The following is a 66,181-nucleotide window of genomic DNA, read 5'->3' as shown; positions in this document are numbered from 1 at the left end:
ATGACAAATCCAGTGTCAGTTTGGTGATATCTGACTGTAGGCAAAAATTAAATCAAGATTTTTATCCAAAATATGGAAAACCTTTTTCTGCATATGTTCGCAGCAGTGCAGGAATCTTATTCTAGAGGCATTTACACTTCCTAAAAATGATTGCAACTTAGTTTAACGTAGCGGTTCCCAACCCCTAGTGCGCAAGAGGTATAAAGGGGGTTCGCGAAAACAAAACTGCAATGGCGAAATTTCAAAATGCTTGATAGAAAGGAAATGTTAACTTCAAGTGGCTTTTTTGTGTGTTCATCATTGATTCGTTTGCATCTTGCACATTCGATTCTTTTTAGATGTTAGTATACTTGCTGACATATTTTGTGAATTTCAAGAATTTAGATTGTCATTACAGAGTTTGCACAGTGCCACAAAGGTTCAATTTTTGAATACAATGAAGTTAGATAAAACAAAAATAATTACGCAGTTTGTTTGCACTTTTAAAGTATTTAAGAAGTACAAGAAAATTCTTCAGCACTCAAAACGATTAAGGTGCGCAGTTTTTCTCTATTGAGCAACTAGACTCGTAGTCCTTTTCAAGGAGATATTAATTTACAGATCTATTTAATTTTTTTGGCAGAAAAAATAACATTTAGTTAATCTGAAACAGTTTTGTAAAAGGTATTTTTAAAGATTATTTTTTCATTGATTTCTGATTCAGTGTTAAAAATAAATGTTCTGTTGTGTCAGAAAAGGACATATTAAAAATATTATTACCCTTTTAGATAACATTTCTAAATGAAATGGATTTTCAGCTCATACAGAAATAAATACAGCCGCAATTTTAATGCTGAAACTGTCTGATATGTAAGAATGAAACTATGAGATATTTTAGCTGATTTTTTTTGCTTGTTATTTGTTGCTTATTGCACCGGGGGTTCGCCAACTTCTGTAAGAATTTGAAAGAGGTTCCGAAGGGAAAAAAGGCTGAGGAACCGCTGGTTTAACGAATAATTAATGGGTTCATTGTAATTAAATTAAACATTAATCCTTACAAAGTCATTATTCGTTGAAAGTTTGCTATTTTTGTATTTTAACATACAATATTGAATGCTATTCGCGGTTCTAGAGATTGGATATGTCATCTTGTGGTGATTTAAGAAATTAGTCAAACAGATAAAACGTTGCAATTTGGCACGGCGAGGGCAGATCTCTGATTGGACAAGTGTTAGTGGGTGGGCTTTGTTTTACCTCTTTCAGTAAACATTGGCCGCCTCTTTTAGTTTATTTGGATTGAGAATGTTTATCTTTCGAATCTATAGCGTTACTGTGCTTTTTGCTCACCGGAATTGTTGTCAATATAAATAATCTTAACATCAAACATAGAAAATTTTGATGCGTAAAAAAATTGTGAATTGATCTGATATGAAACTCAAGACTATTACCTAACTGTCAGTTGACCTGATGCAAAACTAATAATTTTGCTATAAAATTGATATTTTTTAATGACACAAAGCTGATACCAAAATGGCTTTTCGATTTTCCATCCCTGAAATTACTTAAAAGTGAAAAGCATAATATTTTTTTTTCATGGAGAAATTGCTTAGTGCTAATATTAAGAGTAGGCTACGAATCCATCGAAAAAAAATTATTTTTTTTAATTACAAATGTGACGACCAGCAACAGGGTCTGGGCCCAGCTGGGCTGATCCTAGTCAATTTATTATTCCCCAATGAAGATCAATGGCTCTCTTAAAGCTATCTACCCCCTTGCGCATTACAGCCTCTTCCAGTAAACAGCTTCACATGTCCACAACCCTACAAAAGAAGTAATTTTTTCTAATTTCGAGGTTTGTCTGAGATCTGAATAACTTAAAACAATGACCCCTGATACTACATTGCATGCAAAAATTTAACCCATTAACACCTTTCATTTTGATAAATATGAACTGAATCATGTTCCCTCAGACTCTTCTTTGCTCTAAGGCTATACCACGGCGTATCTAGAGGGGGGGGGGAGGGCAAGGGGAGGCAGCTGCCCCCCCCCCCAAATTTCTTTTTCAAAATAAAACCAAAAAAAACCCTTTAAATTGATGGTTTTTTCATTTTTAAATTTATCACCGAGTTTGAAAGTTTACGTACATCTTCTTTTGAAGCCCATTGAAAAGGGAAGTTATTGGTATTTACTTGGATATATACTGCTTTCATTTTAGCATTGCATTGCTTCCAAAATCTTGGAGGGAGAGGAGGGCGGGGGATTCAAAATCCTCTAATAACTCAAATGATTTGCCTGCCCAGGGGGGCCCCAAACTTAAATTTTTAGGAGGGCAGAAACTCTTCAATTTGTGGAATGGAAACTCCAAGTTTTGCAGAATGATGATATTTTTGCCAAATGGAACTCCCAATCGCCGCTGAAAGATGATAATTTTGTCGAACGGAACTCTAAGTTTTGCCGAATGATGATATTTTTTCCAAATCATCCGAAACACTTGCCAAATAAGGAAAATTTTGGGAGGTCACAATGACTTCTCATCGAGCTCCCCTGGGCCTGCCCCCCCCCCTTCTTTGTTGAGCTGGATATGCCCTTGTGCTATACATTTTAAAACTTAAGTTTGGCATCATAATCAGCCTAGTAGCCCTTCTTTGAACCCTTTCCAAATAAAAAATATCTTTCAGGGTGGCGACAGGAACTGTGAAAAAAAGTACCCTGACTTTTCCCTGATTAAGTTCACCAAATTTCCCTGATTTACGTTACCAATGAAAATGGTTTCCTTTCTTTGCTGTACTTGAAATCCATTGTATGTTTGTATAAGATGCAGCATTTTAAACGTTTTAAGTTGGGTAAAGTTGTTAAACAGAAGACATATTTTAAAAATATGCTACTTTTTTTAATAAAATAGTTAAAAAAAACATACCAAGTCAATTTTTTTGGGAAAAAAACCCCTACAAAACAGTATATTAAATTTTTCTACAATGGAAAGATTATAGAAAATTAAAAAAAAAAAATACTTTACTTCCAGAAACCACTTAGCATAAGAATTTTAAGAAACTATTAAAATTACTCTTAAAAACATATGTGTATTTATGACAGAACTAAAAAGTAATTGAAATTATTTTGAACTAAGTTTTCAAATAGTATAATAATTATTGCAAGAATAACAAGTAATAGTAAAAGAATAGAAGTAATGAAGTTATTCTTATATAACTAATTGACATATTTATGCAAAACAGATGAAACCATTTGACATCCATTCATAGGGAGCTTTTCTCTAATCAAGAACATAGGTTTTAATGAATAAATACAGCATTTTAACAATAAAAAAATAAAGATATTTATTTAAGTACACAAGTTAACTCTATTTCAAATGATTTTAGTAAGTAACGAAAAAAAAATCTTAGATTGCTTTTGTAACAACTTTGAAATGCAAGAAAAAAGAAAAAAAAGCAATTAGTTAATTTCAAAATATATAAAAGAAGAATACAACTTGGTAATAAAATTAAAGAATCACTTAAGTCTGAAGAAAAGAAAACCTTTATAATCTGCGGTGACAACATATAGTAAAAAACAAAGTTTTTTTTATTGAATGTTCGATTTTAGCAACTAAGTTAAAAACGCAAAGAAGTAATAACTTTTAAGCTTTTATAGTATTGATTCAAAAACCAAAGCTTTCTTCTTGAAATTGTGATTACAGTACGCTAATTACTTCGAGACAATGGAATAAAGGCAAAGGAGCTAAGGCATTAATGAAGGCTTCCTCTTTGCCTGTATGGTTGTTTATTTTACGTCGCATTGAAAGCGTAAAAGGAAATTTCAAGCTTAGTAAAATAAACAACCTAACCTACACAGAAGCAATCTTAGGAAGTTTATCCTGCGGTTAATAAGTAAGATTCAATACTTTGACGTTGAGGAAAAAAGATGCACAAATATGCGGCAGTGTATAATCGCACCTCATTAACTTTACTTTTTTTTTTGAACAGATAATTGGCGGAAAATGCGTGGGGAATTAGAGTACTTAATATTGTAAAGCAAAAAAAAAAAAAAATCTTCATAAAATCAATTTTTCCTGATTTTTTGTTTTTTTTTCAAAATTCCCTGATATTTCCCTGATTAATAAAGTTCCCTGACTTTTCCCTGATCTGTCGCCACCCTGTCTTTCCTGAGATAAGGAGACCAAAACTGAGCAACATACTCCAAATGAGGTCTTACCAAACTTCTACATAAAGGCAGACTAACATTCTTAGATTTGTTTCAATGAAACAAATATACTGCCATGAGAAAGAAGAGGGCAGTATCTACAGAAATGAATTTTTGCGATACTGTCAGCTCCGCTTAAGCAGATAACGGATAATCGAATACCCCTCAATTTTTATACGAATAAAATCTCCCGGAACTCAATCTTTCCCCGTAGACGCAATGTTAAAGATTAATTTAATAATTTCCCGGGTGAATTGAATAATATTGATCATCTTTCGTAAATATTTTTGCAGAGAGAAATTTTGAATAAATTAGAAATAAATTAAGTAAGAACAATTATTAGAAGCACAGTGGCAGCGCTTCGAGCTCCCGCGCTGCAGGCTCGGGTTCTATTCCCGGGTCCGCCATGGTCGATTCAGCCATTCATCCCTTCAGTGAGTCGATAAAATAAGTGCCAAGTGTGCTTGGGAACGAAACCCTGGGGGTTTCGCGTTCCACTGACCACCAAACCGGAACATCTGCCTAGCACCCCAGAGCCCTTATTCGAAAAGACTGAGATGGGTACAGTAGCCCATGGCCCCCATGGGCTGTCGTGCCATTGTTTTTTTTTTTTTAAGAACAATTATTGACGTTCAAACATAAAGTAATATCTTTCGCCGACAACGGGCGTAAAAAGTAACATTCCTATTCCCTCAAAACATTTCCACTATTCTATAAAATTTCTTTTGTCTTTGCCATTACAAAAAAAAAAAACAATAGATTGTGCAGTCGATAATTAAATTAAATAATACGAAACAAATATGCACATATTAGACGATAATAAATTGATAAATGTAAAAACACGGTAACCGAAGAGGGGAAAAAGAGAGTCAGAAAAGTGTTTACAAAAGACCTTGAGTAAGCAATCAACTTTTATGGCATTTTTGAAAAAATAATGTGCTGAAAAAAGGTGCAAAAACAAATATTTCATAACTCAACTTGTAAGTTTCTTTTTATAATTTTCATACGTAATTGTACACTAGTTATTAAACTATATTGTCGTTATTTAACTTATTTCAAAACCTTTTTACCAATAACATTAGTTATCTTTACTAATAATAAAGCTGAAAGTCTGTCTGGATCTCTCTCTGTCTGGATGTCCGGATCTCTATCTGTCTGGATCTCTATCTATCTGGATCTCTGTGGCGCGCATAGTGCCTAGACCGTTCGGCCGATTTTCATGAAATTTGGCACAAAATTAGTTTGTAGTATGGAAGTGCGAACCTCAAAGCAATTTTTCGAAAAAGCGATTTTGTTCTTTTTCTATTCCAATTTTAAGAACATTTTACCGAGCAAATTATCAAAAAATGGACGAGTAAATTACGAAATTATCACAACGTGGAACCGTAACATGGGGCGACCAAATGAACACAACAAATTGGCGAAAAATTCACCATCCATTATTTGTAAATATACAGGCGAACCAAATGACCTTTTAATTTTTTACTACGGGCAAAGCGGTGCGGGTACCACTAGTTTCCTTTATATAGCTATTGATTTATTATTATAACGTTTTAAGACAAATTTTGTCAATTTTGAAAGGTAAGGAACATTTCCCCGCTTAATCAAATAATATTCTCCGAACTGATGATACTTGATTAAACGGGGCCAACAGTATTTCAAGAAATGTGTTTTGGATTCCATATTGACAAAAGGGAAATGCCTGAATTTGACTTTTTATTTTTGTGGTTGGTTTTCAGTGGAAACCAAATAAACAATCTAGTATGATACAGCTAACACATATTTTTTTTTTCAATAGTTTAAACTATAGTTTATCAACAAATGAGACATGTTTCCTTCACATTGAAACCTTTGCCCTCAAAATCTACAATTTATTTTAACATTAATATATTAATACAGCAAAAATGTTAACTAATTCACAAGCAAGTTGCAATAAGTTGACTTTGGATGTCCCCCACGTGACACATGCAAATAAATTTTAAATTACAAAACTCTATAATAAAAATAGTATAGTGTCAGGAGTATCTTCGTACCATAAGTAAAGATGAAAAAATTTGCATGCCCCTATTTAATTAAAATATTAAGGAATATGACAAAATGTTAATGAAATTTAAGCGTCTTTTTGTCCTGCACATGATGGTGGAATGACCCTAAAGTACAATAGATGATAAAAATGCAAAAAATGAAAAATTTGCAGGTACTGCTCTTTACCTGCCCATGGCAGTATGCATGATTACAAGTCAATACTCTTAAAAATGAATAATTTATTGTCTTGTTATGGAATACATTACAAATGAGGAAACCAAAATGAGTTTGACATACAAATAAATATCAAAAAATGACAAAAGAATCAACAACAAGCATGTAAAATGATATAAATGTAGATTCACACATTTTATGCATTTTGGATAATGCTGAAAAGTTTAGTGACTCCTGTAAATTTCTGTCGACCATGAAAGTTTGTATGAATTTTGTCAAACTTACATCAATAATTTATGTAATTATTAACAACAAACAGAAGAGCAGATAGAGAAAACTTCGATTGTTTACATTCCAGGGTTTAAGCTGCGCTCAAAAGTTCTTTAGCATAAAAGCTAAAATTGAGGGGGAAATGTTAGCAAAATGCTAAAATGTTACACATTCTCATATATTTATATATGCCTCAGTGTGTTTCATCTCCAGTTGAAAATAAAATTCATATTTCATCTGTGACATCGTTGAAGAAATAAGTACAACAGCTATTTTTTTTAAACATAAAATAAAAAAAGAAAACACGATTGATGTTTAGAACGTTGCAGTCTCCTCCTCCTAATAAAGCAGTTTTTGGGGGGACATAATGCTAGATAAGACTAATAGTTATTGAACTAAATTGTAGTTTAAACATCTTAGCTAAGATTTAAACTAGTATGTTGTGGCCATCACGAAACTTTCTTCTATATTTTTCCTTTTTCTGATCCCTCCCCATGCTTGACGAGGAAGCAATATTCCCAACAAAAACAAAATTACACATGCAAAAACTTGACGACTATCCCAATGTCTGAATTATTGTAAAAACAAAACAAAGAGCGAAAATTGAAAGTTACTTTAAAAGCTTAACTTGAATTAATTACAAATATTTTATTTATTAACAAACATAAGATGGCAACAGTTAAAAATTTTAAATCATTGAGATAATATTTCCTATCATTTCCATACAATTAAAATCACGAGAAATACGCAGACGACAATCTAATACGATTTATCTTTCTTATTGTTGCATTAATAAAAATATTTTTATTCGCAAAAAAAAAAAAAAAATCAACACCTCTTGGAGCGATCGGCGTCAAAATCGAACCAAAGCCTGTTTACATATGGATTCACATATATTCCAAATTTCAACCAGAACGTAGCATTACTTCTTGAGATAGGGTACTCAAAATGGAAAAAAAGAACGGGTGATTGCGCTACCCCCTTTTTAGCTGTTGACACAAAAATAAAATCAGTTCTTATACCCACTAAGGGTTACTTGCCGATAAATTTTTCTTTCATTCTGTTCATTATTTCTTGAGATACAGCAGTCACAATTGACGACAAAAAACGTTCTATAGCTCAACCCCCGTTTGAGTTATTGACACCAAAATTGAATCAGCACCTGTTCCTGTTAATACCAACATATGGACGAAATTTTGTTTGATTCCGCCAGTTACTTCCTGAGGAATAGCAAGCACGCGTAACTCGAAAAACGTCCCATTGCTCCACCCCCCTTGGAGGAATTCGCGCCAAAAACTAATGGGCACAAGTTCACATAGGGGCACATATGTGTACTAAATTTCGTTCGATTTCATGCGGTAGTTTTTGTTGTAGAGCGGCCACAAAAAACTGGTCACACACAGACGTGACACACATACATACACACATACATACACACACACATACATACACACACACACACACACACACACACAGACAGACAGACATTTTCCAAAAATGGTCGAAATGGACTCAGCACACCTCAAAACGTTCGAATCCGTCAAAATTCGAAATTCGAAAATTTGCACGAATCCAATACTTTCTTCTATATATTAGATATAGAAGAAAGTAAAAAGATTAAGTTGATTATCGCCATACATGCTTCCTTTCTAGGATCACAGATTTCTTCTTTTTTTTTAAATTAATTTATTTTTTATTTGAGCAAAAAAGCAAAAATGCATTGCTTTATTTTCGCAATTCAGATAGTGTTTTCGCATTATGCGAAAAATGCGACCGTAGCGGAAACCCTGTTACATTCAGTGATCTCTCGCTTATACGCGACCTCTGTTATACGCGTTTTTCAATTATGCGCGTTTTTCTTACGGGCCCGGCCAGCGATATAGGGAAACAATGTTAACTCTTGTTCATTTATACGCGAAACCTAAAATGCGACTTTCACTTATGCGTGATAAAATTTTTTCAAGTTTTAGTCAAATTGCATATTTGCGCTTTGCTTATCAGAAGATTTGTACCCTTCTTGTTCTGTTTCTTGGAATGTATCGCACGCCTTTATTCCATTGTTCGAATTCTTCCAAACACGCGTTCTGTTTTGCACAAGTGAGCAATTGGGGGTGAAATTAGTCTCATGATTGGCATCGAGAAGAGAGAACGGGTTACATACGAAAAGGTTGTCGTCATTAAAAGTCGTGGTCAAGGGGTTAAGCATTGACGTTGCCTTTCGAGGATATTTTGCATCGTAGACTATAGCTCTGATCACGAGACATTTTTTAGGTTTTGGGGAATTTGCTTACTTGCTGTATAGTGTATAAAAAATAACTGAAAGTACAACTTCCTTTTTTTAAAAATTACAATGCATAAACCGAAATTATGTGCATATTTATTCATTAATATTAGTAGTGTACTATTAGTGTTACTATAACTGATGTAAACTTATTGCATTTAAGCTTATTTTTGAGTTTTTCGCTTATGCGCGAATTTCACTTGTGCGCGAAGATTTCGTTGTCCCCTTTGGTCGCGTATAAGTGAGAGGTCATTGTACCTTGTTTTATTGACTAAATACTCCTTCCTTTGGCTACATTTTGCCATTTTGGCTAAAATGCTCGACATAATTTGACATAAAATTTTGGCATAATAAACGTTTCTTGATTAAGCAAAATTTTCACACAAGGATGCCACAGCAGACTTTTTTAAAACATTCACTCTTGCTCTAGACCAAAGTTTTTTTGTTTGGCTTTAATTCAAGTTTAAAAAAAAAAAAAAAGTTTTTTTTTTTTTTTTCTTTTAATTTGGCACACATGATTGATTTTTGACGACCAGTTTGTTGCTTTTATCTTTCCTTTAATCTGTAAGAGCAGTCATATTCTATAATGGATAGATTTAGTGCCTCAAAATACTTCAAGTATTTTGAAATTTATCAAAGTAAGCATATAAAGTAGAACTGAACGGCATCCAACTTTGAGCAAGGGCGCCCATATGCAAAATTTTAGGGGGGGGGGGGGGAGCTCAGATATTTTCCTCATGGTTTAGCAGGATATTTTCCCCATGGAAACTGATTTCAGTACAGATTAGAGACATTAAAGTTTGACATTTTTAATAACCTATTCACTAATGGCTGGAAAAGAAATGTTTTTACATTTTTGCAAAGAAAAAAGTAAAGGAAATTCTATTTTCTAAGGGGGGGGGGACTTGAGCCTCCACTTGTCACCCCCCCCCATATAGGCGCCCTTGAGTTTGAGGGTGGAAAATGCATGAAAAGTTTCATGCCTTCAAATGTTCTTTTTTACTTTTTGGTATTTTTACCTGCTAAGTCAAAATATCTAATAAGCTATTCTCAATATAATTTACTAGAAAATTTGAGTGTAAATAATAATAAAATGATAAAATAACACTATAGTTGAGGCAAACATAACCTGGTAGCATTGTGGAAGCTATGTAGACCCTAATTGTAGCATTACAATACTGCCAGGTTAGGTTAGCCCCAACTTTGATTTAAAATTTTTTTTATGATTTATGACATATGATTTAAAAATATGTATATAAAAAATAAACATAGTATTTTTTAAAACTGATAGCAAAGGCAAAAACTAAATAAGAGTGATTGAAATTTAGGATATTAATATTCAAGATACTTTGAACAAGTTAACATATTTAGTAAAATTAATATATATTTTTTACAATATTACAGAACGTTAATAACATGTGCAATGCAAAATGCTAACTGGAATTAATAGATAAATAGTGACAGTCAGCCAATCAAAAATAATTTTTTCATTAGAAATGGAAATACAGGAAAAAAAAAGGAATCAAATTACAAATACACATACAATAGACAAAACATTTGCACTAAACTTCATTTGATTAGACACTTTGATTCAATGAATTTTAATAACAATTTTAATAGCATGTACATCTTTTATGCTCAATCTAAGTTTCATCATAAAAATTTGTACGTAATTATACAGTAAAATTTGATTGGAACTCTTTTGATTGTTAATTAAGTTCCGAGTCCAAAACAAAAATATATTCAACAGGTTTCTTTTCTCTTAAATTCGTGCATTTTGTCTTTTGACCAAAAACGATGGAAAGAATGGGTATGGCAAAGTGTAACTTAATTATTAAATTTAGAAAAAAATTTGTGAGTTATTTAAAGGTGCTCATAAGAAAAATTGATTTGAAAGAAGGGCAGGAAAAGTAAAAAAAGTTATATTAAAAGATTTGGAAGAAGTGGATTGAAAATTATTGGAAATTCAGATGCAGATGAAGAATTTTCGACTATCTTGTTTTCGTTGGCTTCAAGAATATGAAAATGCTCAAAAAAAAAAAAAAAAAAAAAAAAAAAAAAAAAAAAAAAGATGGAGAAAAGAATCTAAGCATTTAACAAGTAGTATGGAAAATTCAAGACTTCAGATAGAAAGTTATAATTTTATTATTCATTCACACTTTTCTCATTACTCAAATGATATAAGTTAACACTGCCTGATTAATTCCATAATAATAAATGTAAAAATAAAAGAAGATAGGGTTAAAATAACAAAATTACAGGTTAATAGAAACTAAACATGATTGGACAGATCAGTTCAAGCAAAAATAACTTACAGTTAAACTCTGCTTAGGTTAGATTCAATGACTGAAAATAAGGCGTCATACATTGGAGACACATTTTTCAATCTTCCCTCATCTTTTCTTTGACAAACTTTAACACACAAACTATACAAATCAAACACAAAGCTGAATATGCAATAATACTTTACATGTATGAAAGGCACTTTTGTTTCAATTCATGACATTTAATCCACAAATAACATTAACAAAGTCATTTTTAAAGACACACTTCTTTAATTAAGCAACAATAATTTTTCCCCTTTTTGAAACATTATAGAATTAACAAAACACTACATTTGAAGAAAACTATGCAAAAAGTTTTTGTTAACAATTTAGAATGAAAATGTCTGCAGCATATGCATAACAAAAGTTTTTGATTTACATACATACATACATACAGATGCATAAAAATATATGTATATATATATATATATTTCCTATACAACAACAATGTCCTAAAATATTTTGATCATAACTACTTGCACCTATTTAACAGATAAAAGAGAAAACTAAATTGCACAAAACATTCTGGTTATTTTCTGAATGTTTGTCTACAGCCAGGAGCACCCTGACAGGAAGTCACTGTGGCCACCCAAAAATGTGTTTATTCAGCAAATTTTGCCTGACAATTCGGAAAATTTGGAGACAAAATTGCACTTTTTAAATGCCCGAAAGTCCCTTTTCATTATATGTGCATATTCAGACTTTATCATTCGGCAAATTTCCCCCTCTCAAAAATTTAAGTTTGAAGCGACCCTGACTACAACATATAGCATTACAAAATTTCTTTTATAGTACTCAGACCCAGTCAAGCAAAAGCCCGAAAATTGCAATTTTATGTTTATTAGTGCATTGCATGTTGAATCCTATTCTGCATCGAGCCACCTGAACAGAATTCTAAAATAAAAAAAAAAACTTTGTAATTTTTACCAGTGTTAAAAGACCACGCGTCCCATTCTTTGCATGCGTGAGACAAATGTTTTCCCTCTCTCTTGTAAAGTAGTGAATTTGTGACTTACATTGTTCTGGCTCTGAGGTACAGACATTTCACTAAACTATTTGGTAGTCTTATTTGGGTAGTATTGTACTGAAATGAAGACATTGTTAAACAGCAAGGACAGTCAAATGATTTTTAACTTTCCAATTTTATTGCACTTACGATATTTTAGTGATTAAAAACTTATTTTTTAACAACAAAAGTTATAAACTATAGAACTGCTTCCATAATTTATTGATTTATACAACACCAAATAGCAACAGCTTTATACCCCCCCCCTTTTTTTTTCAAATTTACAAGGCAGGTGGGACTTAATTCTTCTAACTACAACCTATATAAAATATTTTTATCATAACTTTATTTTTTTTTAACCAAAAATGAGCCCTACAAACTATGTTATAAAACTAGACTAGCTACTCGATTTGTAAATAACAGCATTAAAGATTGTTCAGTGAACTTTCAGAATAGAATATTTTTGTTCTCGGTCAAATGATTCTTATCTTTGATGCAAAAAAAATTAAACCTGGTTATAAGCTGAATTTAAAATACTGACTAGGCTAAAAACTGCAATAATCTTTTTAAATATAAGTTTGATGCAAACGAGGAAAATCAATAATGACACACACACAAAAATTGAACATCAAGGTGGCAATATACATTGCACTTAAAATAATAAAAGCATGTGTGCTTTTTATAAACCTTTGGTAAAACACAATCATAAAAAAATAGTACAGTGCATCTGAAAAAGATTGCATCTTTTTTATTTTTCTTCAAGGTGCACAGGGTCTGAAGTCTGAAGTGTAAAAGATATGGATTGCCATTAGATAAATCAAGTCTTGATTGAAATACTTTCAAACTTCTCAAGATGATCAAACAAAGCATTTGTGCTGTGGAATATGCAACTATGTCTGTTATGACAAGACCCCATACAATTTCTCCTTAAGGTCCTTTGTCAAAGACAGAGTCTTTGTCAAAACATTACTTTGAAGTCTGATGAAGTTGTGTGATTAGATCACGCAAGTTTTTGTTTCATGTTGATTAAATTTAGGAGAGGAAATGGACTATTTACTACATATCTGCTTGTTACAAAGGAATTGATTCTTATTCGGATGTTAAAAAAAAAAATTAAAAAAAAAAAAGCCTCTTGATGTACAGTATGGGACTGCAATTTTGAAGACCCAAAACTTGGAACTTTTCTAATTCATTAAAAAAGAATTTGAAAAATATATATGCAATTAATTTTTCTTTTTAAATTTTAAATGCCTAAAATTGTCTACATTTTGGCTATTAGTTGTTGAAAACACAATACATTTACCATGTGCCAAATACAATACTTCTATTTATTTTCCCATTAGTATACAATATGAAGTATATTTGCAAAAAAAAAAAAAAAAAAAAAAAAGTTTTTTTTTAATAATATGATTTATTCAGCTTATCCGTTAGCATACCATATATTGGATAGCATTAAAAAAAGTAACATTTGCAGATCACACATCGCTGCCAATCAATACTTTTTTATTCCCTATCAAACCTAAGTATGTTTTCACTGCTATTGATAAAGCAAAGTGTGTGTGTGGGGGAGGGGGGGGGGGGCAAACGTGCCCAATATAGTAAAATACAATAACTTTTTTTTATTTTCTGAGCAAGGGTAGATCCAGCTTCTGGGTTCAAAGGGGGTCATAGGTGTCGTTTTGGGTTTATGCAGGAGGTCTGGGATAATTTTTTCAAAATATAAGTCCCCAAAACATAGTCTGGGGTAAGGGGGAGGGGTCAAGTAACCCTCTAGATTCATTCCTGTTTCTGAGTCCGGGTCTAAAATACGGATAGCTTGCTTTCCTGAGCATTCCAGTTTTGAGACACCATTGGGATTTTCACCTAAATTTTCTTTACTAATAATAAAACTCAAAGTTTGTCTGGATATCTGTCTGGATCTCTGTCGGAATGTCTCTCTGTGACGCGCATAGTGTTCAAACCGTTCGGCCGATTTTGACCAAATTTGGCACAGAATTAGTTTGTAGCATGGGGGTGTGCACCTTGAAGCGATTTTTTAAAAATCGAATTTGTTCTTTTTCTATTCCAATTTTATGAACATTTTACCATGCAAATTATCACAAAGTGGACGATTAAATTACCAAATTGTCATAACGTCAAACCATAACATGGCGTGCAAATGAACGTAGCAAATTGGTGAGAAATTAATCATCCATTATTTGTAAATATACAGGCAAACCAAATGACCTTTTAATTTTCTACTTCTGGCAAAGCCATGCAGGTACCGCTAGTGTTATATAAAAGATTTTAATTTTACACGAAATGGAGCAAGAATCTTTTTTAAAAAGGATATCTTTTTTTTTTTTTTTTGATTCACTGTACAATGAATATTCTTCATGTGTAATAAGAAATTCTTAGGAACAGGCCAAAGACAAAAGATGAGATCAATAAATTAGGATACATTTCAGGTACAATACATAAGATTCAACTTTAGCAGGACAAATTACCGCCATATGAATAGCATAACACAAAAGGTTTTATGTTGACAAAAACTATGCACCATGAGATATCTTAGTGTTATTTCTGGGATCAGATATCTTACTGTTGCTCTGAGGCGACGATGGGAGATCATATGACAGCCGATAAATTTAAAAATAAATTTAGAGACAGAAAATAAAAATTTTCTTTCATGCGTAGTAGCAAGTAATATTAAAAAAAAAAAAAAAAAAAAACTTCACATAATTTAACACTAGAATTACGGGGAACTTTTTATACATAGAAATACGGTGGGGGGTCATTTTGACCCCCGAGAAGAAATCTGCATAGATCCTTACATAATGTTAAATATGTGTAAAAATTAGTTTAAAATAAACATATTCATAATAAATGCAGTTAGTTTAAAGAATACAGAGATTTTCAGGGTATATAATGAAATATTTAAAAAAAAATTTCAAATGCTCTTTAAAAAACTAGAGATCCTATGTACGGAGAGATTGGACAACGGCGCACCGCTATGCGCCATGTTTAGTCCAAGTGTTGTCAGCTCAAAATGCTGCGCTGTGTGATTTTTTAGCTTTACGACGGAATATAGGACATTAAATCTTTTAAGTAGAGACTTATTTTTTTTCTCCTCATATTTTCATTTAACTAAGTGAGTTCAAAGTCTGGAAATCCGTCCCCAATCGTTTCGCATCGTCATAGCGCTTACAAAGAAAAAATTTTTTCTAAAAAAATTGTTCATAAAGATAGAAAACAAAGACATATTTGTGATCTGCACATTTCATTTCATTAATACCAAAACTAGCCTCTAATTTTTTCGATACAATGTACAGTGATATTTGGGGCAGAAGATGCATTACGGTCTACGGGCAGTGGGCATCTTTGGACATAAGATGGTCGCCGCTCTGAATTTGTTCAATCTCTCCGTATTTAGGATCTCTACAAAAAACTAACTAGTGCAGTTTCAGTCGCAGTTCAGAAGCTAGCGGGTAATGTTTTCTTTTCTGTACAAAAATATTATAAATGCTTCAAGTTCTTAAAATGATATGTTCTAAGAGACATTTTTGTGTTTCTGCCCTGTTTCAGCTTCAGTAAATGTTTTGCAGTTTTTTTTTTCTCAAAAGTGTCAAAATGATACCTTCCTGCACTTTTAGTTTGGTTTTAAAAGAATTACAATTTTCTTGAAAACTTTTTATTAGTACGCAGCACAATCATTTAGGAAAAGTCAAGGCAGGAGAAAGCATTTTATGAAAATACAGAGGAGTAGTAAGCAAAAAAAGGTTTGATTGGGGTCAAAATGACCCCTCCCGTAATTCTAGTGTTAAAACAAGTTCACAATGAATAGGATTTTTTTTAGCTTTGTAGTCATAGTTAAATTTTCTTACCTTCATAATAAAATCCTTTTATAAATTGCTGAAAATCAAATCTGCTATTACTGAATAAAATTATGATTAAGATGAAAATGAGCCCATTTAAGTAAGAACACTTTAACGGTGCATTTGCTAATTAATGATTCATTTCTTAATGATCTAATTTTCTTTTCTGCCAGGTATCCCAAATAGTTGAATCTGCTTAATATGATGGTTAATGTTATTGGCCGTTTATTGTTGTCAAATTCACCCAAGCCCGATTTTCTCCGTCATTTGTACATTGCTTTATGATCATTACATCATTATCAGGTTTTGAATCAAGGAATGTGTTTGAAGCTGCTTTGCCTACTTAAGACTTTACAAAAATATGTCTAGGAAACTAAAAAAGATTTGGAGGACTCATCAAAAGAAAAGGTGTTTTGAAACCAAATTACATAATTTTTGAATTATTTTTACAGTATCCTCCCCCCCCCCTCCAACGACATCACTATTTCTACTGAAAACCAAAATCATAAAGCATCAATTTACCATTGCATTTCAATCAGCAAACACTTATGAATGAATGAATGATTATTTCCAAAGGAATTTGAGAGAGTCACAAAACTTCAATCACATCAACAAATACATTTGTTACTTGACCTTATTTTTTCCTTTACATACTGTCCATGGCATTTCTCTAAACTGCAAGTAGTTAAAATAAATGGCAAATCCAATGAAATGAATGGCAGAATAAATGCAGTTTAAGAGTACATGGAGGTGGGGATAACGTGCCGGTTGCTGAATGGTGAACATTGAGAAGACCAGGACCAGGCAGCCAGAAAGAGAAAGGCAAAACTAAGGAGATAAGATCAGTAAGTTTTTTTTATCCATGTGAGAAAAAGCTACTAAAAAAGAACAGGTGCATAACTGCCTAGGAAGATTCATAAAAGCAACAAAATTTTCTTAATAAAGAGATTATTCAGTGTGATTAGAAATTTCAGAAAAATATCCCTACAGTGAAGCAATCACAATCGCAAAAAAAAAAGAACCTTTTCATACATAAGTATATGTTAGATCCTGTTTGAAACATATTGATTTCATTTCGACACTTTTTAAAATTTTTATCTCAAATGATTAAAACGAAATAATTAAAGTAAGCAATTAAAGTTAATACATGGATTAACATGTCTTATGATGCAGTACAAGACAGTGGATGATCTAAGATGGCGTTGTTTAAAAGTGCGACATCATAGATGATGTCCCATTCTAAAAATACCACATGAAAGATTAACAAGAAATCATGTGATGTCAGCTTAAACATACTCCCTGAAAGACTATGAGAAATCCCCACGACGTCATCCTAAAAATACCCCCCCCCCTGAAAGATTATGAGAAGTCACCTGATGACCGCACCCCTCTTTCAGGACCACACCCACTGTTGAGTTGTTTTCCTCCTTCTGCCCCCTCAAAGTGGCAGGTATACAACATGTATTTAAAACATTCCGGATTTTCCTCTGAATTTCCTAAATTTTTACCTGTTGCTAAGCATGTTTATTATCACTATAAGAGAAAACAAACTTTTGCCTAGTTTAAAGCATTTTTTTAAACCTGAAAGTTGTCCTTCTTTCAACTTTAAGAAAAGTAATAATAGTAATCTCAATTTCCGCATTTGGGTTCCTGGACAGGTTTATTTAAAAAATCCCTTTGAATATTTAAAAAATTCCACATGCATTCAACTTTTCTTTTTTGGTAAATTAATTCATATAAAGTCTCCCTAATTTAAAGTCTGAGTCTCCCTAATTTTCTGCTCTTAATGTTGGCTTCTATGCAAGTGACATCACGCAACATTTAAATATCCATTTCCACTTTCCACGAACTATTATTGAACAGATGCTAAATAAAGACAATCTGTAATATTACACCCATCTTTCTCTAAAATTAATTGGACCTAAGAAAAATAGTTTTGTCTGTGCCCCCCCCCCCCATAAGTCAAAAAACTCAGTTTATGATAAATTTATAGCCATTTAAAATTTTACTATTTTAAAGAGAAATTATTATAACACACCAGAAGTTATATACAAATATTGTTAATTATTCATTAAAATAACCTTCTAAATTTGTACTTAACACACTTTTTCTGGAATAATTATTAACTGAAAATAATGTGAAGAGGAAAATTTTCTGCTCCTCTGTAATGTGTGCAAGACTTTTAGATTTTGTGAAGGCGCATTTTAAAAGAAATTATAAAGGAACCATGTTTGGTTTTTCTTAGATTTTTGGTCAGTTCTCTTCGGGATTAACATTTGAAAGCTTTGATGATCACCTGATCAAATAATGAATGAATAAAAGGAGCTGTGATAAGCCAATGAAACATCGAACAATGAAATAAATTAGTTGATACGGTATGTAATCAACTAAAATTGGAACAATACTTTACGTACATTTTTTGCTACACTGGAAGAAAAAACAACAAAAATTGCAGACTTCATGTCTAGTTTTTAACTGTCGGGAAAATTCACAGATAACGTCACAACTCCTGTGAGGAGTTTTTTTTTTTTTTGAAATCTCTTAAAAATTGAAAAAAAAAAAAAAAAAAATAATCGTGTGAAGTAGGGACATTCTTTGCCCTCTTCAAGAACTTTAACTGTTCTCTGCCAAGTTGCATGTCAGAAAACTAGCAATTTGTTTTTAGTTTTTTCTTGAATGTCTCATCTTTCATTGGGGTGGCCATAAGTAGCCCAGTTCTCAATTCCAAGGCTCAAAACTGAAAAATGTGTGCTGAGTACATGCAGAATAGGTGCTTGTTAAGTCAGGGTCTGGGAGTCCTGTGGCCAGATGCTAATAGTATCACATCAAGGTACTGGAGATTTTCTTTCCCCATCAGTACTATGTACAAAATATGAGGATGGAGATAAGATGGTGCTACAATCAGGATTAGCTAAGTTTTGAACATTACAGTAAAATCCATGGTTTTTACCGTCCTGTCTAAAACCCTTGTGTCCAAAACTGTATTTTTAGAGAAATTGCATTTTAGAAGAAAAAAAATCAAAAACAATAAAATGTAGAAAGGTAATGTTCTATATTGAACATTTACTTAACGTGTACAAGTATATCTATGTATAACTTATTTATGTAGCTGATTTTAGTCTAGTTACATAGAAGTTGAATTCTTTATTAAAAATTTCGATTATGAGTATAAATATTTAAAAAAAAAAATAACAACTAAGTTTTCTTATATTTATGCATGTGTGCAAATGAAAGTGTTCAAAAATAGTGCTATAATAGACTTAAATGCAATAAATGACAATTTCTCAATTGAACAAAAAAGATAATTGAGACTTTTTTTACAACTTTGTGAAGATTTTCTTCTCTTGACTACAGCACCATTTCATGATCTAAAACTAGTCCAGCAATCTACATTAGGAAAATGCCGAAAATGTGTTTTTAAAAATCCGCAAGTTACTAGAGTGTTTGTTTATGGTAGTTACATGATGTATTATATTAACGAGCTGAACATCACATGACTTTTACTTTAATTTAATGTCATTTCCCCATTTAGGCAGTTTTAATGTGATTCAATAGTTTACTCTCTAAATGTCACCAACAGAGGCCAAATTGAAACCAGACTTTTAAGAAATATATAAATAAATTTTAAAAAAATCGCCAAATTTGTCCCAAGTTGGTGACCAAAAGACTGGCGATATATCGCCAAGTGTCCGACAAATTATAACACCACTTGAGTTTACATCGAAATTAACAATGATTTTCCCCCAAAAAGGGGCAAAAGACCTCTTTTGGAGCATCCGAATGCAACCAAAAGGGAAGGTGCACAATAAGACCCCACTAGGAATCGACATACCATTTCAACTTTCTAGGACATACCGTTCTTGAGTTATGCGACATACATACGCACATACATACGTACATACAGACGTCACAAGAAAACTCGTTGTAATTAACTCAGGGATCATCAAAATGGATATTTTGGGTGTCTGTACCTTCCCAGGCATATCCACGAGTGGTCGAGTCGAAAAAAAAAACTCAACATTCATTCGGGGTAAGCAAAATGGAAATTAAGGCCGATTTTTAAGTGATTTTTTTTTTTGCGAATACAATACTTCCTTTTTTGAAAAAGGAAGTAAAAATATGAATTTGAAAAAAAAATGTTCAAGTTTTAAAATATAAGTGCTTACATTTAACCATCAAATTATTTTTTAATTTATGATTTAAAAAAAAATCTTAAAACATTGTGTAAAACTTAGTTCTAGAAACCTTGAAACAAAATTCAGCTTTTTTTTGCACCTAAATATTACACATTTAATAGATTTCATTCCTTTGAGTTATCAATGGAACTGAAATTAATTTTCTTGGTAGTGTTGTGAGTTTTGTTTCACAGCACTACCAAATCTTACAAAACAAAATTTTTATGCAATAGAGTTGGCGATATTTTTAAGTAAAATATTTCTTCAAATGAAAATTTCAGAGAACACTAATACAAATAAATATTTATACATTTACGAATATTGCAGTAGATACAAGTTTATTAAATTAGATCCCTTTAGATTGTCTACTTTAGGACAGTTTAAGATGCTTTCAGCCGGTAAAAACCACCTGTCCTGTCTAAAACCCAACCCTGGCTACAATCCATCCGAGGAGGCTTGAGGCTCCAGGTTGATCAAACTGTCCGAACAGTCGTCCCTTTTTTATTTTTTTTTGCATTTTTATCATTTATTGTATTTTAGTTTTTTTGCACAAGCTTGTTTATTTGGTTTCCGCTGAAAATTAAGCACGAAAAAATGTCGATTTCCAAAAGATGACTTTGGAATCCGAAATGCCTTCTTTCAAATATCTCAAAAAAGTCATTTCTGGAGATACTGCTCTTTACCTTTCCATGGCAGTATCATTCAATACACAAGAAGAGGTGTTAAAAGTATTTGTGTGTGTGAGTGAGTATGACATCATAAGCTGTCCATTTTTTTTTAAATGAAATGTAATTAATCTAAAACATACTTACAAGGAGACTTGCAACTGAAGTCTGTTTACTTTTAAACGACAACAGCAACTCTTCATAAGCTCTGATAACTCCAATGAGAAACAAGGAACTTAGGGCAACGTACGGAATAATCAAACCATCCTTCGCCAGCAAAGGCACAAGGCTAGGAGGAAATATAGGATTTCTTTTAAATGGTTTTTAAACTTTAAAATTCAATTTTACAAGCATGTTTCTAACTACAAGTAACACAATTTATAAATGTTAAAAAGTAATACTTTATATTTATCTACTGAAGATTATACTAATGAAATGACCTTTAACATAATTAGAGGCATTGAGTCCTAAGTTTATATTACTTATGCCAGCTTTAAAATAAAAAGGCAGACCTTTTTTTGTGAAAAAAGGTGGTTTGAAACAAATTTACAATATTTTTGCTACAGTAAACAAAATATTTCAAGGAACAGCTCAACCCTACTCCCCCCCTACCAAATTTCAAAAATTAAACTCATCAACTTTAAAATACAAGATTTCTTTTATATCACAAATAAACAAAGATGTGATTTCTGATGGTCAAGGAAAAAAATTATGTTTCTATTTTTTTTTTTTTTTTTGGGTGGGGGGGGGGGGGGGTAATTTTAGATGGAATGACCCAAAAAGAGAAAATAAGCAACATGAAATTCTATTCAACATCGTTAGTATGATTATGCTTATTTTCAAATTATTCAAGTAGATTGTGTATAACATGAATTTAGAAATAATTAAAAAAAAAAAAAAAAAAACCATGTAAGTTGGACCTTTTAAAAATATAAAAAGGTAACACACTTGCTTTGAGAGCTCCTAAATATTAGTTTGAGCCAGAAACATAAACTGATTAAGGTTTGATATTTTTCATGCTAAAAATAAATTTCAAAATACTTGTGCACACACAATACTCATTAAATATAAATCTCGGAGATTTTAAGCATGTAATTTTAATCTTATTTTAATAGTTAAAAGTAAAATAAATAATTACAAAATATTTGTGAACAAGCAATATGAATTTCAATCAAGATTTTAAGCGTATTATTTGACTTTAATTTAATAATTTAAATTTACATAAAAATTATTAAAATTTCAACATATCATACATTAGCAATAGAAGTGACACAATCAAAACTAACCTAAAACAAACTACTTGATTTAAAGCCTAAATTTACAATCTTTTAAAACTAACACAAAGGTGGTTTACATAACTCATGCATGGTGTTGTGTAACTGATATCATCTAGTGACACATCCAGGCCCACCATTTAGAGAGGTTAAAAGGGAACCACGCCCCCCCCCCCCCCCCCCCCCGCTTCAACCTCATAAAACCTATCAAACTTATGCAACTCTGATTCCAAGCCCCTAGTTTCTGACTAGGCTGGCTGACTTTGCATCTCTTCAACCATGCCCCCCCCCCCCTCCAATGATTTTGAGAAAGTAATGGATTTACATATATACATATAAGTGGGCATGGTGCTTAATGTTCTTGATGTGGTTTGCATAGAGTTTATACTCACCGACCCTCCCCCTGAAAAGTTCAGAAATTGATAAGTATAAAACAAACTTTGCCAATTTATAGCACTTATATATTTTTAAATGTATTTGCAAATCAGTAGATTATGCTAGCTGCACACAAAAAAGGTATGAGAATACATAAAATTACTATTTTTAACACCAATGTAATAATAAAAATAATGGGACGAAAATATAGATAATTACTGAAATATAAACTGAAAAAAATATCTACCTAAAAGTTGAAATAATTGCAAACCAGGTACTGGCTAGAGGATGATCTTCAAGTAACAGCAAGATTGGCCTAAATTGTAAGGAAAAATGTTAAGCAGTGATTAAATACAAAGCATGAAAATGTACAAACATGCATTAAATTACAAAAATAAATTTAACAGCATACATTATGTATAATAGAAAATTCACAAGGAAGACTTGAAGGTAAAAGAAGTTTGGTCCTTTTACTTTCAATTACTATAACTTAAATGTCAAATGGCTACAGTACTTAATTTGGAAAATTGCAACAGTCATATTTATATTTTTTCTAATAAAATAACATACCCACCACACGTCATTTAATAAGTAAAACTTGACTAGGTAGAGTTAAGAATAAAATTTTATTACTTACAATTGATTTTGATGAAAATAAACCATTAAAGTTTGATTACCACATTTAAACAACAATAGCAAGCAAAGATGAAGTGCAATTAGATTTTTAAAACTATAAATGGAAACAATAATGTGCGCTCATGCATTTTAGTATTCATGGGGGGGGGGGGGGGGGGAGGAGGGAGAGAGAGAGAACATTTCAATCAGCAAGTATCAAAACAAAAGGACAAAGACAAATAACAGGATGTATATCGATCAAGCAGATAACTTTTTCCAGACTTTCTTTGTATTTTGTTAGAACAATAAATGCGTCCATTCAATCCCCTCTACAATGATGGATCTCATTTTGATATCAACAACAAATAGAAGAAAAATATTATTGAAACAGGAAAAAAACATAACAACTCTTAATGCATACCCTGCAATACGTCAATTACAAAAAAGATTATTTCTTCTTATTAACCCGTAACAGGGGAGGTGAAAAAGTAGGACTTAACAGGGGACGTGAGGTCTCAGAGACCGCTCTATTTTCAAATTTGTAAAAAATTGTGTAGTTATGACATATTCCTCTAATTTCCCACAGATGTTATTAGAACTTTTATTAGCAAGGGGAAAAAATATTTTTGAATTTTTAATCAAAATATACCTTTTCCGAGGAAGTTTTGCTAGAGTCTTAAGATTTTTCGAGAAAATCATATGCTGTGGTAAATAACTATCTACTTGTAATAAAAAGGAATCTATTATTTATTAATGATTTCATTTTAGTTCTTTAATATATACAGAACATTTTAGTACCAGAAAATTGGTTATGTCACGTTACAGGAAATTTTTGACAGTCCTTTAACTGTTAGTATTTCGCGTCGTATTTTGAGGAATAATTCAGCCGTCATCGTCCCTAGAACATCATTGCGTAACGTCTGTGAACATTTCAAACAAACTCTGAACCTCATCTAGAATATTTTGCATATCTTCCACATAACGCGGATAAGATTAAATGAACCTATATCCACGGTTTCTAACGTTAAGAGCCATGTCTACTACTACCGAAAATTGTAACACTGAAGGGCAGGTGCGGTCTCACAGAACACTTCTAAGAATGCAATGAAATTTAAACCAGATGCACTTGCCTAAAGATACTGATAAGCAAGGGGGGTGTTCAAGGTCACAAAACAAAAAGCTCTATTGGGAGAAAAACCATTCAATCGGACTGAAAATGAAATAGTGGTGATCGGATGGACTTTTGAGCGGTCTGTGAGACCGCAAATCCCCTGTTAAGGGTTAAAATGAGTTTACACTCAACTACTTTTTAAGGTAAAATACATTTTCTTTCATACACTCATGAGATAAAAAAATGTTGACTTTCTATAGTGGTGCATTTAGTGGTGTCCACCCCCTCTAAGAGCAAGTGTGTACCTCCTCCCCTAAATATTGCAAAGAACCCAACAAGAGCAAAAGCCCCCCAAATGAAAAAATATCCTACAAAACACCCCCTAAAAATTTCATTGCTGCAGTCTGCATCACAACCGTCCTCCCCTCTCCCAGGTGTATCACTAAACGTTTCAGAGAATGCTGTTCCAGAATTCAGAATAAGTTGAATAGAAAATTTTCAACAAAAAGTAAAATTGTAGTTATTAAAATATAGACTACTGGCGACTTTGTTGATAATTATATCATTCCCATAAATTGTTGACATGTATGTTTAGATTTAAAACATTACAATAGCAATGAAAATCAGTTTAAGTGAAATTTAAATACATAATTTTGTTAAAAACCACAAACATGTTTTGGACATGTAGTCAATGTCTGAGTTCATACTTCAATATCAATGTTAAAATATCAACATTTCAAGTAAACAAAGTATAAGCAAGAACAATGTATTCAGAACTTGAGATCAGGCAATAGCATTTTCACTTTGGATATAGTTATTATGACTGGGAGAAGGGTTTGTGAATGGGGTGGGAGGGGGGGGGGGGGTATAATTCTCTAGCCCAGCAATGCCAAACCTGCGGCACAAGGCTATGACACCATAAACACAAATACATGTTTTTTTTTTTTCACTTACATTTACTAAATGCAACATTAAAAAAAAAAAATCAATTTTCAAGTCAAAGAGACATCATTGACCGATTCAAAAGCAAGTGAGAGCAAAGGCCTCATTCTATTATAATATTATATCAAGGAGAGAAGGTCAGTACTTAATCCCCCCCCCCCCCCCCCCCCCGACACACCACGAACTTGTAGGAGAGACTGACTTTTTTGGGGGAAAGTACATGAGTGGGATGAATTTATAAAGAGAGAGCACAAACTGTATAGCAAAATGTTTTATGAAAAGTAAAAATTAAAATAAGTTTAGACTAGTATATATTTGGGGGGGGGGATTAGATGCCATTATTAACATTTTTAATTGCCGTACTACTTCTAGTTTTTCATGATAAAAAAATTAAAGCTTTTAATTAAACATTTGCTCTCTCTCTCTTTTTTTTTTGTTCACAATAAAGGATGTTTGTATCAGGAAATGAGATCGTAATATAAAACTGAAATATTTTTAAAATACTGTTTAGGGAACTTACATTTGATACACCTTGAGAACTAAATAGAAAAATATAGTTATGAAATGTAATTCAATAGTTTAAAATTAAAGAAAAGGTTCAAAGAACTTTTTTCAAAAGAAATAATAATAATAAAAAAAAAAGCCCACTGGATAATTGAATTTACTAATAAACTGCGATTTAACTGACACAGTAAGTGGAAAAGGTTTCATCCCTGCCCTAGCTTTTCCCATTAAATGAAATTAACTATTCTTGGTTTTTGTGCTTTCCATATGGGTTGCTCACCTTAAATAAAAATTTGGAAAACGCAAGAATATTTTGAAATAGTAAAACAAATTTTTGATTAAAAAAAAGTAACATTGGACGTAATTTCATGCATCCACATTTTCATAACAGATAAACTATTAATTGTTTTAAAAAAAATCATCACTTACAATGCTGGTAATAATATGCTTTTTTCATGCACTTGAAAAGAACACAAAAAGAAAGCTAAGGAACTATTCACCTAAAATGAGTTAAACAACAATAAAAAAAATGTAAACAAACATTGATGGAATTGAAAAAGACATAAAACTAAAACAATTTGAAAACACAATGACAAGAGCTAATAATATAGTTGCAGTTATTCTTATCCAATGCACAGGGGAAAGGAATATATTTTCAGTACAGTACTTACTAATGCAAGTCTGAATTTATGCATACTAGGATTCTTCAACAACAACAAACAGGATGGCAAAGTGGATAGCAAAGTACTTGCGGTACTGTAAGGAAACAAAATATATGCAATAAAGATTATTAATACGCAACAACACAACATAGTTGGAGAAAAAAAGAACCTATGCAAATAAAAGAATATCTCAAAAGGACAACAGTAAAACATTTTTTAAAAGACAAAATGAAGTTTACTTATTAAGAGTAAAAATGGCCATGTTTGCAATATGTTAGAACCGAAGGAGGTTTTTATGTTGCTTATGCATGCTTAAGCTATAAATCTACATTGCTTCTAAATGTCACGTCTGCCTTGGGATTGTCTACAAAATTTCATCACAGCTGGTGCAATATCTTAACCGGAAGTTTAAAAATACTCAATCAAAATACCCAAACATCGATTTAATAAATAAAATCAATAGTTTGATATTGTAAATTAAGATTCAACTAATGCAATTTTGAATTATTGATGGACAAGGTTAAAATCATAAAAAAATAATATAAATATATTTTTTTTAATTTCACTTTAAAATACTTTTCAAAAAGAAGTGCTTACTTTTTGATAAACAATCTAGGCAATTGTACTTCAAAAAAGTTAAATTTTAAGTGAAAAAAAAAGTGTCCAGTAGTTATCAGCGAGAAAGAAAACACACACACACAATTGAAGAATTCTTCACTATAGATAGACTATAGATCCGATTAAATTCTGACAGCTAATCCCTCCTTCGGGCTCATGAAGTTTCCTCGTAAGATTCAATGAATATTAAAGAAGTTTTTAAAAAATTACCTGAGAATAACAAGACTGGAAGTTGAAAACAAGGCTTTTAGCTTGATAAAAATAGATAGCACACACCAAATGTTGGCAACTTTATCCTGAAATCAAGAACATCAAGTTGTTAGAGAAAATAACTAGAAAAAATGCTACCAATATTCAGATCAATTTTCAAATCTAAACAGAGCAAATGCATTTTGCTGCAGCTTAAAACATTTTCTGTAAAATATTCTGCTAACTTTTACATTAAACAATAGAAAGTTCTAGAGAGAAAAAAAAAACATTAATTAAAATTAATGTAAATTTTTCAGTAGCTTTTACATGAATGGAAAAAGATTCATTTGATAAATTGTGAGCATGAAAAAATAAGCAATCAAATAAATGACTAATTAAATTCGCTGTTTTATAGTCAATGTTATTGATTCCTATAAACAACTTTAATATAATTAATAGTTACATTAAGTATCACTAATGCTAATAATAAGAAATGAAAAGTATTGAAACTTAAAAGCAAAAAAATCCATAATTTTATACTACAAGTAAAAGGTCAAAATATAATAAAAATTATTTAAATGTCTGTCACTCTTGAACAATATATTAGCTGTAAGAATACAAATACCTTGTTTAGTTTATTTTTATCAGAAAAAAAGGAGGGGGTGGGAGGGAGGGTTAAAAAGCAAATTTATGTTAAAATGTATTCAAAATAAATTACCTCATACAGCCCTCTAGAAAAAGGGAAAAGTCGTTGCAACACTACCAAAGCATCATCTACACTTTTCAAGAAGGGAATCCAACACAGCCCACTCACACCTAATACTGTTACAGCTAGCATAATAAATTTTATTGCTCTAGTAAAAGATAAGCAAAAAAGAAAGAAAAACAAACTTAAGATTTTCAGATTTCAGGTACACAATAAAATAATTCAGAAGCAGAAATATATGTAACAACTATGCAGGGTGTTCCCGTTTAACCTGCAAAGCCTCTATTTTCACAACCGTTAGTCCTAGATGTATACTTCAAACTGCAAAAATGTTCAAAATCAGATGCAGGGTTAAGATGTAGAAAGTTTGAAGCAAACATAAAAATGAGTCAAAAAATATATAATTTAACTTTTTACACAGGTTTTAGGTCCCCTTACTTATGTTTAAGGAAATAATCTCCACTGAAAAAATAATTCCAACACAAAAAGCATGACATTAGTACCACCAATATTCACCGAGGTATGAAAAGCAGTATTTTGAGACTTACACCACTTTACATTCACCGTCAATAACTCCTTTTGGGGGGAAATATAGAGGTTAACAAGGGTTTAAAACTATATTTGAGCACAGCATGTAATTTTTCAAATGGTTTGAGGTTTTGTAGTGTGTTTTTGCATATCATAGCATGACATTTGCATTTATTTTGGAGTAGCAATGACAAAAAATATTTTTTTTTGTTTTTTTACTTCGACAACCTGTCATCCCTCTGAAAGGGCGATAAGTTCCAATCTCATCTTGTGTATGGTCTCTTAAAACTTTGAACTCAAATATCTTCTTGAGTTTTGGTCGCACAAAGGTCAAGTTTTGGTGTTAGTAATAGTTTTCAACGGAAATAATTTCTCTAAACATAAGTTAGAGGATCTAGAGCCTGCATAAAAAGTTTAAATTTTGTATTTTTCGACTCTTTTTTTTTTTTTTTTTGCTTTAGTCTTTCGATACCTTAACTCTATGTCTGATTTTGAACATCTTTGCACTTGGAAGTATGCATCCAGGACTAATGTTTGCTAAAATTGAAGTCTTGCAGGTTAAACAGGAACCCCCTGTATACAATTAAACGACAAAATTAATTTACATTTTTGCACACTAATGCAGCGTGTTTTATTATTATTGTTATTATTTTAATCATTCATAAACTAACTTGCATTCACAAGGCCTGAATTATGGCTAGGTATTGGATGAATTGGGCCATACTCTAAAAGAAAGCAAAATAGCCTAAAATCATAACTTGCCACCTTTTCAAAATGGAATCAGTAAAACTTTTATGTGAGCACCACTACCTCATTGAAACACTTGTGGTTCAAAAAACATCAGCATATACTACTGAAACTAAACCATTTTTATTTGCCTTTAAGAGCTAACAGTACTGAATAAACTTCACAACTTAGTTAAAATTTAAAACTGTTTAAAAATCTGAAAACAAATTTATCATTCTAGATCTAATATTTACAGTACTATTAGTGATTTAAAGTCATGCATGCTAAGTGTCTTAAAGATAAACCAAAACTTAAAACTGCTTTTCCTACTTGCTCATTTTCTTTCTTTATTTTCTTTTCTTTTTTTGTGTGTGTTTGTGTGTGTTAACATGATATTTGAATCCCTAAGCATTTTTTTGTATGAAAGATATAGAACTTTTTCCATCCTAAAAAAATTACGAAAATGTGCATCGAAAAAGCATTTTATAAACTACAACTTTTTTTTTTTAAATATCTTTACAAACAAAATTAGTGAAGACTTTCTGAGTCTACCTAAATGAATAAAAAAATACTTTCTAGAAAATTAATAAGCAAACAAATTCAAATGTATACATTTTTTTCAATTAAAAAATTAATAGGCATTATTATTTTTTGAAATTCAACTAGTATATTCATTTATACAAATAGGCTCTAAGCCCAGCTAGGCTGGTCCTAGTCCATTTATTAGTCCCCAATGAAGATCAATGGCCCTCTTTGCAAGTATAAAATTGATACTATTTTAATTTTCAAAATTGTTATGAAGGCATATATAACTTTGAGAACATATGTAAAAAAAAGTAAATTACTGAGGTCTTACTAACAAATAAATATTTAATAACTAAGACAGATAAAATGAAAGGGACATGGGGTTGAATGCATCATAAGTAGTTTCAACAAATTAACTTTGAAAAATATTTCCTTACTAGAAAATCGCCCGTCAAAGTATGACGGGTAAAAATTGCTTCTACATTTGAATGAAGAAATTGTCTGTTTGGTGATATTTTGATAGTTGAAATTTTAACCCTAACTCCAGTGGATTAAACCTAAAATCCAGTAGATAGCATTCAATGTTGACCGTTTTCTCGCTTCTCCATTTCCCTGAAATGAGTCTTGCCACTAAAACAGTTCAGTTACCGGATTGAGTTCAGCCCTGTGACAATGAGCCTTTCCCTGCATGTCAAACATTACCAAAACATATTATCAAATGATCGTGCCGTGGCGTGAGTTTCATTGTTGATGACGTCAACATTACTCGATCATTCGCTATTATATATATGAGGATGTACCCTACAATAAATCTCATCATTTAAGTAAGTGGTGTCCAACCTACATATGTGGTTTGCAAAGCTGATCCATGTGACTTGTTGCTTTATCTGATGCTTCAAATCGAAGAATATATTCTGAAATATTCTAAAATAATGAACTACCTCCATTCAGTGTTACAAATAATGGTTGCAAATTCAAAGTTAAACAGTCAGAAATTAGTTTTTGAAAAACAGATGGAAACTTTATACCACTAAAGCAAGCATGGAGTATGGATAACAAGGATTCTTGGTTTGCAATTATTGTTCATCTCCCCACATTTTCCTATGATATCTAAAACTAGAAAATCGCCCATCATGGTATGGCGGGTGAAAATTGCTTCTACATTCAAACAAAGCAATTGTCTGTTTGGTGATATTTTGATGGTTGAAATTTTAACCTTAACTCCAGTGGAGCATTCCTAAACTCCAGTAGGTAACGTTCATTGTTGACCACTTTTTCGTTTCTTCATTCCCCTGAAATAACATAGTCTTACCAGTATAACAGTTAAGTTATGGGATACAGTTCAACCATGTCAAAATAAAGCATTCCCCTGCATGTCTAACACTAAGAAAAAAAATATTATCAAACAAACCATGCTATGGCGCGAGTTTCATTGTTGGTGATATCAGGAGCATTACTCGATCAGAGAACTGGTTTTTAGATATACTAGAAAATCGCCTGTCAAGGTATGACGGGTGAAAATTGCTTCTACATTTGAACAAGGCCATTGCCTGCTTGGTGATATTTTCATAGTTGAAATTGTAACCCTAACTCCAGTGGATGAACCCTAAAAACTTCAATTGACAGCGTTCATTGTTGACCACTTTTTCGTTTTTTCATTCCCCTGAAATGACAGTCTTACCAGTAAAACAGTTACGTGACTGGATCCAGTTCAGCCTTGTCACAATAAAAAGCTTTCCTTGCATGCTAAACATTACCAACACACATTATCAAATTATCATGCCATGGCGCGAGTTTCATTGTTGAAATCATTGAGAAGGAATTCTAATGGAGGGAGCCATAGCAAATGTCTCAGTGAAATAAGCTTGGGACTCAATGTTTCCCAGGTCAGGTGACTTGTTTGGCTGGGAAGTTGTCGCGTTTTGGCACGCAATCGCTCTTTTGGCATTAAATATTTTTCAGACGACGCGACGGCGCTTATTATGAAATCGGGGCTACAAATCAGAGCAACTCTGGCTCCAACTCCTTTCCGCATAATAAATAAATAAATAAATAAATAACGGATACAAATACAGGCTAACTCCCTCTCCCCACTTCTTTCCGAATTTTAAAATATAATGTAATTGCATTTTTCATGTATTTTGATGTTTATTCTTTGAAATGACGGGCATGTACAAATAGTTTAAAGTGTTCTGTTATTGACTGAAAATTTATGGATTCATATGTATTGTAATCAATGTTTTGAAATGGTTTCATATGCAGGCATACTAGTATTTAAATTGAAGCATAAAAATAGCAAATCTTTATTCTTGCGCATCTGCTGCTCACAGGAACTTGGCGAGAAGATACTCGCCAACAAAGCAAATGTACACAAAGTGCTTAAGTGCCGTTAAAATAGTTACTAGTTAAGTAAAAAGTGTTTTTATGGAACTAAAATGTTATTTGCACTCAAGATATACAATGTTTTATAACTTTTATAGGTAAAATAAGTACAAAAATTTAAAAATTATAGGCAACTGTGGAATATGTACTCGTTGAATGCATATAAATGTTATTTTTCTTTATTTAGAAGTAAAAAACATTTGTACATGCTAGGGAAAAGTTACTGGACCTCCTGGTGTGGCTTTTCCCTCACAGTTTACAATGCTAGAATACTGCACTATTACTATAAATCTAATTTTTCCCTTCTACAGTTAAAGGTTGTTTTCATGCATGGCTTCAGCTAATGAAAACTTCTTCAGCGGTTACGGTCAACTCAAAATTGCTCCCCAAGTCACATGGTACTGTTGCCGCATCAGGATAGTAGGGTTGCACTCTCTCCATCTATTCCTTCTCAATGGTTGAAATATGCAGGTTACTCAATCATCGGCTATTATGTATATTAGGATGAGGATATTCCTTTCCCCAACTGGTGTCCAGCATTTAAAACAAGAACTTTGAACAGCGGTTATTCATTTAATAATTGATTATTTTTCTTTCTTTCTTTCTTTTTTTGTAGTTTACTCTTAACATACTGCTTATTATTATTATCTCTGCAAGAATTTCTTGTTTCAGGACAAACAATACTCCCAAATAGGGATTGAGCAATTGAGATTGCTATGTTTTTCCTACCAGATTCTCTCTGGTAAGGCAGGGTTTTTTCTGATCTTTTAAAAAATATAAACTTTTTTATTTACCATTTCAAATTCTTTATATTATTTTCATGGAGAATATTTTACAGTAAAACTTGTGTGGAGTTTCATCTTTTTTTTTAGCTCAAATATTTATTTAAAAATGTATGTCCAGTATATTGGATGTATCATAACTTTTTTTTCACCTACAAACTTTCGTTTATAAAATACTCTTCGCCAAAGTACTTTGTCTTCCAATTAAAAAAGTTTTCGGTTAACTATTTCATAGTTCTGACTGAAAGGGTTGAATAATGTTTTAGTTTTATATGTGTTCTAGCCCACATCTTAGTATGAGGGGCTGCGCTTGAGTAAAAAAAGGTTGGGTACTAGAGACGTACCGAGTACTCGGTAACTACTCGGTACTCGGCCTACTCGGCCAATTTGCCGAGTACTCGGTACTCGGCCAAATTCTGATCAGATACTCGGCCAATACCGAGTAGTTGCAAAAAGTTGAATGATGTCCAAGACAGATACTAAAATTTATAAAAAAAAGAGCAAGCATTATATTCTGCAATCATTTACAATTAAAATTTATAAGTCAAATTTAAATTTTGAGATAAATGAAGTTTGTAATGCTTCAATGGAATAAATCTTTATTTTAATGTCCCCAAAGTTAATAAAACTTATTTATTAAAAATTATGCAAAAAAGGTAAGTATAGAAAATATGGAATTTTTATATTAAGAATGAATTTTTGCTACAAACAAAAATTAGTTATAAAAAATATAAAAATACCTTTGCTTAAAAAATAAAAGGAAATAAAACAACGTTAAAAGCACACTGCAGGAACACTGCAGACACGTATTTGGTGTTACAAGGAATTTCTTTTTCAATGCACAAAATTGGAGCTAGTGGATTTAAAGACAAAACTCAGATTTTTTTGTCGTATGTCTTTACATTCTTTAGCTCACATGTTATGCACTGAAAAAGATGTTCCTTGTAATGGGGGGTCAGAAACAGGTGTCTGCAGTGTTCCTGCATATTTGTTTTATCTGTTTTTAAAAATTATTTATGTTGACTAGAGCTGTAATTGATTGGTATACAGTGAAACCCCTCCTAACGGACATCCCTCTTATGCGGACAATTTTTAATTCCCCAGTTCCAATGCGAATAACATTATTAACCCCTCTCCTGCGGACACCTCTCTATTGCGGACAAAAAAAAATTGTCCTGTTAGTGTCTGCATTAGAGGGATTTCACTGTAATTTGTTTTAACTCCAACTTGATAAATCATACTTTTTATTTATTTTTAATTTTAAAAATATTTTTTTTTTTTGTAAAATTTTTGACACAAACAAAATTGTATATATATAATGCGTAATTAAATTTCAGCAGGAATTTAGTTTTAAAAACTATTATATGGACAAGGAGGTCTATACTACTATTCCAATAAGTTCAAAATTCATCACATGTGTGTCGGTGGTTCTTCTCAAAACATAATTGGTACTTGGTAACTCGGCCGAGTAGTGAAAAGCCGAGTACTCGGTAACTCGGTACTCGGCCGAGTAGTGAAAGGCCGAGTACTCGGTACTCGGCCAAAGTGCTACTCGGTACGTCTTTATTGGGTACCATTGATTTAAGTAAACATATTTACAGAAAAAAAAAGGAAAAAAAAAAAAACAATCAATCATTTCAAATCTTACCCTTTCTGATTTGGCAAATGCATACAGGAGCCTAAGAGGTAGCAAAAAAATGGAAGAGCATAATACAAGGTCATCTGTTTGTAATGTAGAGCCAAGGTGAAGAAGGCAGCTCCAAGTATGTCATAGCCCCGCATTAAGGAAACAACAGCAAACAAGGTAAGCCCAAGACTTACAGAATTATATATAAAGCACAGAATTAAGGAAAAATATTAGTACAATTGCAAATATAACTACACATACATGTTGTGCAAAAATACACATTGTATAAAATAAAAATTTTAGCACAAAAATGTACCTTTTTCTTCCCTTCTTAATTCACTGAAATTTTGAAAAAACGGAAAAGTAATTCATTTTATGTTGTGAAACTTGGTTTATTTATTCAAAATTAAACGAGCTGATGTGTGCATCACATGACTTCCTTTTACTCCAATTTAATGTCATTTCCCCATTATTCGCTATTTTAATGTGATTCAATATTTATTCTCTAAATATCACCAACAATGGCCAAATTGAAACCAAAAAAAAAAAAAAACTCCGCCAAATTTGTCGCCAAGTTGGCGACCAAAAGACTGGCGATATATCGCCAAGTGACCGCCAAATTATAACGCCACTTGAGTTTGCATCGAAATTAACAATGATTTCCCCCCAAAAAGGTGCAAAAGACCCCTTTAGAAACACCCGAATGCAACCAAAAGGGGAGGTGCACAACTAGACCCCACTACGAGTCTATGTACCAAATTTCAACTTTCTAGGACATACCATTTTTGAGTTATGCGAGATACATACGCACATACGCACATACATACAGACGTCACGAGAAAAGTCGTTGTAATTACCTCGGTGATGGTCAAAATGGATATTTCGCGTGTCTATACATTCTTAGGCACTTTTCCGCATGTGGTCGAATCGAAAAAAAAAACTCAACATTCATTTGGGGGTGAGCAAAATGGAAATTAAGGGCGATTTTTGAGTGAAAATTTTTTCGCGAATACAATACTTCCTTTTTTGTAAAAGGAAGTAAAAAGAAAGTAAGAAAACACATTCAACATTATGGAATCAGAACCTTACTGCACTTAAAAAACATAAATCACAATTATAATAAAATCAAGTTTTCCTCAAAAGAAAAGGATACTGAAAATGACCATGGTCAATGAGAATCAATCCTGGATATAGTAAACATAAGCTTGCAGCAATTGCCTGGAAAAAGAAAAGTAGTACAAGTTACGATTAAAGTCTCAACAAATTATTAATGTTGATTTTATTTTGGTATCTTGCTACAGTGAAATAGGAATGTTTGGTAAGATATATGTAGGCTTAGTCAGAAGGAAAACTTTGCATAGAGTTTGACATTTAAAATCCATGTACAGTAAAAGTTTGATTAACCAAAGTGGTCAGGACTGGATCCTTTTCAGTTAAATTTTGAACCTACATACATAGTTTGAAAAAAAATAAACGAACAAAACTTCTCAACTCCAGTGCTTTTGAATTTAATAGCATTTCAAAAGCTAGAAATTTACAATGTTAAAAAATATTACTGGTAGGTGTATGGGAGAAATAATAAAAACAAGAATGATAGAAATACACCAGGGATAGAAAACAAAAAAATCCATTTTTGTATCAATATAAATGCCAATATTGTATCAGAACGATCAATTTTGTATGGGTAAAAGTGCCAACTTTGTATCAAAATGTATCAAGAGAACTCATGGTTTCGTATGAAAATCTTTGATTTTATATAAAATTACAACAATTTGAAGAAAATACAATACATTTGTTGCAAAAAATACATAAATAACTTCAAAACCCCAATTTGACAGCAGTATTGACATCAAAAAAAAAGGTGCCAGAAACGAAGACTTTTCGTTAGTGTACAATGAATGAAATCATAATACAAGTTTAACTATCAACTTAAACTGCAAATGGCAACTTTTTAGCTATTTAATGCACTCGAAACTTTTAAATGGGAATGCGTAAAACATGAGCACTTCATTTTATTTAGAATTGGCTACATTTTGTCGATTAACCAGTGAAAAAATACATGACTTTCCAAGTGCAAGGACACCCTGTAAAAATACATTTAATCTAGAAGTATTTGATCATTTTTTCTTTATACTAATAATAAAGCTGGAAGTCTCTCTGTCTGGATCTCTGTGACACGCATAGCGCCTAGACCGTTCGGCCGATTTTCAGGAAATTTGGCACAACGTTAGTTTGTAGCATGGGGGTGTGCACCTTGAAGCGATTTTTCGAAAATTCGATTTTGTTCTTTTTCTATTCCAATTTTAAGAACATTTTCCCGAGCAAAATTATCATAAGATGTATGAGTAAATTATCAAATTATCACAACATGGAACCATAACATGGGCAAGCCAATAGGCGAAAAATTCACCATACATTATTTGTAAATATACAGGTTCACCAAAAGACCTTTTAATTTTCTACTATGAGCAAAGCCGTGTCGTTACCACTAGTTCAAAATAAACAAGCTGACACATTAGCAAAAAATTCAGCCTTGATTTAAAGTAAGTCTTCAAGGTTGAAAGAGCGCTTTTATGTTAAGGTCAACTAAAATTTTCTAAGTGGTCAATGGCTACTAGACGTAAAAAACTTAGTGGTCACCACTGCCACCAAGTTTTGAAGAACAAAAAGGGAGGGGGATGGGGGAGACAGTTTTTACTACTTTCATAAAAAAATAAATAAATAGAACCTTGCATATTCTAAAAGAGAATAACTTAATACTTATTAATTCGCAAAAACATGCTTTTTGGAAAATTTAAGTCAAAATAGGTTTTTTTAATTATTTCAAAATAAATAACGACTATACCAAACATTTAGGTCTAGATTTTAACTCGTAGCATAAAAATAACTAAAAAATTAAAAAAAAAAAAAAATTAAACCACAATTTAGTTGAAATACTATAGTTTTTAGCACATTAGCGTCTGAAGTAATAGACGAAATTTTAAATCTAAAGTTTTTCACTTCTAAAAAAATCTATTTAAAATAATCCCCTTCCCCATTTACAGCACTTTTCGTGTTATTTTCATTACTTTGCAGTTAAATAACAATTCAGTTTTGTTCTTATAAACTGAGGCACTTAAGCATCTTGTCTGATTCCATCTTGTGAATGACCAAGTTTATACAGGGTGTTTCAAAATGAATAGCAAGGTTTTAACATGTCATAATATTTATTACACCAAACTTACAGCCACAAATGATGTATCAAATGAAAGAGAAACTCAAACAGTTTTGTTTGTTGGCATCAGTGCGCATGCGCGTGGAATGTTTCTGCTGCAATCCGCTAAAAAGCGCTTGTAGCAAAGATGGCGACTAAAGAACAGAAAGCGTTTTATCTTTCAGCAAGATGGTGCGCCGCTTCACTGGCAGGGGCGTAGCTAAGGGGGGGGTTTTGGGGACAACCCCCCCCCCCCGAAAAGTTAGTCTCAAAAAAAAAGAGAAAAAGAAGAGAGAAGAGAAAGAAAAAAAAAGAAGAAAGGGAAAAAATTCCAAGCGATTATATATATATATATATATATATATATATATATATATATATATATATATATATATATATATATATATATTTATATATATATATATATTATATAATATATATATATATATATATATATATATATATAAAAGAAGTAACCCCCCCCGAAAGTCGGGTCTAGCTACGCCACTGCTCACTGGCATAATGAAGTACGCGATTGGCTTAACCTAACTGTACCCGACCGCTGGATTGTCCGTAAGGGGCCTAATGACAGGGCTTGTTTCCCATTTCCTCCACGGTCACCCGACCTAACGCCGTGTGATTTCTATCTTTGGGGGTTTATTAAGGACCGTGTGTATGTGCCTCCACTGCCAGCCGACCTTCCCAAATTAAGGAACAGGATTGAAACAGCTGTTGCAGCAATTATTAATGAGACACTCATCAAAGTTTGGGAAGAACTCGCATATGGTCTTAACGTGTGCCGAGTGACGAATGGTGCTCGCATTGAACACTTGTAGGCTATTACGTAAAACTGTTTGAGTTTCTCTTTCATTTGATATATCACTTGTGGCTGCAAGTTTGGTGGAATAAATATTATAACATGTTAAAACCTGCTATTCATTTTGAAACACCCTGTATTTTACATGTAGCTAAAGTGCTGAAATATCAAAGACGTTTTCTGTTTTGAAAAAACAATCCTCGCCAATCGATCCTATATTACATAATTTGTTTTATGATGTGAAATTTTGTACAGGGTCTATTTTTATGATATGGAATTTTGTGAAGGGGCCGCAAAGTGGACCCAATTTGAGTCTGGATTGACCCCTGTTTGTTATTATTATGACTTTTTAATAAACTGATGGTTGATGTAATCTTAATATTTTAAATTTCATTTTTCCATTTTGAATAAATATAAACATATATGTACAATGTTGCTACATTTTTCATGTGTCAATACGTTTCTCCTTTAGCATAGTACTTTAAGATAACCTTTTAATTTTCATAAAGTGTTAAAGTATTTCATTAAATGGCTACTAATAGTTTAAAAATAAATTTTAATTAAAAGTGCTTTCAAAATTAACTTTCTGTCCAAGGGCAACTAAACATTTAAAAAAAAATTTAATTTTTATATGTAGTTAAAATAATGTAACTTGATTAACTATATGAGAATTGGCTCTATGAAAATTGATGAAATTTCGGAACTATTTTGGGAAAATTAGGAAGATGGAGAAAAATGAATTTTTCTCAGAAAAAAACCGTTAACTATTTATTTTAATAGAAAAAAACAGTGATGAAGAAATTGATAGTAGTAAAAATAATCATCATGATCATTAATGAGCCCTCCCGATTAATCGGTTGATTATCAACAGCTGATTCATCAGTGATTGGCCAATTTGTTTATTGGTGCATCACTAATGCGAATAAAGATTCACTTCAGCTTGTCAAAGTTTTCGGCTCATCGAAGTTCGACTTATCAAAGTTTCACTGTAACTTTTTATAATAATAAAATAACGCAAAAAATAATAGATTTGAAGTGAAAAACAATGTTTAACAAGTACCTTGTCCCTCAATTTGTGAGGTCTTGCAACTGTTGTCCAGTATAAGATAACAGGAATATAAAATATTAAATCAGCAATTAAAACTGAAAAGTAGAAAGCAAAAAAATTAATTAAAATCACAAGTAATAAATTTTGGAAAAGTATTTGTAATGTAAAGATATTGAAAAATAGTTCAGTCATTTATTTCGAAGTCATATATATTGTTAATGCCACTACAGAACCTGAGACCTTTAAAACAGTTAAAATGAGATCAATTCACATCATCTAGACTGAATGTTTCTTCAACATTTTTTTGTTTAAGATGCAACACTAATTAAAAATAAAACATGTCATACACAGTGCGATTCTTTAATTGTATTTTACACTATTTATTCTTTGTAAAACAAGTAAAAAACAGTTCATCCTATTTAACTTTTTGCAGACACAAATGAAATATAATCCCTGCCAAACCACTCGACCGCACCATTTCTAATACAAAATATCGATTTGAAAAATATAACGGAAAGAATGGATATGACCCCCCCCCTCAAAGTAAGGGTATGTAGAGATTTTTCAAACACTCCCCTTCAGGATCCAGCCGATTGTTTTGGGAGGGGCCATCCGAAATTTTTGAATAAACTTTTCCGACCGAATTTAGCTCCATGCCACTCCTAGGCAAATTTGAAATCTGCCGTCCCTCCCCCCCCCCCCCTAAAAGAAGCAAAATATCTTTAACTTAAAAAAAATCTAAAAAAGTGTTCCCCAGATTCAAACTGTCAAATTTATGAAGAAATGATGGCGTTTCACATCCTGAGGCGCCCCGATGAAATCATCACAGTGTTCTCCCAAAAAAATTTTTTATTCTGCAAATACAATGATTGAAAAAACATTTGATTTCATAAGATGTGTGAAAGTAATCATTATTAAATTACAAGAAAAAATTGTCTCTGTGGAAAATGAAAGAGTGCTAATATTTTACTTTCAAGTATAACAATTTAATTCAAAAAATGTGTTTTATAATAGCAAATTTGCCTCCCCTGGAAAGTTTGCCTCCCCTGGAAAGTTTGCCGCCCTAGGTAGCTGTCTACTCTGCCTATTGGGAATTTGGGCCCTGATAACTACCAGAAATATTATTAAAATGAAGTTTTAAAAACTCAATTTTCGGGGTAGAGACATTAAGTGAGGGGGTGTATTTAGGAATCTCCCTCAAAAAAGTTTCAAGGTTTAAATGTCCAAGTAATTTTTGAAAATTCGGAAACTAAAAACGCATTTTGTCCATTTTTAATGATGTACGGAGAAAGGTCGGGTTTCGGGCGCTGGCCCCAAAATACTTTTTGAAAATAAAGCTTAGAAACCAAAATATTCTGTCATTATACATTGAGAAGTTAGAAGAGGAGGGGTGCTCTTCTAGCTCTTCAGCTGTCCAGCCTAAAAATGCACCTTTAGGTAATGTTTGCATACATTAAATTAAGTGTGAAGGTGCTTAGAATCCTTCCTTCCTGGAAATATTTTGCCTTCGAGGCTGTAAACATTCGATTTTTAACTACATTTATACATATTTTAGAAAGGGATGTAAGATTCGTGAGCTCCTCCAAAAAACCTCCTTTCTTATCATGATATAAACTAGGGAGGGAGTGGGTCCTATCAAAACTCGTTTGTAATTGAAGTCCCAAAAAAATTCATTTAAGTTGCCTTAAAGCAAGTTAAGTGATAAGGACTGGATAAGCTAGTTTCCGTAGACATTTTTCCAAATAAAAGAATTAAAATGCAATTTTTTGCCAAATATCAAATCATTTGTGAAAGGGCGAGGGAAAAGGGGGGTCTCCTCCTAGTTTCGAAATTAAAGCCATAAAAAATAAAATTTATGCTCTCTTTGGTCTTAAGAACAATAGGTATACTCTGAGAAACGCAGCATTTAGAGATCGTCCAAGTGTCTGTAGTTGGAATCAAGAAATGATGTAAAAGATGGAGAAAAATTTTGGAAATAAAAGTTTTGTTTTGAGGACAGGGATATAATTTATCTCCAAATTAAGACCTATACTTCTTTTTCAATAAAATACATGTGTTAAATTTTGTTATCTTCTCATAATATTCTTTTCTTTTTTTTCCCCTTAAAAAAATTCCTACAACCACAAGGCTTTGGGAGGGGCCATGGCCCCCATGGCCCCCCTCTAGATCCGCCCCTGCCCTTACATAATTAATGGTTCGCTTCTATTGTTTTCTGCATAGATTTGACACCTTTTCTTGGTTTCAATTTATTCATATTACACTTTGAACTGTATTTTTCTGCTTTAAATTTGAGAAGTTTACACAAAAAGCAAAAAAAAGAGAAACCTTTCCAATTCGGAAATAGTCTGCCCCTCAAAAATCTGTGTCTGGGGGTGGCTCACTGTTTCTGCTACTGGGCCAGTGTGAAGGTAATCTCAGCTTTGATGTGAATTTTATTGCCTCAAACTCTGCTTTGACTGTTCCAGTATAACTATCCCACTCGATAAAACTAGTCTCTGGATGCAGTAAGAAGCTGTTTGGCACTGCTTTGTAAAAAATAACTACAGTTTGAGTAAACCAAACCTGGTAGCGTCATAATGCTGTGATTGGTATCTGCGTAGACTTCACAATGCTGCCATGTTAGGTTTGTCCCACAAATGTAGTTTTCCTTATTTATCTTGGTAAAGGTTAAGAATTATTTTGTTTTTCGAAGAAATGTCACCATAGCAGATAAATAAAAGCTAACAAGTAATTTTTGTGAAAATTCTCACCCGTTGAACGCATGAAAATCTTATGATCGTAGCTTTCAAAGCCTCTAGAGGTGTTAAGTTGCACCCAGTCTGGATTAAAGAATTTGGCTCTGTGAAATAATAATAAAAACAAACAATGTATATTTAAATATTCATCACATAAAACTCTGTAGTTACTGTTTTCAATACTCATGCTAAAGAATTCTTCATAAAGTGAGTTTATATTATTAAGGCACTGAATAAAATAAAAGCAATTGTTCAATATAAGTACTAAAAATAATGACAATAATAATATTAAAAAGAAATAAATATACTACAAAAAATAAAAATAAGCACAGAAAATTAAAATTGAAAAGCACTACACAGTATAACTTTGATTTAACTCAAGTTAATGGGTACATTTCACTGGTCTAGATTTGACTGCACGTGTTTGTGGAAAAAAAATAGTGCCTTAATTTTACATAGTTTACGGCACACAAAAATGAATTTGGCCCTGTGAAATAATAATGAAAACAAACAATGTATATTGAAATATTCATCGCATAAAACTCTGTAGTTACTCTTTTCAATACTCATGCTAAAGAATTCTTCATAAAGTGAGTTTATATTATTAAGGCACTGAATAAAATAAAAGCAATTGTTCAATATAAGTGCTAAAAATAATAACAATAATAATATTAAAAAGAAATAAATATGCTATAAAAAATAAAAATAAGCACAGAAAATTAAAATTGAAAAGCACTACACAGTATAACTTTGATTTAACTCAAGTTAATGGGTACATTTCACTGGTCTAGATTTGACTGCAATGAATATCTACGTTCTTTGATTTAACGATAACTTTTTCTAGTCCGTTGTTAATCGTTAAATCTGGATTGTACTGCATTTAAAAGTCATGCAAAAACAATACAAGATCCCACAGCATTATAACACAGTTCAGATGTAAGGTATATTCAATCAGCAATCATTAAAAATCAAAAGTTATTATATGAACACAAAACTTTTGAATTTTTTTTTTTTTTTCAAGATATAACTTGACTGTTTCATTAAGATAATCACTAGAGCTGAGGACAAAAACCAATCCAAGGAATAAATTTTAACAAATGAAAAAAAATCAATCCAAGAAATAAATTTTAACAAATTAAAAAATCAATGCTCTTGAGGCACAGAAATTGTTATATACATGTTGTTTCGAGGTTACAAAGTCTCACTTTTCCAATGCAAAAAAAAAAAAAAGATGATATGAGCTTCTGACACATGAAAAGCTATCAAATAATGGTTCTTTTGTGTCTGCTGCTACAAAAGAATGATTCCCTGTTGGTCTAATTGGTACGGCTTTGGACTTGTGACCAGAGGGTTCCTTGTTCAATCCTAGCCGGTCGAAGATTCACCATCTTCATTGAAGTTGACTGCGGGACATTGAATATGCTCGTTGTTACATTACAAAGTACTCCAAATGAAACAATACCTCTGGGGGTGCTGGACCAGGGAGTGCTCTGTCTCTGGACTAGATCAAAAAATCAGAGGTGTGTTCAGGACCCCATTCAAATAGTTACACCACAAATAGTTGCAGGTGTGGGGGACCCTGGAGTGAAGAGTGCTACAAAAGAGTTAGAAGAACTGGTAACTCTAGATGCGGATAAAGGAGGTTCTACTTGTAATTTGTTTTGAAAGAAAATAAAGAGATATGTTCTGGTAACATTAATGAAATACTGTTGTGCCTGTTTATAGCGAAGTCGAAGAGACCGAAATAAAGCTTTTGTAATAGAAAGTTAAATAATACACGGTCAAACATGAAAATCATTTCTTAGAACTTCTTTTTTTCTTCGCAAAGTGTCACAAGTTTACTGCAAAACAAAAGTTTATTGCAAAAAAAAAACTGCAAAACATTTCATAAAATGCTGCAAACAGGGTTTAGTTTAAAGACAATTGCCAATGTGTGTTCTTCTATCAAAAAAAAAAAAAATTCTTTATCAATTATTTAACTTACACATATCCACATATCAAACTATGATAAGCTGTCAAAGGTGGGTAATCTAAGCCCCAGTACAATAAATCATTTTGTGTTGAATTTCTGTACCTAAAAACAAGACAAAAAAAAAAAAAAAGAAAGAAAAACATCAGTTTTATTTTAGATAATTCAAGATAGGTTAAAAGGTATAAAATAGAAAACATATGTAATACTTGATTGCAAAAACATTTCAACCAAATTTTCATATTGTATGGCATTGACTATTATTAATATTTTTTTAATTTAAACCTACTGTAAAATTAATCATTGGATATGAAAAGAGTAAAAATAAATAAAATATATTTTTTGTAAAAAAAAAGTGAAATCAAAGCAACATCTAAAAATATCACTCAAATTTTAAAGTTATAAATAAGAGTTAATTAATCAAATTATAAACACTGAGCTGTGAATCACTTCCCTGTGTTACAGCGGTCATTAGTCTCATTTTGAGACCACAAATTTTGATTTGATACCTAGATTTACAAGCCTAGGTCATTTGACACTATTACTTTTAAATTGCATCAAAGCTTCATTTTTTAGACTCATTGAGATTGAGATCCTGAATTAATATGAAGAAATTACAGAAATAATTTCAAAATGCAATCAATTTTGTATTCAAAAAAAAAAAAAAAAATTATATGAACAGTAAAAACCCTCCTAATGGACACCCCTCTTATGTGGACAGTTTTTAATTTTCAGATTACAAGGAAAATAACATTATTAAACCCTTGTCTTGCAGACACCAGGGTTGGCAAAAACCCGGGTTTTTGTAAAAAAGCCCATGGACCCAGGGTTTTTTGGGTTTTTTTAAATAAAACCCAAAAAAAACCCAACTAAAGTTGGGTTTTTAAAAAGAAATGTGGGTTTTTTTTGTCTTTTTTTAGGGAAAATGTGGGGTACTTGTAGCATATTGTAGCGTAAGTATATGGACAAAGTGCAAAAATTGTCTTCGGGGAAAAAAAGCTGGAAAACTAGTTAAAATTCAGCATTTTCTGAAGAAAAGTATGAAAGACGAAAAAACCTAAGTATGGTGAAGTTTCGGGTTTTTTAATTTTCATTATTACCAACAGTTAAGGCAAAGTTACTTCTCGAGTGATAAAATCTATTGTTCGTTTTTAATTACTACGTTTTTTTTTTTTTTTTGCATTTTACTTTATTGTATTTATTTTGTTATGCAAAACTACTGTAGAACCTCAAGTAGTTTAAATCCCTTTTTACTGAATTCCAGCTTAATCAAGACATTTCTTTGAATTTTATGCTGCCTGTTTTTCTATTTCTGTGTACAGAGTTAGAAATATTCAACTTTTTGGTAAGATAATGAATATACTGTATCTGTTCTGTTGACCGTTTGAAAAATCTGTTTATTTCTAAAAAATATACCTTGTGTTTATTCGAGATTTGTGATGTGTTGGTTAGCAGAAAATAATTCACATGAAAGCCTTTTAACTAGATTAGTTTCCTCTGTACACATATTGAGAAAATCAGACGTGACAGGACTTGGTCGAGATAATTTGAGTTATTTATTGACCAGTTCAAGAAAAAAGTTAAATACATTTATTTAAAATCTTTGAAGTATTTTTTTAATGCCGTTAAGAGTTAAGAAATACTATTAAAGTTCAAAATTCATTTTTTATGTTCATTGTCTGCGGTAAAGAACAAATAAGAAAGAAGTTTAAATTGTGAAAGTATTTAAATTAATTATTTTTTTTAAAAAAAATTCTCAGAAAATTTTAAAAAAAAACCCAAAAGTGGGCCTAAATAATGGGTTTTTTTAAATGGGTTTTTTCAAAAAAACCCATTGGGTCCAACCCAATTGGGTTCAATTCGGCCAACCCTGGCAGACACCCCTCTATTGAGGACAAAAAAATTTGTCCCGTTAGCCAGTCTTGCACAATATGGACAAACGCACTAGGGCGTTCACAGAAAATTTTTGGCTTTCCAGAAATTGCTTTTCAAAATGCTAACATTAAAATATATACAGCAAAAACCCTCTAATGAGGACACTAACCGAACAATTTTTTTTGTCTGCAATAGATGGGTGTCCACATTTGAGGGGTGTTCATTAAGAGAGGTTTTACTGTATATATATATATTTATTTAAAGGAAAATTTAAAACAATCCCAGTTTATTTCTGTTGAAGCCTTTTAAAGGACATGCGTGAAAAAAAAATTGGTTTTGGCAGTTTTCTTCAGTTGGTGAAAAATAAGCACAAACTATATGTCGTAAAAAAATGATTTAAAGCACTTCTTATTTTTTTTTTTTTTTTGTCTCTTTCATATTTGAAAATAAATTTAATTCTTTATTCAAGGGTGAATTAGACAAAATAATTATTCACAGAAAATTTTGCAATTAGCATTTGTGTTTGCAGAAAGCTTTTCATTTCATCTAAGTCTGCCGTTAGCATCTGCATTAGAGGTTTTTTTTACTGTAGTTTTCTTTTTCTTTTATGGTAAAAACATTCCAACTCTTAGTTTCAAAGAAATAGAGAAATAGGATTTATGTACAAGATACAAATGAATTCATGAAATAATGCAAGTTGATAGTCACATAATATTAATTATCTAGTATTATGAAATCAAACGGCAATATAATTTACCACTCTTCTGCAGGCAAGTTGAGAGTTATTTCCTGCCAATGGCGTTGTGCTTCATAATCACCAAACATTGGGGGTTTTCCAGCACCTTAAAAAAAAGTTTTTTATTTTCAAGAACATTTACATTTTTCTTAAACGCAAACTATGTCCTAAAAAAGTATTACGCAATAATTCTAAAAATAAAAGTGATTTTTCAAATCTTATATGCAGTGAAATTCTATTATAACGAACGTGCCTCCTTACAAATTTCATTTTAAACGACTATACATTTTCTAAATATAGTCAGTTCTAAATATAGACAATACAGTGGCCGCTGCTTATATGAATCACGTTTGTTCAAAAGTTTTGATTCCATAAACCGGCTGATTCAATAAAGCGGCTAATTCAATAAAGCTGGGGTTTTTTCTGTTTTTGACGATTTGATTCATTAAAGCGGTTGATTCAATCAACCACTGATTCAATTAACCGGCATCTACTGTATATATAGGCTTTATATTGGCAATTGTATGACAATGTACACATTTTGCTGCTTTCTGAGTTAAGTTCGTAACAGGTAGTTTTAATTTTTTGTTACTTTTTGTACTCAAGTAATCTGCACCGAAAAATTTTTGACAGCATAAATAACATCAAACTATACAACAGAAAAAAAAATGTAGCTTTTAATGAAACTCAATTGAAATTATGCATCTTTAAAATCTGATTGTTACGTCTGTGATGGTGGAATTGCCCAGTAATGATAACAAATTCAGTAAATGCTCTAATTTGGGATTCAAAACAGGCCTTGCCAGGTGATCAGGACCAGGGTCATAGTGAAACTGGAATGAACAAGCAGGGAGACCAGTACTTTTTCAGAAGGCTGAATGCTGCTGTTAACAAAAAACTCTATCAATTTTCACTGATTTTCTTCAAAAGAGATTAATTTGACCCTGGCCAAATTTGAATCGACTCTCTAAAATGGAAATTCTTTTAAAAACCTTTTCCTATCTTATAATTAAAGAGTTTTTTAATATGTGAAAGCCAAAACTAGAACACAGTCAAAGAACTGATGTGATACTTAAATTTATATAAAATCAAATTTGTTAGGTATTAGCAGACCTGTCATTTAGGGGGTCAACTGCATAAGTTATGTATGAGGTGTAAGTTTATGTATTTACATGTGGTGGGCATGGTTTTTGTTGTTCCTTCGCTATACTTTCAACGAATACATACCCTTTGCTCCCCCCCCCCCCTCCCAGAAAATTTTGAAACCACAGGCCTGGATATTTGGCACTATTTTACAAATATTTAATCTTTTTTCTAGTATAACTAACAAATAAGTCTTTAAAGCATCAACGATAAAAGGAATTTTAATGTCTAGACATTTTACCTATATTTTATTATATGTTTCGATCTTTTCTTGGACTATCCCCCACTTTCCGACATCAATCGAAGTAGAACGCACAATGAGCTCAATGGTTAATTTTTTAAAAAGTTTTCAGGGTTCATACTCAAATTTGAAAATCAAAAGTAAGGAGTCTTTAAGGAGTTTCGCAGGAGTTCATTTTATTTTTTAAGGACTAGTTTCCCGTTTAAAGATGTATTTTTTAAAACTTATTTCAGAAAAACTATGTACAACTCTAATATTATTTATTTTTGTTTTCATACAAAACATTGAATGCACAAACATACTGAATTTATAGTAAAATATGCATTTACTGCATTTTCTTTGAAGTGAGCCGCCTAGGAATCAAATTCAAATACAAGGGGGGGGGGGATGTTACATAAAAGAATTTATAGAAGCAAAAAAAAAAAAAAAAACCTTTAGCATGGTACTTTAACAAATCTACAAGATGTTATTTTACAAATAACTATCTACATAATCCTCATAAATTAAAAAAAAAAAAATCGGATGTGGGGAAAAAATTTGTCTAACGAAAAAATCGGATTTCCGGTATTAGCAGACGAATAAATAGCGGAACTTTGGTAAAGTTAGGTACAACGTAATCACTCCTATCAGATTGGCGATAGAAAAACATTTTTAAGGCCATGTAGAATAAAAAAATAAGGAGTTTGTAAGGAGATAATAGCAAAATTCAGGAGATTTAAGGGCCCTTATTTTCTTTTCTTAAAAAGCAGGAGTTTATAAGGAGTTTGTAAGGAGCGTACGAACCCTGGTTTTAATGATTATGCATGATTTATTTTATCAGTTTACAAATGCTTTATCAGCTCCACTCAGGGACTCTTAAGTATTTAGTGTTCCTTTCTGTCTCTTCAGAAAACTGTCGACATTTCAGTATGTGCAGAACCAGAAAACGGGACCTTACTGATGACCCAAAAGCAACTCAATTATTATTAATTTGGAACTGAAGAAAAATACCATCGTTTTTAAACGCTGGTATTTTTCCAACACTTGCACTTACAGGGAACATAAATGAGATTAGAATATTTTTATTAAAAAATGTTGTTTAAAAGGTTATTTCAGAGGCATCGGCAAACATGATGAAAATTATAACGAAAAGTACAGAGGATACTCTTTGAAAACTGCATTCACACATAAAATCCCAATTTTCATCACTATCGTTTATTAAGCAAGAGCTTGGATATCAAGTTACCTGAGTACGGGAAGCGTGAAACCGCCCAACGCACAACTATCGAGAGTAACACACCGAAATGTAAAAGATCGTCAAATCCTTGAACCAGCATTTTTGATAAAAGGATAGCTTTTACATCAAAAACATTTTCTTAACATAAATCTATGAATAATGATGACTTGTCACCGGAAAATTGTAAACAAATTCAAATTCTTTAGAGCAGAGTTGAGTTGCTGAAACGGCTTTGCCTCTAAAATATCAGCGGTTGGGGGTGCTAGCTTTAACAGCTGCTTGCGCACAACAAAGGAGGTTGTCGATTCGATTCTACTAGAGTCCCTAATGGGAGCATAATTTTCATATAGGGAAAAATTGTGCTGTGTAGTACTCTCTGTGGGGCTCGGTAAAGTGTCTTCAATTAAAACATGAAAGAAAAAAAGAAAATTTGAATTTTTGACCCCTTGAATTCACAAGTGTGTGTGTGTGTGTGTGCAGGGGGCGTCAAGGCCGTATCCAGAATTTTTTATCGGGAGGAGCCCGGTTTCGCACATTGCAATAACGTAAACACGTACATGCCGTACACCCGTCCTTGTTTCGTTTTTTAATGCTCCCGCTGTTTTTATTGAGCAATCACGATTGCTTATTGCTTTCATTTGACTGTTTTTGGCGTCCTATCATTTTATTTTCCCACCGCCACCCTCCGCACCATCACCGTTGACCGGCTCCTCACGATGCTGCTCCTATAGCGAAAGCCGTCTCCAGGTTGCATCCACGCCCTACACACACGCGTATACATACACAACTAGACACACACACGCGCGCAACACATACACCTACACACATACACAAACACATACACACACGCATACATACAGACATCTACACATACACACAACTACCCACATATTCATGCCTGCACACAGACACAAACCCATATGCCTACACACACATACACATACACCCCACACACACATTCATACACACAACTACCCATACACATGCCAGCACACTGACACAAACACACATGCCTACACACACATACACACATACACATGCCCCCTGCACACAAACACAGACGCCTGCATACACACACTCGTGTTTGCGAAAAACATTATTTGAATTCAAAATGTCAAACTTCAAATTAATTTTTCTTTTTTTTTATTTTAATTTCTTATTACATATTTTATTCACTTTTGTAGTGAGAAGGTTAACAGGAGAGTGGCCCTTTAAGTGGTACGTAGGATATCCATAATTTCAGGGGGTCCGGAGGTTTCTCCCCGGGAAATTTTTTGGAAAATAGATATGAAAATCTGTATTTTGGGGTCTTATATGGGGGTAAATGAGACTACAAAAATATGAAGAAAAATAGGCAAACAAAACCTTTTAAAAGTTATGCACACAAAAATATAGTTTAGCTCACAAATATTTATCTTGAAAAACATGACGTAAAAAAGCGAGAATCGTGAATTTTGCATTTTTTACGTAGGATGTATCAAAGGGCTGAATTATGCACATCTTGGTAATTAGATACTACCCTAATCGGAAACTATGGTTCCCGACCCTTGGGGATTCCCGAAATTGGTGTAGTCAGGGCCGCAGAGAGCCGAGGCGGGCCCCTTGTCAGTTATGACGACGGGCCCCTCCCACCCCCCACCCCCCACCCCCCCCCCAAAAAAAAGAGAAAAAAAGGGAAAGGGAGGGAAAGAAGAAAGGGGGAAGAAAACAAAAGAGAAAAAGGAGAAAAAAAAATCAAAACAGCTTACCAGAAAACAATTTTATTTCAAGTGCCGCAACAGTAAGCATCAAAAGAGTAAATTTTTTAGTTAATCTGTACGTTTTCTCTTATTCGGAGTCCCCCCTCCCCCAAGGCCCGGGCCCTTTGTTTCCGACTAGGCTGGTATGACCTCTCGTCGGGCCTGGGCGTATTGTAAGTTTTATAAGAGTTTTTTTTTTGGGGGGGGGAGGGGGGTTGAGGGGAAGTCTACCAAACTAACAATAAGAGACCTTCCTCGGCATTGGACGGCCCTGAATTGAATTGGGAAAGAGAGCAGGAAGTCCTAATAAGTGTCTAAATTTCAAGTATGCTTTTGCAGCTTATGAGAACTAGAATTGCTTAACCTCAAGTTTTCACTCGTTTATTAGTTGCACAATTAAGAATTTTAAAAAACTTTGTTATTTTCCTTTCTGGAACAAGAAAGTAGAAAAAAAAAAACCTTTCTTTTGTTTTACGTTACAAAACATTTCGGGTTTCGGGGGGGAGAGGGCGTCGAGACCCCCTTCTGGATACGCTTTTAGTTGCCCCTAAAGAAATGGCAGCTTTGAACAATCAATGCTACAGCCGATAAATATTACTGCAATGAAACCGCGATTTTACGTTTCTCGAGGATCTGAGTAGAAAAACCATAAAATACGGTAAAACGTGAAATACAAGGAACTACACAGAATGAAAAAGTTGAATGGAAAAAATATTGAAGTTAGTAAATATGACTCTTTTAAAAGGTATAATATCTATATTTTACAAAAAGGACATTATTAAAATACCATTTTAAGATCATTTTAACCTTTTATTTGCGAATTCTGGCCAGAGCCTGACTACCACACAAGTCAACTAGGCCTGGGCTTGACGCCCCATCTTCCTAATGGGCCCCAAACTACTTAAATAATTATGCATAGCATTACAACTATACGAAAAATACATATATATATATTTTTAATTATGACATAAAAGACTTTTTAGGAGGAAAAAAAACATTCCTTAAAGGAGAACTTCTATCCATTCTGCCAGTAGTGAATTTACTATGTCAAAATTATGATGGGTCCCTAAAAGGGAATTCATAAATGCACATGATAAATGATTTACATAGACTTGTGATAGACAAAGAGGCAAGGACGGATACAAAGGAGGGGCGATGGGGGCAATCCTGTTTTAGGCGAACATCAATGAGAAGAAGAGAAGGTTGCTAAAATTCCCCAGAAATATTACGAAATTGAAGTTTTAAAATTAAAATTTTAAATACCTCTTTTAACAAAAAAAGGTTCGTTGAATGGAAAAATCGGGGTCTCCTTCGAAAAAACTCTATATTTTATTGTTTTAGATGAAATGCTGTAGCCAGTGGCGCACACAAGAATTTTGCAAGGGTCGCACACAAAAATTTTGCAAATTTGTCCAAGGTCGAAAGTCTCATTCACATATCATACCTCAATACACCGTCAAACATATTGACTCTATTTTCTCGATACCCGGGAACGAAAAACAGTAAAAAATAAACTAAAATAAATAATTAGCATTATTTAATGAACCATATGCTTAAATAAATAACCAGAAAGCAACATAGTTTTCTTTTACTTTTCTCATAACTAAAAAGTGGATTCAAGTTCATAGAATCTCATTTTAATTCGCAATTACAAAACTAAAAACATGGTTTCTACAGTGAATTAATTTATAACCACCATTCTGCTTCTAAAAGGTAACTAGTTATAAGAAAACTGCACAATATTTTTAAAAATCTTTTGACCTCAGGATTTTATTTTTTCACTTATTAGAACTGAAATTATTGTTACCTTTGTTTGAAATTATTCATCGTACGAAATACATAGAATCGTAATCAATCAGTAAAAAAAGCAAGACCTATGTGAGGGATTCGGACCCCCTGGACCCCTCCCTTGTGTGCGCCACTAGCTGTAGCAGTCCCCCCCCCCCCCCAAGCATGAAAAAAAAACAAATAGCTTGTAAGAAGTAAGTTAAAAAAAACCAATCCACTCCCTCCTTGAAACTTTTCTGGATCCGTCGTTGCAAAGAGGCCCCCAAAAATGCATTCCAAAAAGCCTCAAGCTTGTAAATCAAATCAGTCACTGCATTCCACTATAGTTTTCAGGGAGCCTCCAATAAACTTTGGGCCTACGGCCTCAATTTTAGTTAGTCGGGCCCTAATCCTGTCGTTTAGATTAGAAATAGTCCGTAATAGTGGATTGTTTTTTAGTTATTGCATTGTAAAGTGAATGCAGTATCTTCCAGGATTGAAATTTATTTTGACCAGACAGAAGACAGGAGTCTGGATTGCATTTGTGTTTTCATAATCAACTTCCAACGACGTGAATAAGCATTAAAGAGGCACAAAAGGAAAAATATCGCTAGTTTTAGAGCATTTTTTCCTTTTTTTCCCTTTTTATGGAAATCGTAAAATGCGGGGAATTCCATAAATGAAAAACTTACAATCCGACGAAAATTAGCATGATAATTATAGGGAAAAACTGGGACTTGTTAAAAAAAACGTAAAATGCGGGAAACTCGTATATTCCGGGGACTTTAAATCGGGTTTCACCGTAGTTGAATCCTACGAAGTTGGTAAAATCTGCTTTATTATTTACTAATAATAAAGCAGAAAGTCTGTATGTCTGGATACCTGGATCTCTGTCTGTTACGCACCTATACCGTTCTGCCGATTTTCATGCAATATGGCACAAAATTATTTCGTAGCACAGGGGGAGCACCTCGAAGCGATTTTTCGAAAATTCGATTTTTTTCTATTCCAATTTTAAGAACATTTTATCGAGCAAACTATCATTCCATGGACAAGTAAATTACCATAACGTGGACGAGCAAATTATCATAACATGGGCGAGCAAATGAACATAGCAAATTGGCGAGAAATTCATCATTCATTATTTGTAAATATACAGGCGAACCAAGTGACCTTTTAATTTTCTACTACGGGTAAATTCGTGCGGGTACCGCTAGTATAAAATAATTTTTATGATAAGATTTAAAACGAGCAAAAAATATATATGACTAGCAAAAATACCCGGCGTTGCCTGGGTCAGTAATAATTATGAGAAACAATCGTTACTTGCTCTTGTTTTCTGTTTTAAGCGAAAGAATTTAAAACAAACCTTTTTGACGTGATTAAAAATCAAGCTTCTTCCTTACTCATTAAACTAAAATAGCAATAGGTATAAAGAACAAAATAGTATTCAATTAGAAACGAGAGCACGACATTTAAGCATATACAAATTTGAAGAATTTCCGAAATATGAAATTAAACTTTACATGTTTAAAAAGATTTATCTGCTAGTACTTTTTTTCTTTAAATCTAAAACCTTCTCTGTATGGCTATTGATGTACGAACTGTTTTAAAAAATGTAGCCGCCCGTGTTCCCCTTACACTTGCTTTAGTTATTTTGGGAAATTTCAATTTTTGTGGGCACTTGGTGCGGTTTAAAATCTTACCAAATTTGCGAGAATCATTTTGGGACACTTTCGATAATACTCCCCCTCCTTACTAATTTTTATTATAGAAATATTGTTGTCAGATGCTGAGATACTTTTGGTCAAAATAAAATGGCGCTAAACGGTTTCATCCGAAATGTTTCCGAAATAAGTAGTAAAATTTGGCGATTGTTTGAAATCGTGCAAAAAGAAAAATTAATGGAAGTTTTTGTGCGGTTTATGGATTTGTCTAATTTAGTTGTTGAATTATTTTACACAGTATTTTTTTTTTTTTAAAGTATCTTTGATTGGCGATATTTTGTTTATATGGTGAAAGCTGAGAAACATTATTACGTAGTCTTTGGGCTCAAAAACAGCGACAATGGAAAAAACTGCCAAATGCATCAGCTACTGAAATCTTTCTGAAAAAATTCTGGCGATATTTCTGCTGGTTGGTTGGATATAGTGAGCAAGTGTCCAATCAGCACAAATAATAATAATAAACCGTTAATTACATAAGTTCCGTTTAAAAGTAAAATGATCAGCCAAATCCATTTATTTTTAGCCAATCTTGTGGAAAAACGTTACTTTAAGATTTGACTTGAGAAAAGCCTCGAAAAGTTAGACGAAACGCAAAAATATTCAACAATACAACAATAGGGAAGTTGCAACCTATTAAATGTTCTTATTTTGGATATTGGATATTGTTAATTGACCCTCAAAACTAAAAAATTCACCATCGCCGAATTTTAAAACACCGCGGTTGATTTTTAATGAATTTTTAAAAATCCACGCGCAAAAGTGCGCGCTTCTGAAACGTCACTAGCCTACGTCACAGGGCGCGAATGGGCAGCCTTCCGCCGAAGATCCCTTGTTTTCGCTAGGAACATTTTGAGCGCGCTGATATTTTTATTTTTTAGAAATTCAATAATCCTTTTGAACACACTATGGAGATCGGATTCGTTAAAGCACAATCTAAATAATCTTCCTCATGTAACATCAATGAGGATATTCGAATATTTCCGAGAGGATGAGAGGTTTAATGTTCCAGAAACGCGAGGAGTTAAATGCGAGGAGATAGCCTTTTACGTTTCGTCTTGGAAGTCGAATGCGTGACCTTGGGCTTCTCCCCTACCGGAAGGCACATGACGTCACTTCCTATGCCATCTGACGTCACAGGCGCTTGAACTTTAAAAATTAATTTAAAAAAAACTACTCATCGTATCGCAAAATTTTTTTCACCTATGATGTTCATACATGTTACTCTATCATATAAAAATAAAATTGAAAAATCAAAAACTTCCCTATTCTTGGGAGTTGAGATGACACACTAAATAATGACTTGGGTTGATGAAAGCCTTCGAACAAGGAACAAAAAAAGTTCATAACTCGTTTTTTATACAACTTAGAAACTTCGAACAGATGCTATTTTCAGCAGAAAAATTGGCACTTTCGATGGACATATAATGTTAATATGTGCACGTTTTTTTCCACCCCCATATTGGGGCATTTATGCGAAAATTGTTACTAAAATTGGAATAAAAAGGGAACTATCAATCGGATTTTTTTCGAACTGGTCTATAAACCTTCCCAGTACCATACTGAACAAACGGTGAAAGTTTCAGCCAAATCTGCCGGGTAGTTTCCGAGATCTTAGGGAACAAATTTACCAAACTCCATTTTTATATACGAGGCGTATTTTTAAAGTAAGTTCCGTTTTGATATAAAAAAAGAACGAGTACAGATAGAGCAAAGAAATTTTTTGCACAAAAATCTACCATCCTTACGCTATTTTTTGACATTGCTCCCGTGATTTTCCAAACATTTGTCATAGCGTGGTACAGGTTTTTGTATACTTATTCATAGAAAATTGCCGCCTGTGTAGTCAGCCATGGGATAACATGTTCTCTGAGCTCATTATTGCTATTATGCCACAGACCACCTTGGAAAGACTTTAGATGCCGAAACAAATGAAAGATGCTGCGAGCGAAGTGAGGGCAGACCAGAGGATGTTCAAAAACGCCCCAGCCGAAGCCCTGTAAGAGTCCTCATGGTTGACTAAACGGGCGGTAACTTTGTACGAATAGGTATACAAAAACCTGTACCACGCTATGACAAATGCTTGGAAAATCATGGGAGCAATATCGAAAAATAGCGTAAGGGTGGTAGATTTTTGTGCACTAAATTACTTAGCTCTATCTGTACTCGTTCCTTTTTTATATAAAAACGGAACTTACTTTAAAAACACGCCTCGTATATAGATAAGGGCATAAGGGTAAGCTGAAATTTGTGAAACATTACAAGTTTTAGAAACACAGAGTGAACACCTGATTGCAATTCTTGATTGCGAAAACCTTTAATTTGTCACAAACAAATTAAAGCCTTTCTTCTTTTCTTCGTTCTTTAATTTTGTGGAACTCCAGTCTAGACGGGTCGTGCGCCACGAGAAATTCCATCCCGATGCGATTTGATCCGGGCGACATCACACGGACGCAGGTCAGGGTTCCGACTCGTGAGTGACATGTGGTCAACTCTCGGATTACTTCGGAAAGGTTCGATGCCTCTTCGTCTTCCGAAATGGACCGAAAGAAAAAAGATGGATCTGACACCAAAACGTGATGAAAAAGCTGTACTTCATTCGATGACGGGACCGTCTTAATAGCTGTCAAAACTCATTTGAATGGATTTTTGTGCGTAGGAAATCTTAATTAAGATTTAATGGATGGAGAGTATCTGGGGGCAAAGGTTTGAGGCACCGTCTGAGAATCCCCCAGCAGAAACACAGTGGAGAATGACAAAAATATGACCACTGACTGTTATTAAATATATTACGCCTCTGACTATTCATTCTTTTTTTTAAACGATACTACTTCAAATGAGGCATATTTTGTAACCAAAAGCTAATTAAAAAATGTGTGTATAATTTATAATCTATATTATTTACCCACTATCTTCGAAACTCTTCTGTCTTGCAAAATGGAAAATTGTCAATAAGGAATGTGATGTTCATGAACAGGGGACGCCCACAGGAGGGGGGGGGGGGGATTATGGCGCAAGTTGCGCCATCAAAAAAATTTTTTGGGGAAGGGGAGGGATTTTTGAAATTTTTATGATTTATTTATTTAAATTTATTTATTGATTTATATTTAGCTTAAATTATTTATTTTATTTCATTTTATTCTAGTAAGATTTATTTTATTTATTTATCTAATTTGTGGATGGATGGGTGTGTGTATGTCATTGGTGTAGCACAGAAGTTTTCTAATAAAGTAATAATAATAATATTAATAATTAAAAATAAATAAATAAGTAAATAAAAATATTAAAAGATAATAATAATATAAATTATTTAAAAAATAAATAAATGAAAAAAGAGAGCTTAAAGAATTAAAAAAGGGATGAAAAAAAATGGGAGGGTGGATTTGCGCCATTGAACTGGGGGGGGGGGCACCCCTGTTCATGAACGAATTGGTATAAAGCAGCCATTTCTAACCTGGAGGTAATTACCCTCAAACGGATAAAGTGAAATTATCAGAGAGGTAAAGATAAGTTCAAGGTTTTGGTCATCCTATGGAAACAAAACAAAATCAAGTGTATCAAATCTAACTACCTGATCTGCAATTGTGTATTAAAAATTTTAATTTTTAATTAACAAACTTTGAACACAACTTTTAGTATGCACTGGCCAAAATTGCATTAAATATTTTAACTCATTTTTAGAATTAAGCAATTTCAACCGTCTCATACTTTACTCCTCGATTTACGGACAAACTGTTAAAAAGTAGATGCATCTTCGTCTAAATGATTAAAATTCATTAAACATTTATTTTTTGAAAACTTAAGGAAACGAGCTGATGTGCGCATCACATGACTTCCTTTTTCCCCAATTTAACGTCATTTCCTCATTATTGGCAATTTTAATGTGATTCAATAGTTTACTCTCTAAATATCACCAACAGTGGCCAAATTGAAACCAGAATAAAAAATAAATAAATAAATAAATAAATAAACGCCAAATTTGTCTCCGAGTTGACGAAAAAACTTGGCGACCAAAAGACTGGCGATATATCGCCATGTGTCCACCAAATTATAACACCACTTGAGTTTACATCGAAATTAACAATGATTTCCCCCCAAAAAGGGGCAAACGACCCCCTTTAGAGCATCCGAATGCAACCAAAAAGAAAAGTGCACAACTAGACCCCACTAGAAGTCTACGTACCAAATTTCAATTTTCCAGGACATTCCGTTCTTGAGTTATGCGACATACATACATACACACATACATACACACATACGCACATACATACGTATATACAGACGTCAAGAGAAAACCTGTTGTAATTAACTCGGGGATCGTCAAAATGGATATTTCGGGTGTCTGTACGTTTCTAGGCATATATCCACGTGTGGTCGGGTTGAAAAAAAAACTCAACATTCATTCGGGGGTGAGCAAAATGGAAATTAAGGCCGATTTTTGAGTGGAAATTTTTTCGCGAATACAATACTTCCTTTTTTGTAAAAGGAAGTAAAAAAGCTATAGCCAAAGCCATCTTGTTTTTAGACTAACTTTTTTTTTGGGTGGCTGCTAATTTTTAACCCACTGTGGGTAACAGCTTTTAAAAAGTTTGGAACCACTGGTCTAAAAGGTCGACTCCATAAAATGAACGCTGCGGAACGATCTGCTAAAGAAATGAACGACCGTTCTTTTGAAACAGTAGTGCCCAACATTTTTTTTTACCCGAGGGCCGCACCTCATACTAAAGTGACCCTCGTGGACCAACACCCAAATAAAATTTTAAAAAATTTTAAACCAAGAATTGTTTTTATCATGACATTCTGCGAATTTTACCAATTCCACCTGTTTCCCAGGAACCAATTTATGAATATTCAGCTGCAAAGATGACTAACCGTATCTTTCAGTTTGTGACATCAAGCAAAACAACGGGCAGCATGGGTCAGTTTCGCGAGCCGTAGGTTGTGCACCACTGGTTGGGAACACTGTTTTTTTTTTTTTTTTTTGACTTATCTCGGGCATGTTTAGCAACGCTAAACAACCCCCATGAATCCAAATATCTGCAAAAAATCCAAGAACAGCAATGGGTCACTAAGGACCTCGTCCTTCGTAAAACCCAAACAAGATAGAATGTGCTCAGGTGAAACCTCTCCAGCAGAGCACCCAGTGACACTCCGGAAAAGTCTTGATATTCCCAGAGAATCTAAGAGCTTTTGTGTGGCCACTCAGGAATCTCGAATATGTTGTCTGGAGGAGTCAACCCTTGAGTCTAAAGGACTCACCAGGACATTTTGCAAAATACCAGGCGTGTCTGGGAGGTGTTTTAAATTGGCGATTGAGCTCCATTTTTGAAATTGTGGAGATCTCACTGAAAGTAAGATCTCCACAAGGGCTCACACCCTCCGCAGCAGCAGATCTAGCCAAAAAGTCAGCCCTTTCATTACCCTCAACTCCAACGTGGGAAGGGATCCATTGAGGGGGGGGGGACACTGTACTGAATCTCATCGTACTGATGCACTTAATAGTAGGAGTAGTAGGGTCTGTTGTACCTTGGGACACTGCTACTTTCTAAGAATCTATATTTCACAGCCATGTTTCTGTAATCTCTAATGCTAGTAACCTTCACCACTAAATGGTGCCCTTACTAGGGCACCATTCAGCACCAAAATATCAAAAAGACACCAATCAGCATCAAAATCAGCATCAAAAGAATAAAATTCACGATTTTGTCAGAGAAAGATAATTTCATGACTCAACAGTCAATATTTTCTTCATTTTTATTTCATTTTCTGTCTTTGCATTTGTAAAACTAATCAACTGAATTTTATTTTGCTGTAAAAGAGAAGTACTTTAAATATTTTGGTTATAGAAAATAATGATAGTGCATCTAGACACTGGCCACCATTTTGGTTTTTCTTAAACCAAGTGGTAATTGTACCTCGGGACAGCCAAACATATTGTACCTTAGGACACATTCCAAGGTAGAACACATGCACGGTTCTTAATAATTAAGATATGTTTAGGAACATGGAACAATATTCTAATCTTAGTCATTTAAATACATTTAATGTTTAATAACAATTCATAATTCATTATTCATGATTTAATTCATTACCATGAAAAATAAAATATTTGTTTTGTTTTTTGGGACTAAATTGGTTGAAGTACACGGCAGTTTCCTGAATCATGAAGACTTTCCCATAGTACAACAGGATGTGTCCTAAGGTACAATACCGTGTCGTACCTTGGGACAGCTTGGAACTCTTACTATAAATGGCTGGCAATTTTTTATTTTCAAACTGTCTGAATTTAATATATATATATATATATATATATATATATATATATATATATATATATATATATATATATATATATATAAAATTAAGCAAACAGAATTACAAATATTAAACAAATTATAAATAACAAATGATGATAAAAAGGAAAAATGCAAACAGCTATTAAGTAGGAATAGATAAAGAGTGAATCCAGAGCTAATCAGCCGTGGAGGATTCATTAATTATGGTCAAAAGACCAAAATTTTCACTAGAAACTAGGAGAGAATGTTTAAGCTCCAGTACATGTAATATAGAGTAACAATGGGCAAACGCACCACTTGCTAAGCTAAAAACAATAAACTAGAGCTCAAACCTAAAACTAAAAGCAGGGGGTTTCGCCTCGACTAATTAGGAAAACAAGTTCCGATAATTAGCCTTCCACGGGACAGTACCTGCCAATAACAAAATTGTCTTACCTTGAAATCCGCGTAAACAAATCCAATCCATTGTTCAGCCTGATAAAAAAACCAATCCATTTGTCAACAAAACATTAAAAACATAAAAACATATCCCGAAATCGGTCCATAGACATGCCGAGTCGCCTGTTTCGCACGTGTAAAATTCATCCACCACGGTGATTCATAAAAAAATGGTTTGTCACGATTGTATCATACATTTACACAGTTAAACAGTTTCAAAGGAAGCGAAATGTTCATCGAAGGCTATACTTAAGCAAATGTTTTCAACTAGATTTTTAGGGAAGTTATTATTAAAAAGTAAGTTTTTGAGTACTGAAATTTCTTGCTTAAATGCAGAGATGGTATTGCAAATTCTTTTAATTCTGATAGCTTGCGAAACAATAATGCCAATAAAAACCTTTTTACTTAGGCAATAGGAAAAATCTTGTAAACTGTTAACTGTGAAATTGAATTCACGTCTTTTATCATAGATTGTAGTGGAACAATTTGAGTCAATTTTTATGTTGATATCCAAATCCAATCTATTTTGATTAGAACTGGTCTTTTTGAGCGTTAATGAACTATGATAAATAGTTTTGCTGAGTTCAGAAAAATTAGGAAAATTTATAATTGCTTAATTTTATATTTACTTGGCTTTTTAGTTTTGCTGCGTTGCGCATCTATGGGCTCTTGGTGTGGTCTTTTCAATATTTTTCACTTTTATTATATATATATATATATATATATATATATATATATATATACAGTAGGTGCCGCTTAATGTGATCACGGTAAATGTTATCATTCGCTTAATGTTATCAGAATTACGAAGTCCCGGAACACTTGTATGTTAACACACGTTAAAAAAGTCGGATATTGTAATCTGCGTCTTCGTTTATTGTTATCACTTTTTCATAAACTTTCAATTTTTTCCCCGTGTTTGTTCCTGAATTAACAGAAATACATAGGCAAACCCTGACGAGACTAACTTTCTGTGTAGCATTTTGTGGTTTTCAAAAGCAGTTCAAAATTTTTCTAGGAATGAAGCTACAGAAATTTCGCCCCCCCCAGCAGGGGCGGCAAATAGGGGGAGCAAGAGGGGGCGGTTGCACCCCCAAATATTTTGCGCAGAATATTAAGAAATCAGGAAATTCAATTTATCTAACGCGCAAATCAGTGATCATATGCAATAGGAAGTTAAAAAAAAAAAAAAAAATCTGCAGATGATCTTTAGTAAAAGTTGATGAAACTCGAGACCTGTCCAGCCACGAGCAAGTGTTTTTCGCTATTTGGATAAAAACTTTGAAATTCAAGAATCATTTTCAGAACTTGCATAATAAAAAAAATAGATGGAGAATAAGTTTGTTTCAACTAAAAAAGAAATTTCCTCATATGGTTGAAATGCCTCATACTTGTAAGTGCAGTGTTAAGATGATACTTCTGCTTCCAATGTGAAAGGGCAGTGCAGTGTGACTGGCCCGATTTTTACGAGAAGTTTCTTGGTATTTTGAGTTTATTGTTGCGCTCATATTTTAAATATACGTTCAGTTAGTGAGTGAACATTGATTCCTCCTGTTAAGAGGCATATTTGAGCAGTTCAATACATTGTATACTTTCATGGAAACTTCTTACAAAAGACGCTATTTTTGAAAAAAAAATTAGTGCAGCAACAGATACTTTTGCCGGGTGAGGTACAAAATGGTCTTCAAAGTTAAAGCTAGAACTCTTGATTGAGCTCCTATTAAGAGCTTCTTGTTAATTTGGATTTATTGGACATATTAAATAAATAAATAAATAAAAAAGTGACAAAAATCACACATGATGATGCGAAGTCAAATGATTGACTCAATATTTTGTATCAAATAATTGATTTATTCAGTTTCTAATGAAATTAACACAAGATTTAGTGATAAATCCAAGTTCAATATTATATGTGCAGGTTATTGAACAAGATAAATAAAATATTTCAGTTACAAGTAAAAGTTGTTGAACGAAGCAAAAAGAATTATTTTGCGAAGAGCCAGTGTACTTCAATGATGAAAAATGAAGACTAGAGCACAAATTTTAAACTTGCGTGGTTTTTTTAAAGAGAAAAATTTTAAAGATGCGTTTTCTAACATAACTTTGTAGCTTCAATTATTTTTTCACCGATTCCAATCAACTCAGCTAACTGTGAAAGATCATTTTCATGTATCAGAAGGTTAGAGATTTTTTTTTTTGGTGCATGATGGGACAAGCAAGACTTTCATCTTCAGCTATACTGCCAAGAGCATGTCGCTGGATATTGACGGAATATAGTACCAAGATTTCCTCTTCTTCTGGATTCTAAAAATCGTGCATTAAAAATTTACTTTAGAAACGGTAGTATCAAGATCTTTTCTGTTATAGTTAACTATAAAATAAATTAAAAGTGTGGATATTAAAATTTGAACTTCTTTAATGACCTTACTTTAAAAAAAATGTAATCGCATTTTATTCCACCCTGAGAAAATTCATGTTTAAAAAACTCGACCCCCCCCCAAATGAAATGTTGAAATGCCGCCCCTGCCCCCCAGTGACCACTAAGAAAACTTTCTTTTGCACCTAAAAAAATTCAGGCGCTGGACATGTTGCAGGCATTGATGTAGGACCTCCATTGTTGCCATTACTTTGTAAATTATTAAATAATTGTGTCAAAATTGAAAACAAAGCGAAGTTAAGTTAAAATTTAAACAACAAGCAAAACTATGCTGGAAATGATAGACAAGAAGTTCCGTCTAGAACTATACGAGCCTACTTTCCCGTATACCCATACTACTTTCTAGTACCTGATCAATATTCTAAAAATAGCTAAAATCGCAAATTGTTTCAAATATATTTTTGCTAATTTCTAGGAATAAAGTATTCCTCACACATCTAAAAAAATTAAAAAAAAAAAAAAAAAAGCAGCACGTTTTAAACAAAGCAGCTAATACACTTTTTTCCCTTAAAAAAAATTCTTTAACAGCTTTCAAAACGAAAAAATAATAATTAAAATTAATAAGCTTATCAAAATAAATACATCATATCAAAAAAAAAAAAATCGTTTCTTTTTCCCCTGTTGCCAAAAATAATTTTTTAAATGAATTTATGCACTTACCAAAATAAATAAAAACAATAAAATGTCAACTTAAAGAAATACTTTTCATTGTCAAAAAAAAAAAAAAAAATCGTCTGCGCATATCGTTATGTAGAAATATAAATGACTCCGAGTTTATTCGTCGAAAACTGAATACCTAAATTAAAACTTTAGCGTGAAAATAAAAACAAATCATATCAACAATAATTATTTCACAGTGAAAACCATAGCTGCGGAGTCGGAGTCGGAGTCAACCTCATTTTGGGATAAAGGAGTCGGAGACGAATATCCAAGAATCGGAGTCAGTCATTTGTCCTCCGTGCATAAATTTTTGCCAAAGCTACGAAGTCAGAGTCGAAGTCGAGGAGTCGGAGTCGGAGTCAGGTGCCTCTAAATTCTCAGAGTCGGAGTCTGGAGTTTGGCGTCAAAAGCTATTTCCAACAAAATTTGTTTGAAATAAATCCGCCTTCAAGTACGGAATCTACATTGACTTTCAGTTTCCCCGTAGGCGCTAATGTTAAGTTTTTTTGAACTATTCAAAATTGAACAAAAAATAGTTCAAATCAAAATGTGAAATATGGGACTGAGGTGTCCTTGCCGAGATCTTTCGAACAAAAAAAAGTTTGTTCGAATCGGACTATTCATTCAAAAGTTATTAGGGGGGGGGGGGGGACAGACAGACAAGACCGACAGACCGACGGATCGACAGACAGACCGACAGACATTTTTCCCCATCTCAATACCCAACTTTCCAATTTTTAATTTTTCGATATTTATTTAATTATTTTATTTATTTTTGATTTTTTTTTTGTTTTTCGCGACATTATTAAGATGCATTAAGCCTTCTTTCATGCTTTTTTCTTCTTTTTCTGACTTTGACTGGGAAAGTAGGCTAAAAAACTGAATGTGTTTTGAAACTGGTTTACGAATGTCAGATAAAACGGTCATATTTTACTTCATCTATTACTATGTGATTAAAAATTGCATAATTCAGCTTTAACTTTTCATAATTCAGATATCTCCATTCTGTTAATTTAATAATTTATAATTTAAAGCAGCGTTTAGTTGAGTCATTGTGATTTTAATTTGAGGTTGTCAAAATAAATGCACCTTAATTGGGAAAAAATCATTATTTTGTGTCTCCTGGATTCTTTTCGGTTATTGTTATCAGTCGGTTACTGTTGTCAAATTGTATTTGTCCCAAAGTGATCACATTAAGCGGCGCTTACTGTCTATATATATATATATATATATATATATATATATATATATATATATATATATATATATATATATATATATATATATATATATATATATATTGCACAGCTTTTTGTTGGGGTATTTTAAGGTGACTTTTAAATTTTAAATTTGATTCAAATAATTGAAGTTAAAAACTAAAATATAAAAAGTGTCCCAATGTACAACACTCTCCCCCTACTCTTGTCACACTTCATTTGTTTGTTCGTTTTAATGGTGATCGGGGGGGCCTCGGTGGCCGAGCTTTATTTCTCAGCAGCTGCTTGCAAATAGAGAGGCGCGGGTTCGATTCCCGCCCGCAGCCCCGGGTGTTCCTCTGATTTCCTTGTATTGTAATAAATCTGAATTGTGCTATCTGTCTTATGTGTCTGAGCAAAAGTCGGACTTCCACC

General features: G+C 32.7%; 1 protein-coding gene across 1 annotated transcript; it reads right to left on the bottom strand.

The window, feature by feature from the left end:
• Positions 1-16,734: 16,734 nt before the first annotated feature.
• LOC129229732 (dolichyl pyrophosphate Man9GlcNAc2 alpha-1,3-glucosyltransferase-like) lies at positions 16,735-49,589 on the bottom strand. Its single transcript, XM_054864099.1, has 14 exons — positions 49,499-49,589; positions 46,911-46,995; positions 44,294-44,383; positions 42,325-42,413; positions 39,587-39,669; positions 35,670-35,734; positions 34,538-34,720; positions 27,959-28,094; positions 27,262-27,347; positions 26,443-26,527; positions 26,201-26,271; positions 22,847-22,915; positions 21,098-21,239; positions 16,735-16,938 (listed from the first exon to the last, which is right to left on the bottom strand). The coding sequence occupies exons 1-14, from the start codon at positions 49,587-49,589 to the stop codon at positions 16,735-16,737; spliced, it is 1,479 nt and encodes a 492-aa protein (XP_054720074.1).
• Positions 49,590-66,181: the final 16,592 nt, after the last annotated feature.

This window comes from Uloborus diversus, chromosome 9, assembly GCF_026930045.1.
Source record: "Uloborus diversus isolate 005 chromosome 9, Udiv.v.3.1, whole genome shotgun sequence".
Lineage (NCBI taxonomy): Eukaryota > Metazoa > Arthropoda > Arachnida > Araneae > Uloboridae > Uloborus > Uloborus diversus.
The sequence above is the reverse complement of the archived record's forward strand: the minus strand, read 5'-3'. Positions and strand labels throughout refer to the sequence as shown.

Excerpts from the sequence above, each read along its gene's own strand:
- LOC129229732 (XM_054864099.1), bottom strand. The coding sequence starts at position 49,589 with ATGCTGGTTCAAGGATTTGACGATCTTTTACATTTCGGTGTGTTACTC. Across the intron at positions 28,095-34,537 it reads CATTTGCCAAATCAGAAAGG|AGCAATAAAATTTATTATGC; the intron begins GTAAGATTTGAA and ends ATCTTTTACTAG. Across the intron at positions 22,916-26,200 it reads AGCATATTATTACCAGCATT|GCCAATCTTGCTGTTACTTG; the intron begins GTAAGTGATGAT and ends CTTACAATTTAG.